The 72,089-nt window shown below is 39.8% G+C and overlaps 1 protein-coding gene across 2 annotated transcripts; it reads left to right on the top strand.

Moving 5' to 3' along the window:
* Positions 1–20,055: 20,055 nt before the first annotated feature.
* LOC143855316 (polynucleotide 5'-hydroxyl-kinase NOL9-like) lies at positions 20,056–71,791 on the top strand. 2 transcript variants are annotated; one of them, XR_013237827.1, is made up of 10 exons: positions 20,056–20,382; positions 20,488–20,585; positions 20,781–20,814; positions 29,817–29,983; positions 30,175–30,355; positions 36,581–36,761; positions 37,406–37,517; positions 61,665–61,792; positions 66,978–67,100; positions 71,568–71,791. XR_013237827.1 is itself a non-coding variant. In XM_077365497.1 (9 exons), the coding sequence occupies exons 1-9, from the start codon at positions 20,207–20,209 to the stop codon at positions 67,029–67,031; spliced, it is 1,131 nt and encodes a 376-aa protein (XP_077221612.1). In that variant the 5' UTR covers positions 20,056–20,206; the 3' UTR covers positions 67,032–67,269. The 2 variants fall into 2 exon arrangements, 1 of the variants encoding a protein (XP_077221612.1); XM_077365497.1 differs by lacking the exon at positions 71,568–71,791 and having other exon boundaries at positions 66,978–67,269.
* The last annotated feature ends 298 nt before the right edge of the window (positions 71,792–72,089 follow it).

The following is a 72,089-nucleotide window of genomic DNA, read 5'->3' as shown; positions in this document are numbered from 1 at the left end:
ATGCAAGATGATTTTCAAGTAATTCTTAGGACCTGGCAGTGCTAATATTAGTAACTGACAACCTTCATTGAGCTTAAGAAATTCAAGTAGGTGATATGAAGAAACTCAGTATGACAACATGTGCCTCAAAGTCACAAAAGCATAAAATCCCGATGAAGATAAATAACCAAAAATGTACTTATCAGACATCTTGAAGGTAGAAATCCCATGACACTTTCCTTTATGATTGGAACAATGTAATGCAATTAACAAGAGTCACCAAAGTGAAGTTTATGAGCAACTTGTGGCATACTGGCAGCCATCGAGCCTTTTTAACCAATTCAACGGAAAGCTAATTAGTCCATATGCAAGACTTCACAGAAAAGGTGAGACATGCAATGACACAGACTTCACAACTTCTCGAAAGCAACAAAAGCCTCTCCGTATTGACTTCAACAGTAAGAAAATCCCTTGGAAGTCAAAAATTCTTCAAACTACAAAGGGTTTTGTAACACTAAAATACATGCAAACATCTCCAATTATGAAGGACCGTTCAACAATTGTGGTACTGAATGGAATTGGCATCTACAATTGATATTGGTTAGCTTCTTAAAATCTGTAGGGGAATCAAAGAACTCTGATGTTGGGTTTGATCTACTCATCAAAGGAGTAGAATGGCTATGGTTCTATTGCTTCCTTCTTAAAACAATATCATCAACCAACCTGTTGAGCTGATGTGAATTAACATGCTCAAACAAGAACACCAATTACTTCGATACAATTCTACAAACAGATTTAAGGGAATTTCTATTACTAACCCATTCAAACAAACATCAAGCAAAATAGATTTGGATTAGAAATCCAATTGGGTCTAGTGGCCAATTCATTCTTTCAGGCACCGAAGTCTACACCAATAGGAGATAGGATCCAACACTTGCAACCGGAATCAGATAAAACATTATGCAAAATCTTGGACAATACCACTCACAGAAATGACTATCTAAAAGAACTGAATTGGATTGACTTCTAAAAGAAAACTCACCTGACCGGAAGCTGCTTTTGGGATTGCTCTCCTTCTTCTTCGACTGGAAGAGATCTACAAGGCTCCCAAAACCAATGCTCGTATCTTCTTTTCTTTTCGCCCAAGCAAATTCTCCAAACAATGCTGACTTCTTCTCTGTTGTTGATCTAACAAAACAGAGGGATAGAGATCTGCTATAAAGATGGATCGGAAGAAATTTGAGATGAAGAGGGGTTGTGATGTTTCTTCAATGGTGGTATGGGAGATGGTCGTGGATTTATGTGGGTTGAGGAAAATGGGTTTGGGCTGCAAATGAAAAGGGTTTATGTGAAGACGAACAAATAAGAGATGGGTTTGCTGGGAGTAGAGATCAATGGTGGCTGATGGTGTGATGATTGGGAAGGGAAAATGGAGTGGGTTTTGCTTGATGGTAGAGATTAAGAAATGATGGAAGTAGTGGCTCGTGAGGTTGAGCGTGGTGATGAGGTGGTCGGTCGGATTTTAGGGTTTAGATTCCGGAGCTCCGGCAAGATTGCCAAGGAAGACGATGGGAATCTCTCTCTCTCTCTCTCTCTCTCTCTCTCTCTCTCTCTCTCTCTCTCTTCCGGCTGCAAAAATGAGGCTCTCCCTGTTGGGACAGAAAAATGAAGAAGACCCCTTCATTGCCCTAATTCGATCTCTTTTCAAAAGGAAATGATATATCTCACCCCTTTCTCTTACTTGGACAGCCCCTCAAAGTATTTTTGACCATTCTTATACACTACAAAGGGGTGGCTCGGGTAGAAAGAAGGGTGGCATTTAGATGTTGCTTTTGCACATGGGGTTGATATTGACACACCCTTGCCCAGATACCCCACGCCCCTACTGCTTAAAATAAAGGGAAACGATATAATTGCGCTAACTTTGTTCGTCTTTTCTCTATTTATTGCTCGCTCCCTCTAAAATTTTGCGAGCACATTACTAGAAGTAGTAACAATACCTTGTTAGTAATTGATGCTCAAATGTACCGGACGAGTTAGCAAAAATATAAAAATGACCAAGCATTGAAACTTAGGGGTACAAATAAGTAGTGCTAATATTAAGAACTTAGGGGTATTTTGTAATTTTTCAAGATTTGGGAAAATGCAATGGGAGCTTAGTGCTTTCAAACAAATAGTACGACTAGGGTCCAAGGATCATCGGGGCTATCTAGGTTTTCAAAAATGTTTTGCAAACGAGCGAATTTTGGACTCTTCGGGTTCTTTTGCATTTGGGTTCAACTCTTTGGGATTTATTTGACTTAGGCACTTCGACTCAACTTCAGAAATTTATTCGATTTTGGGGAAAAGGGTCCTGTCAAAATGGGGTGTCTACAATTAATATTTGATAACACCAAAGGATAGGCTTGGCAAGCAAATGAGGGTAATATTCGGGCTATTGTTTTTTCTACTGCACACAAGGCTGGAGTTGGCACACCGTTATCACAATAATTCACACCCGTTCTAATTCTTTTCATTATGAGAAATGATATATTTGACCCCTTTTAATTCTACAAACAACCCACTATTCATGAGTTTTGACTTTGTCTTTTCCAAAATGAGTGGTCCATAAGAAAATGCATTAATGAAAACAAAGAAATAACATCATCCCTTTAGTTACCCATGGGAAGCCCTCTACTGCAAAAATACCTTAATTGAACTACCCCTAGACTAGATAAACCACCCCCCTTCTGCTACACTATTTAACACTACACTACCTACCTCGCTCGTTTGCTAGGCAAACCTCGACGGATTTCGCCAAAATTTTGAAGGGACCTACTTGGGATCTTAAACTACCTTGAAGCACAATTTAGGACTCTAGAACACTAGTTCACTAGGGTTCCTATTCAAACCGAGTCATTTGGGGTTCGGTTAAAATGGGATGTCTACACCCGTCCCCATCATGACTCCGAGGGGATCGTTGTGAGACCTTAGACAGAGGTGGGGTTCTCTCCCTGTCTTGGCACAAGCGTACGTTCTAGCATCAGGCCTCGACAAGCTGCTACTCTTCGACTCCGAGCTGACTGGGCATGAGGTAGTACTTGGATTGGCGGAGAGGTGGTGGGTATGACCTCTCTTACCTTCTCTGCGCTCTCCGGACTTCCCATGGGGGAAGAGCGAGTTGAGCTGACGCCGGTCTTGGAATAGAAGTTCCGGCAGATCTTGGGTGTGCCCGAGTTCGAGGATCAGGGGCGACCAGTTACCGTCACCTATGCTTCCGGCTCGATGGTATGTGTGACCTGGTTCGCACGATGGCTAGCCAGACCGATAGTTCAGGATGATGCCTATTATCACCGACTGTGGACCCCGATCCGAAGGAGGCGACGAGGGACGAGCCCCGACAACCTATGGATCTCCACATGAAATGAGACCTCTACCAAGGAACTCTCGAAACAGGTGTCACTCTCATAGCATAGCACGAGTGGCGAAATAAACGAGATACCTCTTAGTCCGAAGCCAGGGCTCGAAACCAAGACGTACATAAAAAAAATTCAGAGTCGCCATCAATGGATAGGCCATGGAACCCGAAAACAAATGCTCTGTTTGCAATGGATAACTAGATATATATGGGCTCGTGCCTGATTATGAGTTGGGAAGGTCCAGAGAGCATCCAACTCGCCCGAGCGAACTCGGTCTCTTATGCCATTTAGTTATTAACTTTGAAGAGTTTTGGGCGAAAATCAGGTGAAATGGGAATAAATATCCCCGAGAAAATATCTACCTAAACATGCATGACTCGGGGATAGAAATAATAAGCACACACAAAATAAATGAAAGAAGTGACGCCTAAGCATACTAGGTCATGAGTGTCATGCCTAATAGGTGTCTGAGTTCTGGTGGGCAAACGCATGCATGCTACAACTAAAAGTATAAGGTAGATAAATGAGATAATGATGAGATAAGATAAGTAGGAAAAGCACTAAAAGACCTATAACTAAGCATGTGATCAAGAAATAAGTAAGCAGGTAAATGTTATAGCTAAGCATGCGAATAAGTAAAGCAGTATAAGCTACAGCTAAGCATGTGAATCATCAAAAGAAGATAATCACTCAAAGCATCAAGAGAATACACACTAACAACGTCCCTATACATGAGATTATAACTGGCATGCAAGCCACACAACTAAAATCATATAAGAAATATATCAAAAGGGGAGATAATACTCAAGCATGTCACTTTATGAGAAATATAGACAAGTAACATACCACAGCCCCTAAAACTCTAATAACAAACCCTAAGACTCTAATGTGAAGTTTGACTCGGACCAGGATGGCCATCCCGGCTGCTCTACGTATCCCGGCCTCGGGAAGAATCAAAGTCAACGTAGTTCGGTGGCCTATTCTAAACTATGATGCTTAAATGTGCCTAGACCACACTAGACACGACTCGACTCATATTTAAGTTGTTTAAGTATTTTAGACACGCCTATATGGTCTTGAACTAACGTAAGTCAACCTAGTCTAATGCAGGTGGGCCCTACATCCTATGTGCAACTAGGCTGAGACCCTAGAACGTGGCCTAACTAAGTGCATTCTAATCTATCCATCGGCTCGACTATGTGTCTAACCGACCACGACTTGAGGCCTCCTAACTCTAGGGACACTCACACGACCAGACACAACAAACAAGACCAAACAAGACTCTAAACAATCTAAACCCCCTCTCACACCATCCTAGAATCTAAGGAGAAGAGCTTTTCGAAAATATTTGATTTTTAAGAGTTTTTCAATTTTTTTAGGGTTTTTGAATTCATTAATAATTTTTAAGGATTTTTGTTTATTTATTTATTTACGAAATGAGTTGAAATATTTACAAAATTGTGAGAAATATTTACAAAATGGTTACTAGACCTGAGGTGACGACCTCAAGCTGCCTATGTACTCCGTGGAAGGGGATCAAGTCAACGTAGTTCGAAACAGCTTTTCGAAATACGCTCTTAGTGTTTTTTAAGTTTTTTTATTGTTTTTGGATTTTTGTTGTTTTATATTTTTTATGTGTTTTTATTTATCCCTTTTGATTGAAAGGGGATTTTGGCTCAACCTCGGCTCAAGAGGTTGCTATCCATCATCGCCAAAACCCAACGAAGTGTTCCTATGATCAATGGAATCCCGAAGCTCAAAGAGGATCCCAAGGAGCGTGAAGAGTAAACCTGAATGAGAAGAAACCCCCGAACCCTGTAAGAGGTAGTGAACCTAAAGAGGAGGAAACTTTTAAGCCCCGTAGAAAGTGATGAACTTGGAGAAAATGAAACCCCTCGAACCCCCATAAGAAGTGATAGTTTCGAAGGTGAAAGGACCCCTAAGCCTCATAAGAAATCCTAAGATAGAGAGAAGGCATGAAGGGCTAGGGGTATATCTAGCCTTAAATTTGATGAATGCAAGACATAAAGATATAAAATTATTTCAATACTATTATCCCTTCATCAATTCTGTTCTGCATCAACAAGCATGTCACTTAATGAACTAGTGGAACAACATTTTCATCACAACATAACAATTCGGGGATCAATTCGTTGGTTCCACACTGAGACAAGAAACATATCAATCAACAACTTAATGAGTGTAAGACAGGAAGTTGTGATGATCAGAAAGAGAAACTTGAGCCCTGAATGTCAAATCAAGTGCTTCTTCAGTAGCTTTTCGAAATATGTCTAAATTTGCATTTATACATGACGGTATATGAGCATATACCCAAAAGATAGCAAACTGGTTACAAGCATGGCAACATATACCCAGCAAAAATGTACTCATAATTCCAAAATCCTCGAAATTTAGTGTCTGTACTGATGTTTCAAATTCTTATGATCATGAATCTAAAGTGAGCCAAGCAACTGCTATGTGTATTATTACATCTCAAAACAGCATCACTATCACACATGAAAATGATATCAAGAGCCATCTACTGAAAAATATAATGAAGTGCTACTGCCATTTCTAAAAGGCAATAATGCTTACATTAAATGGATATATCACAAGTCACTTCATACACAAGCCAACGTCCATAGGCATCTACTGTCCATCAGATATAACTTTAGCATGCTTAGGAACCTAATTATCAACCACTGAGATGATAAACCATAAGGAAATGATATCCTCATCTCTAAATTTTATTACTTGCGCCAATCCAGTTTATCTTTAGAATTTAGAGAACAGTTAGGGATTCAAGCAAATTTCACAAGAGCCCTTGCAATCCTAATAAAGGAAAGAGTACTGGGGTAGCGCCTGTAAATAAAATATGTCTATGCTGATATCATTCCCGGATGGACACTAGATAAGCTTGGAGTGATAGCAATCATTATCACCTATATGAACCACAATTCATTTTCATAATGGTACCCAATCGTTTACATTTCTTATACAAACAGACATGAAAATCTTCATTTTGAAAACATGTCTGCTCATTGAGCGAGCAGTTAAAATCCATCCAATTCAGCCATTCATTAGAACAAAAAGGAAAAGAGATATACGCAACCATTAAGGAACAATTGGAATTGGTGATTTAACGAACCAAACATCATAGGGCATAAACCACCATGAAACTCGAGGTCAAAATCGCACCATTTATGAAAATTGATCTTCAAGTCATTTATTCAAGTGCATAAAAAAAATGATCACAACCCTTTTACCAACTCCCCACTAATTTGAACCTGAAGGATATTTCTTCGTCATGTTGCCAATGCAAAAATGATCTGAACTCACATACTATGTGTGGGACCCGAGCCCGCGAGAGGGGTGGGGCGCGAGCCGCCACGCCTTCTCTCTTGGTCTCTCGTACCCACGCGATTGGCGTGTGCTCTTTTAGTATTGATTTTAATTCGTCTTTTATGTGAACTTGGGATCACTAAGGCAATCCGAATTCCACACAAAAGAGACTGACAGAGTCGCCACCTAGATGTGGGATCTATGACCCATAATTAACCAGAAATCTAGACTCGCTACCTGGTTACAAGAATGGAAGGTATGAAGAGTTATCCACCACATGCACCATTCCCGCCCGATAATCGGTCTTCGATTCCAAAAGCTAACTCTTTTAAATTTATTTTAAATGGCTCATTCAACTCTCTATTAATGTGCGAACTAAGTGACATGCATCCTATGATCTAATTTCATTGTGGATCCTAAATGTGTATCTTGATTCCTTAATTTGTTTGGATTCAATCTAGGTGCAAGTTCTCCTAAGATTCTAATTTCATGGAAAATCCTAAATGATTTAATTAAGAATGTACAAGAAAATTAATGTACAAAAACCCCATAATTTGTTGTGGAGCCGACTCGCGGTTGGTATGCCATCAGACATCCAGGCTGCCTACGTACCCAAGCCTCACTGGGATCAGAGTCGACGTAGTTCGGTGCACCTTTGAATTAAATAACTTCTCCTAAAACTATTGAAACAGTCAATCCCGTCTAGGTCGGTGTTTTAGTCGAGTTAGGCATAAGTAGCTTAGCTTAAGTGCACCGAACTACGTCGACTCTGATCCCAGTGAGGCTTGGGTACGTAGGCAGCTTGGATGTCTGATGACATACCAACCGCGAGTCGGCTCCACAACAAATTGTGGGGTTTTGTATATTAATTTTCTTGTAAATTCTTAATTAAATCACTTAGGATTTTCCATGAAATTAGAATCTTAGGAGAACTTTCACTTAGACTGAATTCAAACAAATAAAGGAATCAAGATACACACTTAGAATCTACATTGAAATTAGATCATAGGATGCATGTCACTTAGTTCGCACATTAACAGAGAGTTGAATGAGCCATTTAAAATAAATTTAAAAGAGTTAGCTTTTGGAATCGAAGACCGATTATCGGGCAGGAATGGTGCATGTGGTGGATAACTCCCCATACCTTCCATTCTTGTAACCAGGTAGCGAGTCTAGATTTCTGGTTAATTATGGGTCCTAGATCCCACATCTAGGTGGCGACTCTGTCAGTCTCTTTTTTGTGGAATTCGGATTGCCTTAGTGATCCCAAGTTCACATAAAAGATGAATTAAAATCAATAATAAAAGGCACACGCCAATCGCGTGGGTACGAGAGACCAAGAGGAGGCGTGGTGGCTCGCGCCCCACCCCTCTCGCGGGATCGGGTCCCACACCGCCCAATTAATAAGGCACGGCCAAAATGGAATGCACCCTATAATTGTTTTCATAAGATGATCCGAAATATTCATTTAATGAGCCATAGATGGGTCAAGCCATAGGTTGATTGTGACCACCTAAATCACTCCTATATAATGATCCTAACTCTCCAATTGAATGCTCCCTGTAAGATGGTGGTTACATCCTAATGATGATCTTATCTATTAGGTTGGTGGATCACAGCATGAGAATCCATGAGCTCAACATTCTCATTTAATAAAAACAATGCGGGGTACACTGACTTGATCCAATTCCAGTTAAAATACTTAATGCGGGCCCAGCCAATGAGTCCAACCTCTCTCTTGTTTAAGTTTTTGTAAACAACCCTCCTCAACACTTATCAGGACGACGCAAAACATGACAGAAATAACCGAAAAGATCGAGAAAACAAGAGGAGTGGACACGGGAATGAAAAGCACTGAAAAAGACTGATAACAAGAACACTAACTTCTTTGTTGATTAAAGCAGAGCAAAATTGGGTGTCTACACTATGCGAAGAAATTATCTCAAATCATATATCCCATGCAAATAAGGGAAGAGATCTTACCTACTTTGTAAAGTCTAAAACACCTCGAACCTGCTCATGTTGTAAAAGGATATTCACCAGACTATGTACCCAAACAATAGGAAATCTCGGTTGGTTTGCACACACCCTAAATTTCATAAGAAAATATTCACCCAAGCATCAAATTATAATTATATCACCTTCATCTTGTCTTTTAATGTTACCCTGAGATTATTACAATTCGAAATGGAACCTTAATGATCCAATCCATAAAGAAAAGACAGGTTATCTTGTATAACCATCAAGGCATAACTGGGCTAATATCAAAACAACAAACGAGAAACAACTTTAATGCTATCATCAGAATATGAGTAGTGTTAATATGATATCCAACATAAGACAAACACACCCGGTACAATACCCAATTCATGGTAATGTCAATAACAGGTTCAATACGATAACCCATTCATAGTAGCGCGAATATCAAAACCGGTATGGAATCAACAAAATTACCACAATATCCAATTCAAGATAGTGCCAACATCATATTTGCAACAACCAATTCAATGTAGCGCCAATATCAAATTTGCAATGAAATGAAAGATTACCTGAATTTGGACGGAAAAATGAAGCAAAGGAACCTCGGATTTGGTCGGGTTCCGATGCAATTGCCTAAGAGGGCGATGGCGAGAGTGACAGAGACCGCAGCCTTGAAAGAAGTGATGATGGTGATGAAGGGTTTGAAAGAGAAAATAGTTATGATTGTAATGGAATAAGGGTAGATCCGGTGGTAAGGAGATGATAGAGAAGGCTAAGCGGTTTATCAAGAGTGATGGTGGCTTGGATGTGGGTTTGGGCTGATGGTGGAGGTGAGGGTTTTAGGCTGAAATGGGATGGGCTTCTGTAGATGGACATGGGGACAATGGTAGAAATGGAGGGAAAGAAGAATAAGGGAAGAAAATGGTGGTGGTAATTGTAGAGACTCTTAACAGGGTAGAACTCGCCCCTAAAAGCTAGCTGTTAGAGGGAGGGTGCCCCTCCCTCATAAGCAAATCCACATCCCTTGACTTTTCCGATGTGGAACTATTTTTGCTTTCACAAGGAACCCCCAACAATCTCCCCCTCCACGTGGAAGCAACGTGGACAATCTCGCCCATCCACACAGGTGCAACGTGGGAACTACGAGATCTACCCCGAGGGATTATTCCGTCCTCGCAGGCATTATCGGGGTTACTGAGATCTTCCTCGAGGGACATTCCCGCCCTCGGAAGCAAACCGGGGTTACCACGCCCTTGCTTTGATACCACTTGTAGGGACTCTTAACAGGGTAGAACTCACCCCTAAAAGCTGATACTAGTTTGTTGGGGAAAACACAGATAAACCGCGGCGGATAAATTTCCCCCTTCTATCTACGAATCAAGAAAATAGCCACGAACAAGAAAACCACAAAGCACAAAAAAACAATCCACCCACAAATCAAGAACACACAACTTTAATGTGGAAAACCCTTCGATGTGAAGGGAAAAACCACCGGACAAAGTCCGAAAGAAATCCACAACGAAAAGAGAAATACAAAGTCTTTCTTCTCAAGTTTTCCCAAAAACTTGAGGAATACACAAGAATAGAAGATTAAGAATCAAATCTTGGGGAAATACGGGTTACCTCACAAACCCTTTGCAAGAGAATGTTTTCCCACCTCAAAGAAGCAAGTGTGAGAGATATTCTTCTTCTTCTCCAAGAACCACTCCAAAACCCTAGGTTTTGGCTTCTTTTCCCTCTTCCTTCTTGCCTAAGCAAAGACTTCAAGCTTTAATGGAGATTAGGGTTTTCAAAACCCCCTTTAGAATTATGCCAAAAGCAAACCCTAGATGACCAAGAGAAAATCCCCTTTTCTCTTCTCTATTTTTCTCCTCTCTTTTTTTCATTTTTTTCTTTTGTTTTCACACTGTTGAAAAACTACCCACCGACTCTCTCTTTTCTAAATAAGAGATGAGTAGGTGTGGGGCCACTTTATGATATGGGGATGGACCCACAACAATCTCCCCCTCCAGCCCCATGAAGGAGGATCGCTAAACTAGATGCTCACGTGGCACCCAAGCCTGCTAAAGCTTTACATAGCTCATGCTTCTCCTTTGTCATTGTCTTCGTCATCATGTCTGACGGATTCCGATCGGTGCGAATCTCGCTAGTCCCCATCAACCCATTTTCCAAAACATCTTTAATCCAATGGTACCGAACATCAATGTGCTTCGTCCTGGAGTGGTAAGTGGCATTCTTGTTTAAATCAATGGCACTCTGACTGTCGCATCTGACTATGTATTCCTTCTGGTCCAAACCCAACTCTATAAGAAAATGCTTTAGCCAAAGCATCTCCTTACAAGCTTCTGTAGCAGCAATATACTCTGCCTCTGTAGTCGATAGTGCAACACATTTTTGCAGCTTTGATTGCCATGAAAGGGCTCCCCCTGCAAAAGTAAACAGGTAGCCTGAAGTAGACTTCCTGCTGTCTATATCTCCTACCATGTCTTCATCTGTATAGCCTTCCACCCTGAGTGATGTATTTTCAAAACATAAGCACTGCTTCGAAGTGCGTCTTAGATACCTCAAAATCCACTTTACAGCTTCCCAATGCTGCTTGCTTAGATTTGCCAAATATCTGCTAACTACATCGGTCGCATGTGCTATGTCGGGTCTTGTATAAACCATAGCATACATTATACTCCCTACGGCTGACGCTTAGGGAATCTTCTCCATCTCTTTCTTCTCTTCACTACTGGTTGGAGACAACTTCTTACTGGGCTTAAAGTGACCAGCTAGTTGAGTACTTACGGGCTTGCTATTTTTCATCTTGAACCTTCCAAGTACTTTCTCAATGTACTTCTCCTGTGATAGCCATAGCTTCTTATTTCTTCTATCACGCTTCACTGCCATACCCAAAATCTACTTTACTGGCCCTAAGTCTTCCATGTCAAAGACTTGGTTCAACTCTTTCTTTAACCTGCCAATCAAGTTAGCATCTTGACCAGCAATAAGCATATCATCAACATATAACAAAAGAATAATAAAGTTACCGTCATGAAACTTTCTGACATACACACAGTGATCTGCAGCTGTTCCTTTGTACCCTTGATCCATCATAAATGAATCGAACTTCTTGTACCACTGTCTTGGAGCTTGCTTCAACCCATACAAACTCTTCTTCAACCTGCAAACTATGTGCTCTTTGCCCTTTACATGAAACCCTTCTGGCTGTTCCATGTAGATTTCTTCATTCAAGTCTCCATGCAAGAAAGCTGTCTTGACATCTAATTGTTCAACTTCTAAGTCTAGGCTAGCAGCTAGACCTAGGATAGTGCAAATAGAGGACATCTTCACGACGAGAGAAAAATTTCATCAAAGTCAATACCCTTTTTCTGCCCAAATCCTTTCACAACTAGCCTTGCTTTGTACTTCATATTCTTCTTGTCATCTTCATTCTTCACTTTGAATACCCACTTGTTCTTCAAAGCTTTTCGACCCTTTGGCAGTTCAACCAACTCATAAGTTTTGTTCTTATGCAAGGAATTTAGCTCTTCTTGCATAGCCTTCTACCACTGTTCCTTATGCTCATGTGTCATAGCTTCTTTAAAGCTTTCTGGTTCACTTTCTGTGAGAGTCACATACTCTGATGATGGATATCTCGTTGAGGCCTTTCTTTCCCTTTCTGATCTTCTCAACATAGATGGTTCATCTAGAGAGGGCGGCTCCCCCTGCTCAGTATCACCATGCATATCTTCATCTATTTGAGGGGCCTCACTACGCCAAGCCTGATCTTCATCATCTTCAGTTTGTTCCTCATCATCATCAAATGTAGGTAAGGGGACTTGAGCTTCTGGTAGCTCAACTGTGGCCTCTCTTGGTGTTTCTTCCTTACCCATATCAGAAATCGTCTGATCTTCACGAAAAACCACATCGCAGCTTCTATGCAACTTCTTGGCCTTCGGATCCCATAACCTATACCCAAATTCATCATCACCATAACCCGAAAATACACATTGGGTTGCTTTGTCATCGAGCTTGCTTCGATTCTCCTTAGGTACATGCATAAAGGCCTTGCATCCAAACACTCGTAAGTATGAGTAGGACACATCTTTGCCTGTCCATACTCTTTCTGGCACTTCTCCTTCTAATGGCGATGAAGGAGATCGATTTATCAAGTAGCACGATGTACACATAGCTTCACCCCAAAATTCTTTTGGTAGCTTTGCCAATGAAAGCATGCTTCGAATTCTTTCAACTATTGTGCGGTTCATTCTTTCTACAGTGCCATTGTGCTGTGGCGTATAAGGAACGGTCTTCTCATGTCTAATGCCATGCTTTGCACAATAATCCTTGAACTTTCTTGAGGTGTACTCTCCATCATTATCTGAGTGGAGACATTTCAATGCCTTGGACGTTTGCCTCTCAACCATAACATGAAATCTCTGAAAGATCTCAAACACTTCATCTTTGCTCTTCATAGCATAGCACCAAACTTTCCTGGATGCATCATCAATAAAAGAAATAAAATGCAATGCACTACCAAGAGTTTTTACTGTCATAGGGCCACATACATTAGAATAAACTAAATCAAGGATGTTAGCATTCCGGTTAGCTTTATAATGTGAGAAAGAAACCATGTGTTGTTTTCCAACTAAACAATGATCACAAGGGGTTAAGGACGTACCTTTGAGTTTTGGAAGGGAATTATTCTTCACCAAAATTTCCAAACCTTTCTCACTCAAGTGCCCAAGTCGCCGATGCCAGAAATCTGGTTGAGATTCTTCAAGGGCATTTATCTTGCCCTTCGATAACTGACCATCTGTCTTGTAGAGAGAGCAACACTTCTTACCTCTTGCCACAACAAAAGAGCCTTTTCTCAACTTCCACAGTCCATTGCCAAACTGTGATACATACCCTTCATCATCAAGCTTTCTCGTTGAGATGAGATTCAATCTGAGGTCAGGAACATGCCTCAGATCCTTGAGTATCAACTTGCAACCAACATTGGTGGTAATGCCAACAATTTTTGATACGCCATCATTTCCCATATTTACCGAACCAAAGTCACCCGACTTGTACGTGGTAAAGAAATCTTTGTGTGAGGTGGCATGGAAGGAGGCTCCTGAGTCAACTACCCAATTCGACCCATCAGATGTTGTGCTAACACAACCTTCACCACATATCGAGAAGATCACAACGTCACTCGATGCCACAGCGGTGGTTTCTTGAGTTTCTCTACTTCCTTGGCCATTTCTTTCTTTCTTTTGCTCACTTTTGTATATTCTGCAATCCTTCTTTATATGTCCAGGCTTCCTGCAATGAAAACAAACTATTCCACTTCTTGACTTGGATCTTCCTCTTAATTTGCTTCGGCTGTAATATTTCCTATCCTTTGATCTCCCCTGTTCTTCGGTTACTAATGCCTAGAAGTGGGAGGAATTTGAAGATTTTCTTCTCACTTCTTCATTCAACAAATTGCTTGTAACTTGGCTCATGGTGACAATACCATCCGACGCCGAGTTGCTAAGGGATACGACAAGAGTCTCCCAACTGTCAGGCAATGAGCTTAGCAATAACAGTGCTTGTAGCTCATCGTCTAGCACCATCTCCATAGCGGCAAGTTGATTCACGATGCTCTGCATCTCATTCAGGTGCTCTCCAACTGACCCATTTTCTCTAAACTTCAAGTTCACAAGCTTTCTGATCAAGAACACCTTATTACTAGTCGTCTTTCTCTCATACAGATCATGCAACTTCTTCCACAAGAAATTTGCACTAGTTTCACAAGCTTTGATACCACTTGTAGGGACTCTTAACAGGGTAGAACTCACCCCTAAAAGCTAGTTGTTAGAGGGAGGGTGCCCATCCCTTATAAGCAAATCCACATCCATTGACTTTTCCGATGTGAGACTATTTTTGCTTTCACGTGGAACCCCCAACAGTAATGGGGCCGGTGATGGTGGAGATCAAAACAATGGGACAACAAACCATCCTCCTGTTCTTCTCCTCTCTCTGTGTGTTATTTCCCATCTTGATCTTTCTTCTCTTTGATTTTCCTTGTTTCTTGGTGATTGTGAAGTGGTGGAGAGGCCGGAAGTAACAATGGTTGGAGAAGACAACCGAGGATTGGGCCGGATGTGGAGATTAGTGGCCGATCCTCCTTCCTCTTCTCACACTCTATTTCTGCTCCTTTCTCCCTTTTCTCTATGCCCTAATTCAATCCTTAAGAGCAAAAGGAAATGATATTTTCGCCCCTTTTAGTTACTTGGACAACCCCTATGGTGTATTTTGACTACCTATTTACACTTCTAGAGGTGGTCCAAATAACATGGAGTGCGAAAATATACTTCCTCTTTTCTTTGCTTTGCACATGGGGAATGGTATTGACAAACCCCTACCTGGATAACGCACCTTTCTTCTGCATAGTAAAGAAAACTGATAACAACACTAGTGTTTTTTATGTTTGCACAATATTTGCTTGTCTTTTCTACCAAATCTTGTCCTTTTTCTTTGAAAATTTGCAGGCATCTTCCTCAGGGCAGTAACAACCTTTGTATTGCTTTACAGCCATTAATGAAGTGAATCAGTAAAAATTCGAATTGTTTCTGCATTTGTAACACTATTTCTCATAATGGCCCAAACTAAGCTTGTCTTATTCAGTAATCTTTACCCACTTTGCTTGAAATTTTGTGAGCGCCTTCTTTCGAACACTAACCATCTTTTGGGAACTTTGTACCCACTAAAGAACAAGGTAAGTTTGTGAAAACAAGGGCTTCCCTCTCATTTGTAATCGCTTCCTCTGGAATTTCTTCATTTTTTTCAGGATCTTTATTTAATTTTGGGAATTTAATCGACTTCAGAAATTCAATCGATTTCATAAATCTATTTGATTTTGGAATTTTGAGGGTCCGGTCAAAATAGGTGTCTACACCGACTGACGGATGAGTTTTTTTATGTCCCTTCTGGGACATACACTCTTTATGATGACTGGCAATGCGATCAGTCGTGACTTTTTTAGCATTGTCCGCCACATTGACAGGTTGGCGAACTTTAACTGGGGAGGAGCTGCTTACGCCTTCCTCCTCTGAGAGATGGATGTGCTGTCCCGTGATGGCACAAGGTTGCTTTGCGGCCTATGGTACCTTTGGGCGGTACGCTACTATCCCTTCTCTTTTCCTTTTAGTTATCTGCTTTATTTACATTTTTCTTATGATATGATTGATATGCATTGTCCTTACTATTCTTTTGACTTCTGTGCAGGCATGGGCCTTTGAAACTTTTAGCCTCGCTGCCCTTCCGCTTTAAGACTCAGGCAAGGTTTATTGGCCTGCACATGCCAGATGGGGTCAGAGTCCACGGGGACTCACCTTCTCCCGTCAATTGGCTCGTTGGGCTATTGACCAGATCCAGCTAGACGTTGTGAGTATTTATTTATTTTTCATTTATTACTGCACTTGCTGTCTTTTCAGATTTGTTCATATTTTTGACATGATTTTATGACATTGCAGGTCCGGTGGAGACCCTTGGATGATCATCCCCACGTCCAGGGGGAGCGGTTCGTTCTCTCCCAGGACATATCTAGGCGGATGGAGGTATTCCACTTCCACGACGGGTCCATCCTCTATTTGCCGGACAGGATAGCCCGCCAGTCCTTAGGGCAGGAGACTCAGCGCATCCCTGAGTGGCCCAGGGATAGCGTGAGGACTCTAGACTAGATCCTAGAGTTCGATCTTCAGGTCTTGGAGACCGTGGGGTTCGAGGTTACCGACAACCTCTTTCAGCCTTGGGACTACACGGCCTAGGCTTTACGGGAGTTGATGCCTCCCTTGACATCAAGACAAGTACCTTTCTAACCCATCCTTTGTGCATTTTGTTTTTGATTTGATCTTTATTATCTTTGCACCTGTGCTCATATTTATTTTGTCCTCTACAGGATGATCCTGATGTTGCCGCAAGGGCCGGTGACGGGGCAGAGGTGGACGTTGCTCCTGAGGCTCCCATTTTTGCGAGCGAGCTGTCCTTTGCTGCAGCAGGGCAACACTATGATGAGGGACGTGGGAGGTCTCATACCCGTAGGCAAGGCAAGAGAGTGGTGACCAGCTAGTCATCCTCCAGTTCAGCCTCCCTAGTGAGGCGAGAGCACGCACTGCCGGTTTAGACTCAGTTCATGGCCCGAGGTGGTTCTAGCGTTGCTCGAAAGCTTGTTCGACGGAGGCCTACAGTCTTCCCCCACCACCGTCAGAGGCTGGCCCTTCCTCCATCCCAGATCACCGTCCCATGTCGGGCTGGGGCATCCCTATTTTGCATGAGTCATGGATCAGAGAGTTGATCCCGGAGGCCCCCAACCAGGCAGTAGGGTATCCGATCCCTACCACTTCCGCAGGGGTGAGTATTTTATTTAGTTTTTTTTATTTTTTTCATTTATTTTTCCAGTTCGTGCACATCTTTATTTTATTTTTTTATTTTTTTTCCTTTTACAGCTTCCTCTGCATTAAGGGAATGACTTGTTGCTATTGGTCGGGAGCCTGAAGCTCCTTGTTGCCGAGTAGGCAGCAAAGATGGGGGCCACATGACCCAGGCCACGTTGGCCACGGAGCAGGTTGGGGAGGCTGAGACTCGGGATGTGTCCATTTAGCAAGCCATGTACGAGGCAGATCAGTTGTTGACCGTGTATCAGCAGGAGAACCTCACCTTGTGGGAGAGGCTTGCGACCTACAAGGGGTATCCAGGCACACAGGTATGAGTTTATGTTATTTTGGCAATTCCTTGCTTTGGCATTTTTGTATTTTGGCTATTTTTGGTAATTAACATAATCTTTGGATGGAGGAGGGTTTCCAGGCATATGATCCGTAGGAACCTGTGTATCGGCCAGAGATGTCTGCAGGAGGATTTGAAAGCACATGATTAAAGCCCAAAGTCTCTCAAACAAATATTTTAAAACTAGATTTTTAACACAGGGCTGGTCGACCGGGCTAGGCCGGGCGACCGTGTGATGGAACCTGGAATTCTAGGACATCTCGAAATTTATCGGGCCGGTCGACCGGGACAATTCGGTCGACCGCGGATTCGTTTTCTAGAAATCCAGAAAACATCTAGATAGGTATTGGAGGTCGACCGCGGAACGTTTAAGGCAAAATAATTTTTAGAAACAGTTTGCCCATGGCGGGCGACTGCGAGGGTCCGGTCGACCGCATAAGCCTTTTTCAAGCCAAAATATTTTTCAAACAGTTAGCCCTCTGCAGGCGACCGCGTTGACCTCGGTCGACTGCGCCGATAAAGATTTTGAAAATAAAAAAGGCACCCGATAAGGGCGAGCGACCGCCGTGGCTCGGTCGATGGCGACGGTATCGCGAATTAGCCGTTGGGGTCTGCAGTGGGTAGGTGCAACCACCCAGTTTTATTATAGTTTTGCCCTTAGTTCTTCCTAAATGAACTAGGGCTATTTAAACCCAACAAAGACCCTCATTACTGCCTTTTGAATATTTAAAAATCAAACTTAGAGCTATCTCTTGAAAATCAAAATGATCATTCTGCAAATCTCTTGAGCATTTAAACTTGCATTCACTTCTTGCCAAGAGAATCTCCCCAAGCATTTAGTTTCAATCATTGGGAGAATATTGTGAGCTTGAGAGTTGTATATGCCCTAAAGAGGCTTGAGAGCTTTTCATTCCCTATTTTCTTTTCTTTATTGTATTTGGAGTTGCAAAGAGGAGTTTCTTTCTTCAAGGCGGTGGTGCAACGAAGAAGAATGTCCTTGGAGGTTGATTGTAAACAAGGGCGTGTCCCCTTTGTGGAAGAGGTGATCATTTGTAAACACTTTGTGAGACGGCGTTGAGGAGTCTCACCGTAGTGGAGAAAATTCCAAGGAAATGCGAAGTACTTGGGTAGTGGAGTAGGTCAAGTTGTGACCTAACCATTATAAATCATCGTGTGGTCTCCTTACTCTTCCTCCTCTCTCTTGTGGTGTTGGTAATCTCTTTCCCTTTTATTTTAATATAACTTGAGCAAGGGTTAGAACTAATTAGGCCAAACTCACTTGCCCTAGCTTTTCAAATAGAAAAATTTGAAAACACCAATTCACCCCCCTCTTGGTTGTTGCCATTTGGGATTTCACTACTCTTTTGCTCTATGAGGGGTGTCTAAGCCCAAAAGGCCAAATGATGTATTTACAACCTCCCTTCTTCCATGTACAGCCTCCTTATATAAACAACATGAGTCATGTGCTTCCCCCACTCTCCCTTGGACAGCCCCTTCTTTATAATGTTCACTTCCTTTTCCTTCCGTGGACAACCCATTGAATGTATTTTATTATCTTTTACAGCCAAATGGTGAAGCCTCAAAACAAATATGCTTGCCTCCTTTTATTCTATGAACAGACCCTATGTAGGATATTCATGATTACTCCTACTCTTCAAGGGGGTGACTTGGGTAAGGTAGAGGGTGAGTAAAAAAAAACATGATATATTCATCTCCTTTCTTCTGTTAGACAGCCCCTTGGAGTGTAACTTCCTTCTCATTTTGAAATGATATCAACACAACTATGTTTTGATAGCTGTACCAATTCATTGCCCATGTTTAAATATTTGCTCACACCATCTTGTCTTTTCTACTGGAAGGGGGCCAATATTGACACACCCTTGGAATTTAAATTCACAACCCTTTTCCTCGTAACTGATATTAGCTCAACCATCTTTGATAATAGCACAAACTCGGATTGCCTTTTTCTCGATTTTTCGTCCGTTCTCACTGAAAATTTGTAGGGACATGCCTGGGAGTAGTAACAACACCTTGGTAATACTTGGAGCACAAATGTAGAAGACAAGTTAACGAAAATATCAAAATGTGGTTGCGGTTAAGCACTAAAGCTTAGGGGTGCAAATAAGGAGTGCCAATACCAAGAACTCAAGGGTATTTTGTAACTTTTCGAATTTTTGTAAAGATGAAAAAGAGGATTGGGGGGATATTACTGAGGTTTAGGGATCACTCAGGCTCCACAAAGGATTTCAAAAATTATCTGCAAATGGGCATTTTTTAGATTCTTTTGTGTTTTAGGGCTCAATTCTTCAGAAATTTTGGGCTTCGGTTTTGGAACTTTATTTGATTTTGGGGAATTAGGATTCGATCAAAATGGGGTGTCTACAGTAATATATATATATATATATATATATATATGAGCCGAGCCGGGCCTACCTCGGGCTTGGCTCGTTAAGCTTAACGAGCCTGGCCAGCCGGCTCGGTTCGGCTCATTAAGGATTCAAGCCGAGCTCAAGCCAAGCTTTTTCCAAGCCGAGCTCGAGCGAGCTTCCGAGCCGGAGCCAAAATTGACACCCTTATCTTTCCCCATTCAAATAGTGTTTGCTGTTTGTTACTTTCCTACAATTGACCTAAAAGAAGGCGATTCTCATTTTCCTAACACAAAAAAACAACGCCTAAAAAAAGCCTTTTTTACATTGAATTTGGCCTTTGCAAAAGCTACCACTACGCAGCAAGAACACAGTGAGAGGGAAAGGGAGAAGAGAAGAGAAATGGGAGAGAAAGGAAACCCTTGGCCTGGTATCTTCATACCCAATTCATGGAAAGAAGCTGCAAATTCCATAGCCTTCAATTCCTCAGATTCGCCCCCAATTGCATTCGTTTGTGGCGCCAAAAATAGCGGCAAATCCACCTTCTCGCGCCATCTTCTCAATACTCTATTGGGCAGGTTTGCAAATATATAGCTCTCTAAAAACCTGAGTTTTTCTATCTGAACGCTGTTTTTACTGTGGCTATCGGAAAGTTGCTTAAATTGATTCATTTGTTTTTTCAGTTATAATAAAGTAGCTTATCTTGATACTGATCTCGGGCAGCCAGAGTTTACAACTCCTGGTTGTCTTTCACTTCACGTCATCGACGAGCAAACACCAGGTATGTTTTTTTTTTTTTTCTTTCTTTTTTTATATTTTAAGTTGTCTTTTCTTAAGTAGTTGGTTGATTTTCCAAACAGCTGGAATTGGAGTTGTTTGTTTTTTTTTTGTTTTTTGTTTTTTGTTTTTTTGTTTTGCCCCGGGGGGGTGGTCTTTCTGCTTGTATGACCAAACTTTTGTCCTTTCTTCTTCTCAGATTTGACAATCCTATATATGAAAACACCAGTGAGGTATGCATTGCTAAATCTGGGTGTCCTTTGTTTTTTTTTCTGTTGTTACATTCACTAGGACATGTGGGGATGAAGGTCTTTCACAAATTAAAGGATATAATGGTGTTGGTTCTTGTCATGTTGCTTAATCTATATATATATATATATATATATATATATATATATATATATATATATTACCTATTTTGTCCTCCACAAATGGAGGGGTTAGGATGATCCTATGGAGCTGATTTTTGGTACACACCCTATCTATGATAGGGCCTTGCAAATGAATGGTTTGGATCACCACAGAAAATGTGGGACCCATGTGATTGGGGCGCTTAAGCTCACCAAACTTATGGTGAGCTTAAGCGCCCAATCACATTGGGGCCTACTTTGTTAGGATGATCCAAAGCATTCATTTGAAAGGCCCTTACATAGATGGGGTGTGTACCAAAAATCAGCTCCATAGGATCATCCTAACCCATCCATTTGTGGAGGTCAAAATGGACAGACATTATTTGTCCACAAATCTGCCCATTTTGTCCTCCACAAATGGAGGGGTTAGGATGATCCTATGGAGCTGATTTTTGGTACACACCCTATCTATGATAGGGCCTTGCAAATGAATGGTTTGGATCACCACAGAAAATGTGGGACCCATGTGATTGGGGCGCTTAAGCTCACCAACACTTTCCTCATATATATATATATATATATGTGTGTGTGTGTGTGTGTGTGTGGTATTTGCTAAGGTCCATCGCAAAAGGCTTTTCGCGGCTGGTCTGTCGCACATCAGACCAGTCACGTCGTGAATGGAGACAAAAGCTGTTGTCTTCATTTATGAGGTGGCTGGTCTGATGTGCGACAGAGCAGCCGCGAAATGCCTTTTGTGATGGACGCTAGCAATTCCCTACACACACACACACACACACACACACACACACACACACATATATATATATATATATATATATATATATATATATTTGTTCAAGACATTAAGAATTATAAAATATCTTGAAACAACATGAGTGCAGTAGATTCATTGCCAAATAAGCTGCGAGGACTATGATGTGATGCATATCTTAAGAAATCTACATTTATGGGTCTTCTATTCTCAAATCATATTTGCTGAATTAAGGGCTTTTTCGTCAACTTTTCTTGCATCAGTTACGCCCAGGTTGGAGAAAAATTGTCCCGGGTTCGCATCTTTGAGTGCCAACATCTTTAATAGTCCAACTTTCGAACGTTCTTTTGGAAATAACGAGCCTTGATTGCTGATTTTGAAAATCTCTCAATGTTGATCAAGCTAGAAAGTTATCGATCTTGAATTTGTCTCATGTTTCTTTCCAACTATATGAAATGTCTTTCATTCTTGGAAAAAACTATCCAATCTTTCAAATTTGATATACCAAACAAATGAATAATATTTTTGAGATCGGAACTCTTCTTATGAAGAATCAAAATTCATTTAAGGTATGGATGTACCTTCCTCAAGTAACTTTTCTTTAATAAACATACTTGATCCAGGAACAATTTCTATTTCTAGAAAATCATTTTCAAAAATAGCCTTGAAATCGAGTTTTTAGATTCATTCTTTCATCTATATTCTTTCCATCTTCTATACTTTCTTTTCCATCAATATCATAGATGAAACCACCTCCAATTTCACGGAACTTACCTTCAAGTTTTCCATTATTCTCTAGGACCAAGTCTGCATATTTTTGGCAAACGGCACTGTGGGGTTGAGAATCAATGTTGATTGAATATCATTCTCATTATCCAATGTATAATCTGTTTTTAATTCTCTACTTTCTTCCACAATCTTGGTGGTAGGGGAGGGTGGGTGGTACCGCTCTGATTGCAGCCAATCTTCCTAACCGCGCGCGGGCCGGGCTTAGAGCTTTTGCAAATTAAGAAGACTATAATCCTCCTCTTTACAAGATTTAGGTTTGTAATCTTCATTGGCAAGAGTGATTTTCTCAACACTCTTCACAAAAGAATATTTATTTTTCTACCCCCTATGATCTGTATCCTGATCATATTTGCATGGTCTCGCTAGGCACAAGCAATATGTAGCATGCATCTTTCAAAATTACATCACACCATACTTATTTTTTGTACTTGGGTCTTGTGCTGTCCCATGAATGGTTTCACTCAAAGAAGAGTCCAAGATGACTGTTGGAATCAATCCAAAGATCCAAACGTTCATAGATTTAAATATTCTAAAACTAGACTAATATTGCATGAAAAAAATCTCCAAAGCTACCCACAGAAAAGATCTAGGATAGAAAATAATAGAGCAAGAAAGAATAAATCCTCACAAACAGCTAGAGATAACCTAACTTGGAGAAAAGAGAGAAGAGAGATGAGAGAATAGATAATCACTTTTTTTTTGAATGGTTAGATAATTACTTATTTGAAGGTAAGAAACCAAAATCCAACACCAAGCTTGACCTCATATCCCCACGACTTGAGGGATGCAAGCTATGAATAGGAGCTTTATGTTTTCGTAAACAAACCAAGTCCAATGGCCTAGAATTCATAGAGTTTGAGTCCCCTTTTAGATCCTCTTTACATAATGGAAAATGAAAAGACAAACCGCCACTCAATTAAACCCCTGTCTTAATATAAACCCGTCTCCTTTTTTAGTCAACTAACAATAAAATTTTAAGTAAAAAGAAACTAATAATTAAACTTGAAGAGAAGTACACTGTTTAGATTCTCTACCCTTTAGTGGGACATGGTCCCCGCACATGCCAATCTTTGCTTACTCATGGCTCACTCATGCATTAGGCCCTGTAGGAAGCAAAATTAAGCAATGAGTATTAACAAGCACTTCACCTCCTTTCGTGCATCATTCTCTCTTGCACGCTTGACAGTGCTTTTTTTTTTTTTTTCAATTGTAATTTGTCATCCATCTCCCTTAAAGCAATGTTTTCATCAAATGCTTCATCCATAATGAAATCACGTTGTTTTCTTCATGGGGTAAACCTTGTTGAAAAGATATCAGATTGCCATCATTTCTTTTTCATTGATGATCTTTCGAGGTGATGGCAATGTCTTTTGAATCAACAAACACTGCACTTTGATATTTGATAAGAAATCACCTTTTCTGCGATTTTCATGGAAGAGAAGCTTATACATGCAATTTGTCATGAAACTCATATATTCCTACCTTTATTCCTGGGTCTTGCATTCTTTTTTCTACTCTAAAAAATTACTCCTACCCATAATTTCGTCCTTTATCTCGATCCCCATGGTCTCGACCTCAAACTTGGCATGCGGGAGCCCAACATCGATACAAAGTTTGATGTTAATTCGTCCATCATCATTCAACTCCCTGTCAACATTATATTCAGTCATCAGTTTCTCTCAACGCGTTGAATCCACAACCAGCATAAGTTGATTTAGCCTTTGTAACACTCCTTTTAGAATTTGCTCCACTTAATCAAGCCTTTAACGTGGATCAATAGTCTTCTTTAAAGGTGCCATACTTAGCAAGATAGAAGAAATATGAACAACCGAGTCCAAAATTCTCAGGTGGATGATCGGCGGGGAAGGGAGGAGGACTGGCAGTGCCTACTCTGTCGCTACCATAATTTTGGATGGCGGATTAGATATAGAAAGTGCCCGCAAGCTACATTGAATCCCCGCCCCCTCCCCCCTCCCGTTCATCCCGCACATCTTGGGAGGGGAGGGAAGACCCATAGGGAGATCTAAGTATGATCGAGATAATAGATCAGGAGCATGGTTTTGCTCTCCCTGTCAATATCTTAACTTTAGATGGCGGGATGATTGTCGCTGGTGTCATAGGACTAGAATCCCCTCAAAATGGGTTCCTCGTGCTAGCTCATCATCTAGAGTAGAATCCAATGGTGGTGAAGATGATCTTTGGCCTGATTCGGGTAAAATTTATCGCCACAAAAGTTCAGGGATTCCACTTTTATCTATCTCGGGCAGGGAAGTGGATGTGCGAATGGGTTCCCTAACAGCCTCCCTGATAGGGAAAAAGAAAAACCATAATGAGACCCTGCAGGAGCTCTGGAAATGGGCACAGGAGTCCTAGGAAATCCCATCTTTACATTGTCCTTCTTTGTTAGCGAAGAATGAAGTTCTTTTTATGTTTGAATCAGAATCACAAGCCTCACAGATCCTCGCTAAGGGACCTGCGGCCTTGGATAACCATTTGCCCTCCCTCTCACCATGGAAAAAGGATTTTATTCAAGGAGAGGAAGCTCTCTGGGTTCATTTTTATGGCATTCCACTCCACGCTTGGGCTGTTTCAACGGTGGAGGTGTTAGGGAGCCTTTTTGGTAAGGTTGTAGAAACTAAGATGGAAGACAACCACCAGAATTGTATGAGTTATGTCTCGACCAAGATTCTAGCCCCCCGCTGGCTTTTCCCTAATTCTGGTGTTAACCTCAAAGTTTTAGACCAGACCTATACCTTGGGGTTGAACTTTCGAAGGAAAATCCTTCTTCGCCGGCGGATCGACCTCGGGCGAGTAAAAGGCCTTTGCCTGATGAACCGTTCGGCCCTGTAGGGGATTCAAATTTTAAATCTAACCAATCAAATCCTTATGTCGGGATGCGTAAGAATGTGCCGTTGGTCTGCTTTGAAAAAAGTGTGATGAGACCTGAAGAGAGGAATTCAGATCATTCTGGGCTGTTGGTGAGTCCCGAGAAATATAAGCATAAATAGCCTGCCCTTAGGCGGAAGACTGCTTTGTTGGCGGCACCTTTCACCAATATCAATTCATTTTGTCCTCACTCTAGAGCCAGGAAGAGTTTTGACTATCGTGCCTCTGGCGGTTCTTACGATGGCTTAAATTCCCTAGTCAGGGGGTCAAGATCACAAGAAAATTTCCTTATGAATATATTGGGGAATATCTTGGTTTTAAAACCAGGATCAAGGAAGATAAACAGCAGATTGTTGAAGCTCCTAAAATTTTATTCCAAGTCTGGTAGGATAGGTCCCATCTATAGCTAACTCAGTAGCCGTGGATCCTAGGGTTGAAGGAGATTGTAGCGATTAAAGCGTTTATGGATGCATTGATTAACTTACCTTCCTAGTTGGGAAGTTGTCTTTTCAGTCTCCTAGCTCTCTCTCCTAGGAGCGGAGGCTTCAAGGCCATGGGTTGGTATTAAAAGGTACCCCCAACCTCTTTTTTTGAAGAGACTCAAGGATCTCTTTTTCCTGGTTACCATTAACAAAGGAGGATTGGCATCTCCTGATGATTCAGGAGAATCCTCATCTCACCTTGGAAGACGACATCTCAGGCTAGAGCCTCAAGCCGGACCGTTCTCTGGGTATTGACTCTGTGGGATTATTCTGTTCAAGGACGACTATTTACCATTATTCAGACACACTTTCTTTAAGATACTTGGGTTTGGAGATAGGGTTGGGTGGTGGCAAAAATGGGATAAGACTAAGGTGGTGGGTATTCGGCGGGTGGAAGAAAAGCCTACGACCAGCGAACCTCCGGAAGGCCTGAACATGATTCTAGAGGTTTTTCTCCTTCTCTCGCCACTGTCCCAGATACAACATAACATGGAGGAGGTTCCTTCGGTTTTGAAGACTTGCCTAGAAGCTCTAACTGAACGACTATCTAGTTGGTGATGACAAGTCTGTTTTGATGAATGCCTTGTCTCCTCCCTGTTTTTGAAAAGATGAGCACGGGACCTCAAGAAATAAAGAGCAGTGGAGGAAGAATTCGAAAGGAAAGTGAAATAGTTGCTCGACAAGGAGGAAGTGTATGGTAGTGTAGACCTCACTGTAGTAGTTGACCCTGAAGATTTTTGGTTTGTTACAGACTTAGGAGCATGCTTCTAGCCTCCCATATTTGATTCTATGTAATGCAAGTAGGGACCCCTGGTCCCCAATGTAGTTTTCATAGTATCAATGAAATTGTAAATTTTTTTAAAAAAAAATAGTCTTCTTTAGCTTCGAACAATTTTTAGAATCAAATGTACTTTGATGCCAATTTGATTCAAGTACTAGGAATCCACCAAAAGTAGAAAATTCCTCAGAAAATTGACCAACCACTTGAATCATCCAATAGATCTTGACAAACAATGCTATAGAGAATAAAAAATGATAATATATTTAATCAAAACATGATCAAAGGAGGGTAAAACCAAAAAGGATACTTTTGTAATTATCCATTGAACTCTTAAAAATTACTTTAATTACTTAGAACCCACCAAAACCTACTTAATTTTTTTCCAAAAAATAATGAAAATCACTATAAATCATCAACAACTTTTGTCACTAAGCTTGCCAATTTTTGTGATAAACGGAGCCCTGTAGAGCCCAATATTAATGCTATCACAGTGTTTCGAACCCCTTCATGCCGACTTTTTAATCTCAATGGATCCTCTTATCTTGAATAATCTTTGCTGAATTATGGGCTTATTCAGTAACTTTGCTTACGTCAAAGTGTAGCTAGTTGTTCCAAGGTCAATCTCCTGAAGTGATCTTCCTTGCCTATTCATATATGCTCTGTTTGGTTGCTGGTAGATGTTGGGAGGATTTGGAGAAGAGTAGTCAACTGGTGGATTAGTGGGGGATTTAGAATATGTTGTTTGGTTGTGTTGAAGATGTCTGGGAGATCTCTGAAATTAAGGCGGAGATTTGATCTCCCAAGAATTTCTTGCCAAATTTCTTCGATTTGGCGAAATTTCTCGAGTAGAATTGGAGGGTGCCACATCAGCCGACAAGAGCCCGACAAAGGCGGTGTTCAAAGTTCCCTAATTTGCTAAAAAGGCAACCAAACAAGCTTCGACAATTCAAGAGAAGATCATCTCCCGTTATTCTCCTCAAAAATAGGTAACCAAACAGAGCAATATGGTGTGGTGCCTTGTAAAAAACAATAAATTTAAACAGAATTACCAGAAGAGTCATCTTGTGGTTGGTCATATTAAGTTGCCAAGTTATTTCGATTTATTGGTTGTTTTTACTGAGATTGACTGGACCTTGAATTTATTATCTGTACCTCTGACTGAGGTAGGAGATATGTGACTATTTCAGCAGTCACTTGTATCCTCAAAAGACAAACAACTCTTTGAATAGTTGCCTAAAATTCTGTGGAAGAGTGATCAAGAAGGTAAATTGTAGATACTCCAAGAAATACACATTATTCGTTATTTTTTCAGTCGGTTTCTTTCCTAAGTTTTGAGCTTCTCATTTCGGTGTTGCAACCCACAATTGAAATAGCTTCCATTGAGCTTGTCTGGATCCTGTAAATAATTTGTTGGTGAACATTTTTCTGTAAGCAAAGTAATCTAATTAGGGAGAAGATATTGTCTTAAAGGCAGTAACTTCGTAGCGTGCCTCAGATCCGGTTCTGCAACTGTTTGTTTTATCATCTTGATCAATATTTTTTTGTTTTTTACTATGATTTAGTCGACACTTTAAATTTATTGCTGACATGTGTGTCGACATTGTCATTCCTTTCAACACATATTGACATTCCTTCCGACCCTTGTAAATGTACTGCTCCAAGTGTTAGAATCAAGGTTGCTAGAGCGGGAATCGAAGGCTCCCGGGATGGTCGGAAGTGGGAATCGTGAAGTCGCCGGAGTCACCGGGGAGTCCAGGGAGTCACCGGGGAGTCCAGGGAGTCACCGGGGAATCGTCGGGGAATCGCTGGGGAGTTGGGCATCGCCAGGGAATCTCCGGGGAATCGCCGAGAAATCGCATTTCACATAACATTAAACCGCAGTTCGGAATTGGGTTTTCGGGGAATCAAAAACCGCGATTCCCAAAAGTGGGAATCGGGTTTCCGGCGAATCCGAACCTGGATTCCCAGTTTTTGAGGATTCGAAAAGATTCCCGTTTCGGATTCGAGAACCCGGGAATCGAGGTTCGCCACTCCCAGGGAAGAATCCTGCTTCCTTGGTCAGAATTAATGTGGGCATGTTAACACATGTTTGTACCAAGTGTGAAATACTGTTTTATTATTGGATATCGTGTTTGCCTCATCTTTCATGATTAATTCTTCTTTTAACTATTCTGTAATTAGTATTTGTTGTTACTAACCCCCAATCCTAAACAAACCTTTCTTCAAATATTATATTCATATATCATATTGCCACTAGCCCCCCTGACTGCATCCTCCTTGCCCCAGTGGGGTTTCCTTCTTGAATTTTTACTTCTTTCTTTTCCTTTCTTCATCCTTGTATAGACCTCCTCGGTCTTTGCTTTCTATGAATGAAAATCCATTACCATTCAAAAAAAAAAACAAAAACATATTGGTCTCTCTTTCCATTGCGTATTGGAGATTGAGGAGATTGGACTAATGAAGGCACTGTTATTTGACTTTAAGTTTCTTAATTGTAAGATTTATTAGTTTTTTTAATAGATATGACTTTTATTTTGTTACAAATTATGATTAGTAATCGGTAATTTGTGTGTATGTGTGTATGGGTGTGTCTCCATTTCTTGATTTTTAGGGTTGCTGTGTCAGACACCTCGTATCTGTGTCTGCATATCATAGATTTTATACCCAACCCTATACTATATAATATGGTGAACCCTATCAATTCTCTGGGACAAATTTTCCCTAGGCATCTCAGAAATGCACTTATGATATTACGTCTTATTGTGAAAATTTGCCTGCGTACATTTTGGTCCTTCACAAGTTACTTTTATGATGCTCACATATTGTGAGCATTTTGTCAAATTAGTCCCGTAAGGAGCCAAGTGGAGTGGAACTGAGAACTTGTGCAACATGTATACATTTTGTTTTATTAGTTCAAAAGGATAAATACATTATCTACAGGTAGAGATTGTCTATTCTTGAAGCTTGATATGATTGGAGAAACTTTGGCATGCAATCCTCATCATTCCTTTTTTATCAGAGCATAACTTTGTTTAGTGAGCGATACCTTATAGATTATTGCTGTTCAAGTTTGTTATTTGGGAAAGTCCTTTTCTTGTGCCTTTACTTCTCGATCCAATCATTCCTGTTGGAGATCTATTTTGTGTTACTTCTGAAGATTTTCTATTAATTTCAGGTGCTTTTTCTTTGGTGACACTTCTTCAAAAAGAGATCCAGAAGCTTATTTGGATAACATCTTTCGCCTTTATGATTACTTCCAAATGGAGTACTATAAATCAAATGAGCTTGAGGATTCAAATATTCAGCTGCCTCTTGTTATTAATACACCAGGATGGGTGAAAGGTGCATTACCACTTCGATATTATTTGCTTTCTTGAGTCAGAAATTGCATTCTGACAAGTGGAAATTATAATAGAATGTTTGGGATCTTGTAGCAGCTCTTTTTAAGAGGAAATTCTATAGTATTTATGAATAAAATATACTGCTACGAAAATAGCCTCACAAAATTTCACTTCATTTTTTTCCTATCCAAGGTATCGGTTATGATATTCTGGTAAAGATGTTGAGGTATATTTCTCCCACCCATGTGGTTCAGATACGTATCTCTGCTGAGAGTAAAAATTTACCGAAGGGGGCATTCTGGCTGGATGGTAATCAAAGGGGGGTGGATTTGATTGACATCAGTTCAGCACGCCAAGACTCCACAAACAGATCGTGAGTTTTTACCTATCTATATATTCTGTGTCTTCGTTTCTAGCATTTCTGCCAAGCAGGTTTGCTTTTGCATTATTAATTGAACACAAATTTGATGCATTCATGTCCCTCTACTATTGTAAATGTTTCACAAAATCTGTTTTGACTTTTACTAAAATCCATTTCGTACATGAAATCTGTTGCTTGTACTTGCTTAGTTCAAATTTTATGCAAAAAAAAAAGATTATCTATTCTGTATAATCAGCTTATAATTACTGGAAATTTCATTTGATTACCTATTTGAAATGCTACACATTATCTGAGTTAGCTTCCTCATAATGCGGTGAAGCATATACTCATATGCATGGTTTTAAATTTCGACCGAAATCCGAAATTTCGGATTTTGGTCAAGACTGAAACTAAAATGTACTGAAACTGAAATTTCGATAAAATGCTTATTTTTTATTTTTTTACCGAATTTCGGTATTTCAGCCAAAATTTCGGTTTCAGCTGAGTTCGAGACCGAAATTTAAACCCATGGTCATCTGTGAAGTGTATTTGAAGTAAAACGTTGACTAGCATTTTATTTCCGGCTTTGTCACCAAAATATGATGACGCTGAATGCATTGCCAGTTTCCCATGGGAATGTATAGGAATACAGATTGACCCGTCAGACATTGGAAATTTGCTTCTTAAGTTTTAAGGTTTGGGTTTAAGAGGAACATCTGAATATTTATTCGATTGGACAAAGAAATGTAATGCCTCTCTTTCACAATAGTCATCATCTTCGCATTAGATGTTGTAAGGAGACCTAATGGTATGAGGGAGCTAAGGGTAATTCCGTGAATTGACATAAACTGAAAAATGCAGTACCAATCATGTAAAGCTGATTATGTGGTTAAAAAGTTCTGAAAACCATTTTAGACTTATATTGTAGCATAAGAAAAAACCTCTAATCAAAGAGGTCACTCATTCCCCATTTCATAGAAGTGCCCTTCTCTAATAAAATCGGCACAAGGAACATCAGAGCATAAATAATAAAAGGAAATGACAAAAAAAATAAAAAGAGATAACTTTAACCTTTTATGTATGAATGAAAACATAGAAAAATCTCTGAACTCACCTTCAAATTGGATAATGGGTGTCGATAATAGCTAGGTTGGAAAATTAGAACCCCAAGGACTATAACCCTTCTGTCTGCCTTAGTAAAAATGACTACAGTTGACCCTCTATCTTAAGAATTGAAGACTACTACACTTTGTGGAGTCTTCTCTCCTAGGGCTCACCTGTTCAGGTTTAACCTGCTAAAGATTTCGTTAGCCAAGTCATTTTAGTCACTGTACTTGTCATTAATGTATATGTGATGTAATATGTTATTGTGAATATCGAATAGAGAAATACCCATGAATTTTGTGTCTCACTTATCCATCTTCCTTGCATCAAGGCAAGGTTTGATTGGCACCATCTAAATTTCTTCCTTACCATTCGAAAGGTAACTCGTGAATCATCTCCTTCATATTTCAAATTGTTTCCTTCTTATGTGCTTTCTCTCATACATATGTGATGTAATATGTTATTGTGAATATCAAATAGAGAATACTCTTGTTTCTAAGGGTGGGAGACTCATCTTGGTCAAGGCAGTGTTAGCTAACATACCAGTGTATTATTTATCTTTGTTCAATTGCCCGGTTAGTATAGTGTTGAGAATAGAACATATTCAAAGAAGATTTCTTTGGGGAGGTGCTGATAGTAAGGGTGGTATACCCTTAGTAAAGTGGGAAAAAGTTTGTGTTCCGATAAAGAATGGTGGTCTTGGGATAAGAAAGTTGAGAGAGTTCAATCGTGCATTGTTGGGAAAGTGGCTTTGGCGTTTTGGTATGGAACAATCTTCTTTGTGGGTAAAGGTGATTGGTAGCAAATATGGCTTTTTAAATGGGAACTGGTGCTCGGATGATTCATATAGCAAGAAAGGTGGGACTGTTTGGCAAAACATTTTGAGGTTCAAGCAAAGATTTGAGGGGGGTATTCAGTTTAAAGTTTACAAAGGGATCGTATAAAATTTTGGGTGGATGCTTGGTGCTCGGATGAACCCTTGAAGACTCTTTTTCCTGATTTGTTCTCGGTGGCTTTGAAGAAAGATGTGTTGGTGTGTGATTGTTTTGAGAGGGTGGACACCAAGGTGGTTTGGAAGCCTAGCTTCAAAAGGAGTTTTTTTTACAGGGAGTTAAATTCCATTTCTCGGTTACTTCTTTTGATTGAGAATTGCTATATAAAAAGAAGTGGGGTGGAAAAAAGAATTTGGATATGGGACCCATCCAGCTTCTTCTCTGTGAAGTCCTTTTACTCTTGGTTGGTGCATGCTTCAGGTTCCCCTCTTGCAGCTGACGTTTGGAAATTCCTTGGGCCTCTATCAGTTTCCTTTTTTGGTTGGGCAGTTTGCTGTGGGAGGATTCAGACCATTGAATTTCTTAGAAGAAGGGGAATGTGGCTGGTAGATTATTGTTCGCTTTGTATGGAAGACAGTGAATCTATTGATCATCTGTTTATTCATTGCAAGGTTGCAAGGGAGATTTGGGGCCTCATTCTGGATATGTTTGGTATCTGTTGGATCTTCCCAAACTCTATACCAGAACTTGAGTTGAGTTGGGATTTTGTGCCTTGGAAGAAGAAAGGGAAATTGCTTTGGAAGCTGTGTTTGATAGCTTTGTGGTGGGTTATTTAGAAAGAAAGAAATTCGAGAGTTTTCAACAGAGTGGCTAAGTCATCTTACTGGTTATTTATGAAAATTATTACTTTGGTGATTTTTTGGGCGAAGAGTCTTCCTCAGTTTCAATTTGTTTCAGCTTTTGATCTGTGGGAAGGATGAAGAATTGTGTGTTGGGAAGGGGTGAGGAGAGACAAGATAGTTCAAAGATGGGAGGCACCTCCTGAAGGGTATTTGAAAATTAACTTTGACGGGTCTAGTTTGGGTAATCCGGGCCCGGCTGGTATTTGTGGCCTTGCTAGGGATTCTGCAGGGGTGGTGTCTTGGGCTTTTGCTGTCCCAATTGGTAGAAGCGACTCATCTGAAGTGGAAGTTAAAGCGGCTTTTCAAGGAATAAAACATCTGAGTAGGGATATGTTCGATAAGGTGATTGTGGAAGGTGATTCTTCTAACGTAATCAGTTGGCTATCTAGGAAGATTGCACCACCGTGGCGATTTCTTAGCTTCTTTGAGGAAATCGCTGATCTTGTTTCAGGTTCATCCATAGTGTTTAAATTTGTTAGAAGATCAGCCAATGGTGAAGCTGATTCCCTTGCGAGATCGGGTGTCCATAAAGAGGGTTTGGAATGTTTTGATCATCTCCCTCCGTGAAATGTATTTTTTAGTTCTTTTGATGTAACTTTTCTTTTCTTTTTATTTTTTGGACCATCTCGGTACCATTCTGTCAATATATTGCCATTTCAAAAAAAAAAAAAAAATACTCTCGAATTTTGTATCTCCCTTATCCATCTACCTCGCATCAAGGCAAGGTTTGACACCATCTGAATTTCTTCCTTACCATTCGAAAGGTAAGTTGGGAATCATCTCCATCATATTTCATATTGTTTCTTCCTTCTATACCATCTCTCTATCTATCTATCCCTCTATCTACTTCATCAAACAATTCTAGATCCTACTCATATTCCTTTCAAGACTGCAAAAATCTTACCTTTTTCTCCCCCTTTCACTCAAAACCTCCAATCCTTTTTCTATTTATTTAAAATCTTTAAATCTTGTTCCTACTTCGCACACACTCTCTCTAGCCCTAAATCCTTGTTTCTCTTTTTCCGTCTACTCATTCACATGGTTTGAAATGTAAGCTGTTATAGATCCTTATCAAGTAATAATAATAAAAAAAAAAAGATACTTATCAACTAATGTCTTAGAGGGGTTTTGGGGGTGGGGTTGGCATTTGAGGATTCTTACAAGTAATATAATCAATGCCTTGTAGGGAATTGAGGACAGGGACACAAATTCTTTCTCTTTTGAATCAGCTAACTACGTGAGGAATGACTATGACATCGATGAAAATTCACAATAGGTGGAGAGGGGTGAAGTGTTTCCTAGGGATATCAATTGGGGAGATTCACTCTGAAAGAGAAGGTAGAATAGGTTCAGAAAGGGGAGGATAGACTCTCTTAGTGTCACTCAATTCCACTGGATGAAGAGGGTCACAAAAAGATTTGGCTGAGGAGAAGAAATCAGTCTAACCCGTAGTTTTAGAAATGTCATCCTCTGGTACCACCTTGGAATGCTCGAATGAATCCTACGAGGTGAAAGTGGAGGCCAAGGATTGTGGGGAAGTACTTAGTTTGAGCAGATCCTTGGGTTTTAGTTTTGTTGATAATGAAATGGGATTCAGAAAGTATACTAACTTGAAATTAATGAAATCGCTGATTACCTAAACTTATAGGGAGGCTAATTTTGATTCTCCCTATTCTCCCATTTTCGTGAGGTTTCCCTAGGGCACTTGTTCTTTCATATTTCTTCTCTCTTTATGAGATTCAACTAGGCAATGCTTTAAATTTCTGTTTCAGTTTCGGTCGCCATAGAAACGGAAACATTTCAGTTTTGGTTGGAAATTTTGGTGGAAATTCTATAAAACCATGAAAATATATGGAAATGATAGAATTTAAAGATGAAACTTTGGGAAATGATAGAATGTGAATAAATACACACCTAGAAACCATCACATAAGCAAGATAACTATTCATAGTAGTTTAAAAACATCGAACACATGCCCTGACGAGCAAGTCTGATAATTTAGTATATACCAAATTTCACATATAATTCATATAAATATTTATACATTGTACATCCACCACATTTCACATGCAATTCATATAAATATAATTATGTAATACATACTGATAGAGTATGCCACAAACACTGCGATTTTTATTTTTATTTTGAATGGTACCAACACATAAAATTTTGGTTTATCGATCATCTCGGTGGGGATGGAAATGCAAACATTTCAGTCGTTTCATGTAGGTTTCAGGGCAATTTAAATTCATGCAGCTAGGTTTATAGATTGTGGACTTAAAGTTTGGTTTTTGCCAAGTAGCTAATCAGGATGCCTTGTGATATCAATTCTGAAGTCCTCTTAACCAAAGACTCCTTGTTTTCTAATGAATCTGAGCAGATTGAAGGTAAATGAATTTAAGCACTTAGATGGTAGACATTACTTTGTGATAGTTGTCATTGAACAAGAACATATTGTGGTTAGTTATCTACTGACCCAAGAGATGTTAGAGTGGGTCTCATTAGCATGACACTTGGGACTGTTTTTTCTCTGGAGGATATTTTGTCCTATTAGCATGACACTTGGGACTATTTTTTCTCTGTAGGAAATTTTCAATTCATAGGAGGCATACGTAAGGGGCATCGTATGTTTATGGTTTACCCATCATGGATATTGGCAAGGCGAGTTACTTTTTGTCTTGGACGACCTATTCATTATTAATGTCAGTTTTGTTTTTCCTTTTGACATTGTCCTTTCCATCAGTGTAATAGTAGGAACTAGCACTAGCATTGGTAGGAGAGTTGGGAAAATAGGGCTGACCAGTGAACGTTATGATGACTTCTCTGTCTCAGATATTACTGGATTATGTAGTTTATGGGAGTCAACACAAGACCCATCATGTGAATATGTTTTTGTGTATCTAACCTAAGAGCCATAAGTGGGTCCTTCACTGGGAGTCAATATGGATAACTCATGTATAACATGAAATGTGGAGCATTGTGACTTATTAGCAAGCAGTGGACTCTGTTAAAGAGTGCTCACGGAAGTGCTGGGTACATGCATCGATTATCCATTATAGAAAACTCTGTGTCCATTTTTACTCTCCAGTTGAAGTATGTCCGATCTGTAAGTCGAAATATAAGTGGCTTTATTCATTGAGCTAATTAGTTAAATTGGAAGTCTTCCTCTTTGTGTTTTATTTCTTTGGTGACCTTGGAATTAAAATCCCCACCCCCTCCCCTTCTTTGTATTTATTTATTACTCTGCTCCTAGCTATGCACAGAAAACGTTGTGAAATTTGATTTCATGACTATGCATACTGCAATTTAATCTTTTGGACAAGAATATATAACTCATGGTTACATACAGCACATAATTTTCATGTTTTCTAGGAATTTGCAGATGTGTTTGTGGCTAGAGTAAATGACTTAATTCTTTCTTACTGTACTTATTTAATCCTAATGTGTGTATTTCGTAGGTTGCTAACACAAAAGGATGGACGCCTCATGCGGGATACACGAATCATAGCGTACTTCAGACAGTGTTTTCGAAGTGACTTGAATATCACAACAAAAAACGAACTTGTTTATGCCTTGGCTTCTCATCCTCCTTATGAAGTTCCTATCTCGAGATTTAAAGTTATGCATCTCCATCGCCAGGTTGGATGGAAGCATTAAAGAATTTCTGCAATTTAGTTCCTATGATCTTAGTTTTCTAGCAATGTTCTTCCTTTCTTTTGGTTTTATTACCTGTTTAAGACCTGATATCTATCCAATATGAGAATTATTAAGAATTTCATCAAGAACTGGTTAAGATGCTTTGCATGAAAGATTTAACACTTCTTTATGATTTTATTGTCAGTTTACCAGTGTACCATTTATAATATTTATAGGGGAGTGATAAATCGATTCCCCAGAGTGATAAATCGACTCCCCTTGTGTCTTTCTCTCTCCTCTAGGTTAGAGAGAGAAAGAGGAGAGAGATAGACACATGGGGAGTCGATTTATCCATTTGGGGAGTCGATTTATCACTGCCCTATTTATAAGAGCATTATTTAAAGGGAAAAGATATGTTTTTTTTCTTGAATGGTAAAGGGAAATGATATGTTCAACCCTTTTATCAATTTGGGACAGCCATCTCTAGTGTAAAAGAGTATTCATAAATACAGTACAGGTGGCTGTCCCATGTAAAAAAGGGGCGAATATATCACTTCACTTTTTAAATTTGAAAACTTCTTTTAAATTCTAAATTTCCACTTATGCCACTTCTCTGTCTTCTGACTCGCTTTAAATTTTTATGTCAGGTTCCATTCAGTGAAATCTTTCACAGTTTAAATGCAACAATTGTTGGCCTGGCAGTTAGTTCTTTAAAGCCTACAGAATCTAAAACTTCTACACCTTGGTGTGTTGGACTTGGTGGGTTTCTTTCTAAAGTATGCCATCTTTGTCAATAGCGAATAATAGTATGGTTGGATACCTTTTATTTGATTATTTCTCAAGTGTCTATATACTTTCTGCTGATGAAGTTCCCCGTGTCATAACTGATGTTTTGCAAACAGATATATAATTCTGTCCAGATCTGGATTTATAAATATATATTTCTTATTTATTGTATCTCTTTTTTCTCTTTTCTTGCATCCATTGTGAATATGTTGATGCAATATTTAATGGTTCACTAGAAGTATTCACTCATATTAAAGTTAAGTTATATTGGTTATTAAATTTACCGCTTGGACAAATTTTATCGAGGCTAATATTCAAGAATGTGATATGAATAATATATCTAGAATAAATACTAACTAGAAGTATGCTGATGCTTCTTGCAAAAATTCTAGTGGTAGAAGCATATAATCTTGAATACTATATGTCTTTACTGTGGATTCTAATTTAGGATAAAAAAATCAAAGAAAAAAGGTCTTGCCTAATGGGAAGATAGAGACAAGGACCGTGAAGGAGAAAAATCTGATTCTATAATTTCCAGTAGGAAGCTTTATGAATGCATGGCCATCCGCGTAAGATATAATTAAATTATCCTTAGTGGCACTGCTCCACGCCTAGTCATTAATGCACAAACAACTGGACACCCCACCTAGTATATGTAAATTGTTCAAAGTTTTGTTAGTGAGGAAATTTAATCTGTCCTTTTTAGCTAAAGGTGGACAGTGGACTCCATAGAAACTCGTTATATGTCGGGCAATCTCTGCCCCTATGACATTTGTCTTCCTCTCTCTCTCTCTCTCTCTCTCTCTCTCTCTCTCTCTCTCTCTCTCTCTCTCTCTCTCACACACACACACACACACACACACACACACACACACACAAGAAAAAATATTTCCTTTTCTAAGGCCTTGGTAAACAAATTTGCATTTTGGTCTAATGAGACTTTTCTTTTGTAAACTGGCAATCCATCTACATGCGGTTGGTTCTCTTGTGAAATAATCAATCAGGGTTATGTTAATGTATGTAACTGGGGCTTTGTAACTATTTGTGTATGCTACAAGGTGTCATTTTTAAGTTTATTTTATGATATAAATACATGAGGAGGGTTAACCGACTATCTAACTCCTCTCCTGTTCGTCTTCATTCTTCTCTCTCTCTCTATCTCTCTCTCTACATCCTCATATACTATTACATAGTATCAGAGCAGAACACCACAAATTGCATATAGGGTTTTCTCTCTATTCTCTCCATTTCTTCTTTGTTTCTTCCAGTTTGAGAAAGAAAAAACCCAAAACCTAGCAAGATTGGTCACAGTCACGGAGGGATTAGTTACTGTCTTGGTTCTCTGATGGATAGATCCACCATGTGTGCGTTTCACCACATCTAAGGCTGTCACAACCCTTGTTGGGTTGTCTTGTTAGAGCCACAACCTAGTTTTGGGTTTTTCATATTCCTGCAACCCAGTGTTGGGTTTTCTATGTTGCCGCAAATCTGTTAGCTTTTGGATTTTTTTTGAATGGTAGCTATTGGAATGTTGTTATAACCCTCGTGGGCTTTGTCAGATGCTGCTAAAACCTTTGTTTGGTCCTGTTGATGCTGCTTCACTTCAGAGTTTGTGACAAGTTTTCATTGAAGAAAAATAATTCTGGTTGTTTTCTGTGCTATGTTGGTTTGTGTCTGGACTAAGCCAACCTTTGTTACATTCCCGATTTTCATAACTATTAATAAAGCCCAAGAATGACGACCATCCTATCCAACCAGTATTTGCCTACCACTCTTATTTTCATAATCTTTAGAATGGCATCTTCTAATAAACTCACCATGAACTACCACTTTTGGATTGATGCAAAGAATCCAAACCCATGATGCTCATATGCTTGTAGAGGCTCAATATACCATGTTAGCTATGATTTGTGGACACGGACACGGGTATTTCGTGTTGACACGGACACTGAGTGTCGGACATGGCGAACCCCCGAAATTTAGAAATGGGGACACGGCTAAAATAAAATGTATATATATATATATATATATATATATATATATATATATATATATATATATATATATGATACAACAACAAATATTAGTTAAAGAAGAGCTAAAATATTTTTATAATAAAAGAATAGTGAATAATAAAAGAGGTAAACACAACATGCAATAATAAAACAGAATGTCACTCTTGACAAGGCACAAAAACATGTCCACGCACCCACATTAAATCTAACACTTGTAGCAGTACATCGAAAAGTGTCCAAAGGAGTGTCGACACAGGTGGACACTCGTGTCATGTCGGGCACGGCAGGACACGTGTGTCAGCAATAAATTCGAAGTGTCGGCTAAATCATAGTATGTTAGACACCATACAATAACAACACTCATACCGGATACTTCATGGTTACTTATGTTGATCTAAATAATTATTACATTTCAAATATATGTCACTCTTCAAATTAACTATCATGGTTTTTGCTTATTTGTGTCGCATATTTACAATTAAAATTTTGAGTATGTGAGTGTTATAGATGCTTTGCAAATTTTTATTAATTCCATTATCTGAGTTAAATTTAGTTGAGTGTTATGGTATTTTATTTGTGCATCTCTTCTGTCTCTCCTCATGGTCTGGGATACTAATATCTGTATGTGTCCTACATTTTGAAAAAATGCCTAGTGTTGTCTTGTCATTCCCTTGTCCATATCCATCTTGGCATTATAGATCCAAACACCACCACCGCAGGGATCTGATGGGATGACAACAGCTCCACCTTGCTTCCAGACAAAGGCAAGATTTCTCAAGACACTGGCTTAATTTTAGTTTCCTGAAGAAGAATTTCTAGAAGAGCTTTCTAGCCCATGTCTCCACCAAATTATGTGATTTAGAGAAAAAATCCTCCCGAGAACAAGTTGTTTTAACCCCTTGCAAGTTTTGAATGAAACCTCCTACAGATTGAACGATTGAGCACCTGAATAAAAATGAATTTACAAATTTGCCATTAATACCTGCTAAGTGTATTAGTCATTGAGGGTATACTAGTCATTTCACTAGTATACCCTAACCGTGTACCCCACTCATATATATATATATATATATATATATATATATATATATATATATATATATATATATATATTTGTGTGGGAGAGTGGAACAACTCTCTCATCTCTTTTCACCCCTACGTTTTCTCTCTCTTTTTGTTTCTGATTCATGATGATATTGCGAACGTGGTATCAGAGCTTCAGGACATGAGAAGATATCGCACGCCACCTTGGAGATACCTTCCCACCTTTAACCTATCCCTTGGATGTCGTAAACCCAAACCCACACTGTTATTTGCGCAAAACTCAAATACTCATTTTCTATTTTCCGTAGAACACAACCCCCATATCCTTTCGCAAATCCCCAAATCTTCTACATTCCCCACAATCCAATACCCATTGCATAACAACCGGCACTGGAAGTAATCCTAATACCCTATTCTTTCTCTATTATTCTAACTCCTTTTTCACATTTACGCAACCTCCAAATCTTTTTTTTTCTTTCCTTATTGCCAAGTCCCCCCACTTCCCTCCCCTCCCCAAAACCAAACAAAAAAAAACCTTATTGACCGCACCTCCCCCAAAACCCTAATCGCACCAATGTTGTGGGAAGCAAAAAGCGGGAAGCGAAGGGTCTTGGGAAGGTGGGAAGCGAGAAGTGTGAAGGGTTGGAGAATTTTTTTAATAGTTAAAAATTTTTAAAAATAAAAAAAATAAAAAATTACGAAAAAAGTAAGAAATAATTATATTAACCAAATATTATAAAAACACTTTTTATTAAAAGATCCAACATTTACTTAAAAGGAAAATCACTATCAGCTGAAATGCCTGTGTTGATCGGTGCGTTGACTAGTGCCTGACACGATAAAAAAAAATTAGAGACCAAATTATGAGATTTTTTTTACCGGACCTTTGGGATTTAATAATGTTTGGACATTGTAGAATTTATGAATTTTTAAAATTGGAAAAATACCCGTTTGGAAGTTAAGATTATGACCCGACCCGTGTTTTTCGAATTTTGTACTATAAATGGGAAGTTGACTTTTTATCTTTTTAGATTTGGGTCTTGAAAGTATTTTTAATAGATTCAAATGGGGGGTATTCCCTTATTTGCATGTAAATCTTAAGTAAATGGACAATAAAAATAGTAAAGAGACAAAAGCGCTTCCCATTTTCAAGAAAAGCGTTTCCCACGAATCGGATACGGGTTTCCTAAAAATTGGGGAATCGAAACGTTTCCCGTTTCGGAATTGTGTCTTGGGGAAACGCGATTCCCCATCGAGTAGTGATTCCTACTTCCTTGAACCGCACTCACCAAACCCTACCCCCCTCCCACCCCCCCCCCCCCCCCCACACACACACCATTCTTTCTTGGATATTTCAACCCAAACCCTAACCATACCCCCACCACCCAAACATTCTGTAAGCCCAAGGGGTCCCATGGGTTAATCATTCACCTTACCTTCTTGTTTTGATGCTAGCAAACCAAATTGATTAGCATTTTTGGACTAATGTGTTGCTTTGATGCTAGCAAACCAAATTGATTAGCATTTTTACACAACTCTTCTCAACACATGGCTTGTGGATCAAAGATCAAAGGAACCAAGAGCTTGCACCTACATTGGAGACATCATCATTTGAAGATGTTCAAGTTAAGAAGCTCAAAGATGAAGATTCCACAAGTTCCTAGCAAGTGTCAAGAAGGAGCTTGGAGTTGAACATGCCATGGTGACACCTCATGTACCATTCAACATGCATTGAAGATTGGAGGAGAAATCACATGAGCCATATCAAGTTGAAGATGTTCTCTCAAGCCGAAGAAGTCCAAGGAAGTGCAAAGGAGCAAATACAATCCAAGAAGACTCATGGTATACACTTTTAGATTGTATTTAGAGTCCTCTTGATTTATGTAAAATGCAGTTTCAAAAGGTTTTCAAATGGTTTTCATACTTAACTTTTTATATCTTTGGAAACCATTAACACACCAAAAAATGTGTTTGAAAACCTAGGACTTAAGTCCAAAGACCATCGCCCAAAACCCCAGGAACTTTAAAGTTAAAATGGAATTTTAAACAGGGGCCGGTCTCCCGGGGGTCTCCCGGGGGATCGCGAAAGGAAGGCTGAAAATCCAGCACTTGCATTCCAAAGGCGGGCCGGTCGACTGGGGTGAGTCGGGCGAAGGCGGAAATGGTTCTATTGAGACAGAACCATTCCAGCATGGTTTGGGGCGGGTGACCGCGGAAAGGTTTTGTGCTTAAATTTTTAAGAAACAGGTAGCCCTCGCCGGGCGACCGCCATGGGGCCGGTCGAGCTCGACGGTTTGAATTTTGAAAATAAAAAAGGTGCCCGATAGGCGTGGGCAACCGCGGTGGCCCGGTTGACCACGCCGGGCTTTTGCAGGTTGACTTTTTCAACCCAGTTTATTACAGTTTTACCCCCAAACGGTCATATTTTCAAATGGGCTATATATACATCATAAAAACCTTTCTAAATAACCTTTTTGCCAGATTAAATCCTATCTTTGTGAGCTTAAACTTTTAAATCAAAGGTTGTTCCTCTTTGAACTTGTATTCTTTCATTTTATCAAGAGGATCTCCATAGGCTTTACATTTGTATCTATTCCTTGGAAAGTTTGAGAGCTTTATTGTTTGTAATCCGTCTATCAAGAGGCCAGGGAGTTCTTTTCCTTTTCTATTTCTTCATTTGTATTCGAGGGTCTTCGATTCGGCCCGTTAACAAAGGTGAATCGATTGTACGAGGAAGTGTTCATCGGTAAGGCTTCATGTAGAAAGAGTGTGTCCCCTTTGGAGTTGAAGGAGTCGATGTAAGGCTTGGAGATTCGCCCTTTGAAGAATCTCATCATTTTAGTAGAGATCCCAAGGAGGTAAACTTGGAAGAGTGGAGTAGGTCTTGTGATAGACCGAACCACTATAAATCTTGTGCCTTGTGGATGCTTCTTCTTTTCCTTCATCTCTTGCACGTGTGGTGAATGGTAAACTCTAACATAATTTGTGATTATGTTTTATTAAACAAGGGTTAGGGCAAATAGGCTTAAAGTAACCTCTAAACCCTGACTTTTATTATATTAATCTTTTGAACAAGGGTGAGATTAATTAGTGCTTAGTAATTAATCTTAATAATCCAACAAATTAAGCCTAAAATTTTTAATTGACCAATTCACCGCCCCTCTTGGATTGTCATACCTACATTTCATTTGGTATCAGAGTTGAGGCTCTTAAAGAGATTTTTAAATTTAAAATCTACAAGAAAAAGATCCGTGACAATCCAAATGGATTTTGAGAGAGGCCGATCCTCCCTAATTCCTCCATTTCTTGATGGAACGAATTATGGAGCGTGGAAAGTGCAAATGCTTACCTATCTCAAATCCATAGATTATGACATGTTAGATGTCATTGAGAGGGGATTTTCAATCTCAAGGAAATGTACTAAAAATGATTTAAAACTTTTTTTCTTGAATTCAGAAGCAATAATTTTATTATGTTGTGGTTCAACTCCAAGTATTTTTGAGAAAATTTCTACATGGAACAATGCAAAAGATATTTGGACCTCATTAGAAAATATTTTGAGAAAATGTTTGTCTCTTTTCAAATGATAAAACAATTGGACAAAAAGAGACTTTACAAAAATCTTTTGCAAATGAAAAGTCTTTCAAACATTCAATTTCCGATTTGGAAAGTCAAATAAATAATTTGAAATCAGAAGTAAATGAAAGTTTGAAAAGAAATGAAAAATTAAGTCAACTGAGCAAAATTTTGATAAACAAAAATGATGACTTAATTCAAAGATGCAATGCCTTTGAAAAACAAAATAAAAGCCTTGAAAACACAAACAAGAATTTAAGCAAAGAATATAAACTTGTTTGTGAAAATGAAGAAAAATTAAAGGCTAATTCATCTCATGAAATAAATTGCCTTAAAGATCAATTAAATGAGATTAAATTAGTAAATAAAGAACTCTCTATAAAGAACCAAAGAATACAAGAAGAAAAAGACAAACATGTTTGTCATTATGTGTATTCTCATGGTTCTAGTTGTTCCTCATCTACCAATGTTTATTCTTGTTCATATTGTGCTAGATTAGAACATCACAAATCTAGGTGTAAGCTTAGATTTGTGAAATCTAACAAGTTTGTCTGGATAAGAAAAGATACACTCCCTCAAACAAACTTGAATGGAACCAAAGTAATTTGGGTTCCAAAGTCCCCTATTCAAGCTATTCATTGAATATTATCTTTAGGAGCTTGTGCTTAAATGTTATATCATATGAATTTCTTCTAGATACTTCATGTTATTGCATCATTCTTTGTATCTAGAACACTTATGCTTAATTGATATATCTTGTTATTCATGAATATAGATATTCATAAGAATGAAATTTTAACTTGAATGTATCTATATTCATAAGAGCTTAATGATCACATCATTTTCTAGTCATTGTCTATAAGGAAAACAATGTTGCATTTAATCTTAGACTATATTTTGTGCTATATTGAAAATTTTCTTGAAAAATCCATCTAAGTGCAAAATCTCCTTATGCACTTAGCATCCACAATTAGAAAGCCTATCATGTCAAATCATTGCTAGACATAGATCAAACATGTATAATTCTAGTAAAATCCGTCAATAAAACATCCACAAAAATCTCAAATGAAAACATATGTCCAATCATCCACTTGAGCTTAGATGTTAGAAAAATAGAAATGAATATTTAGATGTCCTCACATAGCATAGGGATCAAGTTTATAAGCTCATCATAATCCCTTAGAAAAGAGAAAAATGATTAGACCACAAAATCCCATGAAAAATATCAAGAAAGTGAAAACAGGGGTGTGGCGGTCAACCGAGCCTCGGAGGCCGACCGCGGTAAGTAAAAAGGAGAAAAATAAAAAGAAATAGGGTTGTCGCGGAGGGCGACTGAACCTTGGTGGGCGACCGCGGATGGTCATGATAAGAAAAATAAAAATGGACAGGTGAGTCGCGGAGGACAACCGCTATAGCCCAGTCGACCGCGGATGTCGAAAACTGCGTTTTAAAGGGGCTTCCACGAGTCATTTTTCTAACTTGTGTCGTTCTTTCTCTCCTAGAATTTTTGCTCCTCTTCGTCCCCAAATTGATTTTCGGGGCCAAAGCTTCAAGATTAAGGGTATTAAGTGAGTTTGATCTATTCCCCTCTTCTTTCCTTTTCTTCTCCATTAAATCATCCCATAACTCATTCTCCTCACATTTCTCCGTATATCCTTCATAAATCCTTCGATCCCTCTCATTTCTCATCTCATCTACCTATTTCCCATCATCCTACATAAAAATCTCACATTTCTTCTTGATTCCCTCACCATTCTCACAAAACCTAACCCTGTTTGAAAACCCATTTCTTCCATTTCTCTTTTCTTTCTTTAAAATCACCCTATGCTTGATTCTCTTCACATATCTCTCCATTTCTCCCACAAATCTCTCAATTTCTTTGTGTTTCGATCTCTTCCATCCATTTTTCATCACCCCTCTTCTTTTTTCTCATATTCTTATTGTTTTTCTCATCCTTTCTCAAAATCCTAGATTCCAAAATGTCTACCTCGAAGAAGACCACCGCACAAAAGGGCAAACGGGCGAGAACTGAGCCTGAAGAAGTGGTATTCCCCACTGAACACTTCTTCAACAAGAGAGCAATGGATCGATTCACCGAATACGGGAAGCGAGCCATCATCTCGGGGCGAAAAGTCTTGTTCCAAGACTTTGAAAAGTTCAAGATCAGATCGCTAATCGAATTCCAAGGTTGGACGTTCTTTCTCTCATATACCAACTATGTTTATCCTGAACTAGTTAGGTATTTTTATGCTAATTTAGATATTGCCCATGGAGGAGTAGTAATGAATACATACCTTCAAGGAAACAAATTTGGGTTAAATTTGAAAGAATTCTGTGCTTGGCTTGAAGTACCTAATGATGGGAGAAGAATTTTCTTTTAGAAAAAGGATGAAATAGAAAAACACTTTACAAGGACAGATGTTTATAAAATCTTAGGAACCATCCCTCCTCCTCCAGACAAACTTAACATCAATGCCAATGTGATGAATCATACGGCCCGTCATTCATAAGATTGTAGCCTATAACATCTCTCCCAGGACAGGAAATTTTGATGCAGTGAAGCCCTCATAATCCATTACATTATGGAAAAGATCCAGTTAAACCTATGATTCATTATGTTGGGTTATATAGATGAGGCGGTCAAGAGAGGACAGGGTGGTCTACCTTATGGGATGCAAATTACCAAGCTCATGAGGCATCATAAGATCAACCTAAACAATGCATTCTCAGAGAGCCCTGATCCCGCACTCAACCAATCCACCATCACTCTTATGAGGATCCCTATACCAGGTGACGAGGGTCCTAGTGGGGTTGCACCTGAAGATGCAGGCAGTAAAAGAAAGAGAAGAGGTGGCCCAGATGCAGGAGCAGATTCGCGCGCACAAGCAACAGCACCAGGCTCCCACTACAGGCTCATACAAGGATCTGGCTAGAGATATCACATCATTGAGGACCGGCATGGAAACTTTCACGACTAGACTGAAGTCTCTCTCCACTGGCCTCACGACTGCTGAGAGCTAGAGAGTCTCAGATCATGCGAGACGTATGGAGCTTCTGGCAAAGCAGCATGCAAAGCTGTTACAGACATTATCAAGGAGTCAAGAGCACCAGATACTACGCTAGTAGTCCACCTCATGAGCCCCAGCCTCCTCCTCAGGACCGATAGTTGGCCAGCATCTCCTCGGCAACAGATACATTGGAGTTACATCTTTTTGCAGCTTGATCATCTTTTTTATTTCTTCTCTTGCCCAGTTTGGGCTTTTGGAATATGTTTATATTTTCTTCTCTTCATGGATGTTGTTCATGCCCGATGTGGGCTTTATGTTTGGTTTGTATGCCCAGTGTGCGCTTTATACTTTCTGTTGATGGATGTTGATGGTGCCCAGTAGGGGCTTTTGGTTGCTTTTATATGTGGATGGGCATGCCATGTGTGGCATGATTGTGGATATTATGGATGATTAGGATGTTTGCCCAGAGGGGCCTTATGCGTTATGTTCTATTTTGGTTCATGATTCAGAGATTGTATGAGTGTATCTATTGTAGTGGTGATGAGTACATGTATCTCACACCCATTTATGTATCTCTGATGATGGGAAGATGGTGTTTCTCTTCCATCTCTATTCATGTTTATGGAGCCTCATTTTTGTCCTGCCTATATATACATGTCTTTTTGGTTGCCATGGATGTGGACTTCTATTGTTTGTCCTTTTCCTGTATCCATGTGTTTATTAGACTGTGTTTGCTTTAATGTTATAATTCTCTGTCTAATAATCATCCATTCTAATTCAAACTGTAATTGTCATTTGAATGGAGCAAAAATTTTGAATGGTTAAGGTGATTTCGAATCAAGGGCTTATGTGCTTGGATCTTTTACATCTAAATTAGATGCACATAGTCAGGGGAGCTTTCACTTTCATATATGTGTAATTCTTTAGAGGCAAGTAACCTTAGATCTCAAAAAGTTATATTATAGTTCAGAGCATATCCATGCTCTGGAAGAGACTTGTTTGCACCTTGTCTAAAGAACCTCTTCATGAAGCAAATAATTATAAATTTGAGCATATCCTTGCTCAGGTAGAGGCTTATCTGCTCTAAAAAGTTGCAAATTGAGCCCAAGTGATTAAATCATTCACCTTTTCCATCATAATATCTTGCCATATCCTATCACATAGGTTTCACCTAGGGCCTCTGACAAATTCATAGGGGGAGAGCTAAATGGTTTCTTATTCATGTTTATATAGACCATTGTGATGTGCTCACATGGTTTATTGCCCCTATACTTGTGCTAAAAAAAAGGCTTATCATGCACTTCACTTTGTTTTTCTTTGATAAGCATCATAGGAGCTTAAATGTCATATCATATACCATATATATAGCTTATATAAGCTATCATTCATCTTGACACCCCACTTACACTTTCACTTGCATATCCCTACCTTTTTGCTGCTGCCAAAAGGGGGAGAGTTTTTGGGAATTGATTAGGTAGTCCAATTGTATATGCACCATATGCTTTACATTATCATTTTACACATGTGCATAAAGTGAGGGGGAGCATTGCTCTATTATTTATATCATATCATGCTAATTCATCTATTTGTTTGATATCTTCTACCTCCCTAATCAATTTGTTTGCCATCATCAAAAGGGGGGATAATGTAAGCCCAAGGGGTCCCATGGGTTAATCATTCACCTTACCTTCTTGTTTTGATGTTAGTAAACCAAATTGATTAGCTTTTTTAAACTAATGTGTTGTTTTGAGGTGTTGTGTTATATACAAGAATTTCATATCATAATCCCCATTACACAACTCTTCTCAACACATGGCTTGTGGATCAAGGATCAAAGGAACCAAGAGCTTGCACCTACATTGGAGACATCATCATTTGAAGATGTTTGGGTTAATCATTCACCTTACCTTCTTGTTTTGATGCTAGTAAACCAAATTGATTAGCTTTTTTGGACTACTGTATTGCTTTGAGGTGTTGTGTTATATACAAGAATTTTATATCATAATCGCCATTACACAACTCTTCTCAACACATGGCTTGTGGATCAAGGATCAAAGGAACCAAGAGCTTGCACCTACATTGGAGACATCATCATTTGAAGATGTTCAAGTCAAGAAGCTCGAAGATGAAGATTCCACAAGTTCCTAGCAAATGTCAAGAAGGAGCTTGGAGTTGAACATACCATGATGACACCTCATGTACCATTCAACATGCATTGAAGATTGGAGGAGAAGTCAAATGAGCCATATCAAGTTGAAGATGTTCTCTCAAGCCGAAGAAGTCCAAGGAAGTGCGAAGGAACAAATACAATCCAAGAAGACTCATGGTATACACTTTTAGATTGTATTTAAGTCCCTCTTGATTTATGTAAAATGCACTTTCAAAAGGTTTTCAGATGGTTTTCATACTTAACTTTTTATATCTTTGGAAACCATTAACACACCCAAAAATGTGTTTGAAAACCTAGGACTTAAGCCCAAAGACCATGGCCCAAAACCCCTGAAACTTTAAAGTTAAAATGGAATTTTAACCAGGGCCGGTCGACCGGGGGTCTCTCGGGCGACCGCGGAAGCAAGGCTAGAAATCCAGCACTTGCATTCCAAAGGCGGGTCGGTCGACCGGGGTGAGCTGGGCGACCGCGGAAATGGTTCTGTCGAAACAGAACAATTCCAACATGGTTTGGGGCGGGCGATCGCCAAGGGCCGGTCGACCGCGGAAAGGTTTTGCGCTTAAATTTTTAAGAAACAGGTAGCCCTCGCCGGGCGACCGCCATGGGGCCGGTCGACCGCGACGGTTTGAATTTTGAAAGTAAAAAAGGTGCCCAATAAGGGCGGGCGACCGCCATGGCCCGGTCGACCGCTCCGATCCGGCAAAAGACCCGTTGGGGCTTTTGCAGGTTGACTTTTTCAACCCAGTTTATTACAGTTTTACCCCCAAACAGTCATATTTTCAAATGGGCTATATATACATCATATAAACCTTTCTAAATAACCTTTTTGCAAGATTAAATCCTATCTTTGTGAGCTTAAACTTTTAAATCAAAGGTTGTTCCTCTTTGAACTTGTATTCTTACATTTTATCAAGAGAATCTCCATAAGCTTTACATTTGTATCAATTCCTTGGAGAGTTTGAAAGCTTTATTGTTTGTAATCCGCCTATCAAGAGGCAAGAGTGTTCTTTTCCTTTTCTATTTCTTCATTTGTATTCGAGGGTCTTCGATTCGGCCCGTTAACAAAGGTGAATCGATTGTACGAGGAAGTGTTATCGGCAAGGCTTCGTGCAGAAAGGGTGTGTCCCTTTGGAGTTAAAGGAGTCAGTGTAAGGCTTGGAGATTCGCCCTTTGAAGAATCTCATCATTTTAGTGGAGATCCCAAGGAGGTAAACTTGGAAGAGTGGAGTAGGTCTTGTAATAGATCAAACCACTATAAATCTTATGCCTTGTGGATGCTTCTTCTTTTCCTTTATCTCTTGCACGTGTGGTAATTGGTAAACTCTAACCTAATTTGTGATTATGTTTTATTGAACAAGGGTTAGGGCAAATAGGCTTAAAGTAACATCTAAACCCTAGCTTTTATTATATTAATCTTTTGAACAAGGGTTAGATTAATTAGTGCTTAATTAGTAATTAATCTTAATAATCTAACAAATTAAGCCTAAAATTTTTAATTGACCAATTCACCCCCCCCCCCTCTCGGATTGTCATACCTACATTTCACATCTTGGTCCTTTCAAACCCTAAAACCTAACCTCGCCCACCTCCTAATCCCCAATCTAACAGTACGGCCCCCTCCAGACCATTATTATTTGGACTTTGCAATCTAGACACCACTTCTCCTTTGGTTTGTTGATCTAAACACATCTTTCACTCTCTTTCATACCTTTTTGTTGGCTCTGGGGAGATGTTTGGTGATTATGATGCTTCTGTGTGTTGTCGGAGTATTTCTTCATTCCCGAACCTTGTGGTAGTGTATGGGACAACGCGCATATCGTGGCTATCGTTGTGGTTGTTGGTGATTTCCTCATCGTGGTTGTCGATGATTTGTGTAGAGCAACGTGCCGACGGTTGGTTCGTCTTCCGTATTGTTGTTGATTTGTTGATGATTCGTTGTCGGTGTTGGTGATTTGTTGTTGGTGGTATGTTGTTACTTGTTGTCAACATTCATCATAGCTACACCTGCCTCGTCTACCACCGCCGCCAGTTTTTCTTCCATGTCGCTTCCTATGGTATCGATGACCTCCATCAAGCTTGATGAATCGAATTACCCTACTTGGCATCGAGCGGTTCATATTTATCTTCGTGCCCAAGGGAAGACTAATTATCTCATGAGGATCCTCCTCCACTCGAGGACACGACATATGAAAAGTGGAGCCAGGAGGATGCTATATTCGAACCCTTTTTTTCATAGCATGGAGCCAAAGATTGCTGGCCACATTATGTTTCTTGACACTTCCAAAGATGTCTGACGCCGCGCCAAGACACTCTACTCGCGTGAAAATAATTTGACACGGATCTGTGACATTTACTTGGAGCTCCTACGTTTGCAGCATGGCGACCTATTTGTGTCTGAGTATTATTCCCAGTTTTTCACCTTGTGCGAGTAGCTTGATACGTACCTACGCTTCTCCATAGATCCGGCAGTGTTAGCGAGACGACGACGTGACTTGCGCGTCGTCCAATTTCTAAATGGCTTGGGGCCTGAGTTCCTTCCCATTTGTCAGCAGATCGTGGGCCTTGGTTCTTTACCATCCCTGGACAAGGTTTTCTCACGCGTTCAGTGCTCCATGCGGACCGAGACCCCTGGTGACTCCTCTTTTGAGCGATCTGTCCTCCCCGTGCATTCTAGTTATGGTCGTGGTGCACGTGGTGGCCGCAGTTGTGGCATTGGCAAGGACTCATGGGGAGGCTATGGTGTTGGAGGTCGTGGACCCCGATATTGTACCCATTATGGTCTGGAGGGCTCCTCTATTGATTTATGCTACGATCTTCATCGTGAGTTGCGTCCTCGCAGATCTGCTCATGTTTCTGTTGCTACGCCAGAGAGTTCCTCTTCGGCCCCTGCATCTACTGATATTATTGATTCATTGGTTGTCTCCCGTGTTGAATATGATGAGCTCGTGCGTCTGAGAGACAAAGGCAAGCAATCCACTGCCACGTTTACACGAAAAGGTATCACTTCATGTTTCCTACTGTTGCGTCTTCTGGATCATTGGCTCATTGATTTAGGAGCATCCCATCACATGACTGGTAAATCTAGCATTCTTTATTCTTCCCAGTCATATCCCTCCTCTACTGACCATACTTTTACTTTAGCTGATGGGACTACATCCCCTGTGTCAGGGGTTGGTGTAGTCTCCACTTCCACGGGCGTCACTTTATCTTCTGTTATTTGTGTTTTGAATTTTCCCGTTAGTTTACTTTTCCCAGTATCACCGAGGAAAAAAATTGCCATTTACTATCCTATTCATAGGACTTTTCCCAACGTTGCCATTGGAAGTTGTTGCCCCCATGACCAGCCCATGAGGAGAAGAGTAATTCCATTCTTAAGAGGATCGATACCCAAAAACGACCCATGTGAAAAGCGTAACTCCATTTCCATGTGGATCGATATCCAAAATCGGCCCATGAGGATTCACCCATCGAGGCTCAACTTGCCCTTTAAGGCAACTGTCACGCCCCTAAGCCGCACACATAAGACCTGGGAACATGACAGCGCCGTACACCTGCAAGGAAACCTTACAAGTATACAAGGTTAATAAAGCGATAACAAAACCATTCGTATCATAATATCCATAGAGGTCCACAATTGCATAAATAATCCAAATAGTCAAATATTTAATCTTTCTCACTTTAAGAGTCTCAATAATGTCTAAACAATACTCATTGTCTAATGAAACTAAAAGAATCAACTAAAACTGGTAGTCACTAAATCACGCCTGCGCTCCCTCGTTCCGCTCCACGAGGGTCAATGTCTGAAAATGATAAACCACAGTCAGCTGAAAAGCTTAGTGCATAAAGACGTACCACAAAAGTGGGGTCAAAAGCATGCTACATAGAGAGGGTAAATAGGCAAACGAAGATGGAAAAGACTACATGAGGTAATTGATACAAATACAATAACTGAGAAGCAAAGCTTACAAAATCATATTTCGAAGTTTCACATCAAAGAAAGGTCACAAAGTCTTAAGAGATCACTGAAAGCGATCAGAAAGGTACGAAATCACCCAAAGGTCATCGGCTTAGCCCAAAAAGCAAGTTATTTTATCCGACTGCCCGCGGTTCGAAACTAGTTTTTAAGTTCATATACCCGTCAACAGGGTCAACGTATAGCACCCACTGACGGGACCCAAACGCCAACGTATTACCCCCATTGGTGCGGGCTCTTATAGTTCACATATAACCTAAGCCTCACAAAGTCCAAAGGTACGTACAAAGTTCTAAAGATTGTGGTTCACATTAGTTCCACAAGATTTTTCAGAATAGTTGGCTACACAATGATCAAAAGGTTCTTATATCAAAAGGGTCACATATTCAATGCAAAAGTCGTTGGTTTTCAATGAGTACAAAATTCAATAGATTGTATTCAATAAAGGACAAGCATGCAAGATCTAAATCAAAGACTAAGGGTATCATAGGTTTCACACATTCAGAGATTAGAGAACTACAAATCATAAAGGCATATCATTCAATGGCGAATCATATCACTAAAGTGGTACGAAATTACGTACCTTCAATGATCAATACTTTTCTTTTCAAATTCACCTTATTTACCTACAGGGCTACAATCAAGAGTATGAATATTCTCCATGAGTTTCATCATTAATTTCACTCCTATTAGGCATATATATACTCATACTGACACAAGACACATTTTGGTGCCTCTTCGGAAAAGAATCGGCAAACCGTCTTATGGTTCTTTTTAGTATTTTGGAATTATCATCAGTATAGAGTCTCCAAAAAAATTTGAAATTATTTTTAACAGAAAATACTCGTTTCTGGCATGTCGTAGAGTACAAGACCGTGGAAAACGGACAAGAAACGAAGAAGTTATGAATTTTCGAAGTTTCACAATTTCTTTGCAATAATTCCAGATTCGTCCCCGATTTTACCAAAACCTCTACGGACCAAACTTTCTCGTTTTAGCTCCGATTCGCGCGTGGCGGATCCGTTGGATTTGTATTGATGAGAAACTAATCTAATTTCATGCTCGAATCGACACATAATTATTATAAAAAATAATCTAAACTTTTTGGTTCGACCGTTCAAGACAAACTTTTCTAAAAACCAAAACGATCCGATCTTGGGCTCGTTAGGGATTCCATAAAAGGCGAATCCTAAGAAAACCGAGATCAGTCCTAAAGCACATATTAAACGAAATAAAACCTTCGCTTTCATCTTTTTAAGATCACAAAATTGTTGTTTTAGGGTTTCTAATAACATAAATCAATAAAGAACATAGTTATTACCTTGATCTTCGCTTTCTTCTTCCAAAACTCGATCTCCTCTTTCTTTCTCACGAAAATCCTCTCTTGGGGCTGAACAAAATGAGTCTAGGGTTTGATTAAACTCCAAAAAGATGTATTTATAGGCTTTCTTTAAGAAGCCCTAATTAAACTAAAACGCTTGAAGACAAAAACGCCCCTCCTTAATAGGAGAAAATGAATTTTCGTTTATGGTTGTTTTGGGTATTTACATTCTACCCCCCTTAAAAAAATTTCGTCGTAATTTTAAGGCGAAGACCACAACCGCTAACTCCAAATCATGGGTTGGATAATTTTCCTCATACGGTCTCAACTGACGGGAGGCGTAGGCTATAACCTTCTCGTTCTGCATTAATACACAACCAAGTCCTTTATTTGAAGCATCTCTATAAATGGTGAATCCTACTCCGTTGACAGGCAGAGTTAGGATGGGAGCAGTAACCAGTCTTTGCTTCAAATCCAAGAAACTCTTCTCACATTCTTCTTACCAAGCAAACTTAATTCCTTTCCGGGTCAAGCGAGTCAAGGGAGCTGCGATACGTGAAAAGTCTTCCACGAATCTACGATAGTACCCCGCTAAACCCAAGAAACTTCGTACTTTAGCCACATTGTTCGGTCTATTCCAATCTACCACTGCTTCAATCTTCTTTGGATCCACAAAAATTCCTTCCTTGGAGTTTACATGCCCAAGGAAAGATGAGTCAAGCCAAAACTCGCACTTCTTGAATTTTCCGAAAAGCTTCTCCTTTCTCAGGGACAATCCTTAAATGCTGCTCATGTTCTGAATGATTTTTAGAGTACACCAGAATATCATCAATGAATACAACCACAAACTTATCTAATAATGGTCTAAACACCCTGTTCATTAGGTCCATGAAAGCTGCCGGGGCATTGGTTAATCGAAAGGGCATGACTAGAAACTCGTAATGCCCATATCGAGTACGGAAAGCCGTCTTTGGGACGTCTTCCGATTTAATTCTTAATTGATGGTAACCTGATTGAAGATCGATCTTTGAGAACACACATGCCCCCTGCAATTGATCAAACAAATCATCTATCAGTGGAAGCGGATACTTATTCTTTACTGTAACTTTGTTCAACTCTCTGTAGTCTATGCGTAATCTCATACTTCCATCTTTCTTCTTTACAAACAAAATTGGTGCTCCCCACGGTGAAACGCTAGGTCGCACAAAAGCCTTCTCTAACAGTTCTTCTAACTGAGTCTTCAATTCTTTCATTTCCACTGGTGCCATACGATAGGGGCCTTAGAGATAGGCGTCGTACCAAGAGCTAAATCAACAGTATACTCTACATCTCTATCTGTGGGTAGACCTGGAAGGTCTTCAGGAAAAACATCAACAAAATCTCTAACCACTGAAATATCTTCAATTTTTATATCACTGTGATTCACATCAACTACCAATGCTAGGAAGGCTTCACAGCCTCGTCTAAGCAATCGGCATGCTTGCATAGCAGACAAAACAACTGGAGTAGAACGTGCCCCACTCCCTTCAAAATAAAATTTCTCCTCTCCAGGGATCTCGAAATTCACAATTTTCTTATTACAATCCACCAAGGCATAATGGGCTGATAGCCAATCCATGCCAAGGATCACATCAAAGTCATAGAGTTCTAAGAGTATTAGATCCGCTAGCAACTCTTTATCACCAATCCTGATAAGACATGTCTTGCTAATCCTATCAGTCATGAGGTCTTTTCCAACCGGTGTACTGACACATAAATCATGATCCATAGGCACAGAAGGTAATGAATGCAATGTAGCAAATGAAGAGGAAACAAACGAATGCCTAGCTCCAGAGTCAAATAACACATAAGCATGAGAAGATGCAACAAGTAGGGTACCTGAAACCACAGTACCGGCAGTCTGAGCATCCTGGTGTGTAAGAGCATGTAAGCGACAAGGAATGCGGGGCCGGTCAGTCCTTGGCTGAGTTGCAGGAAGAGCTGGAACATTTCGACTCTGGATAGTATGTGTCTGAATAGACTGTGTCCGAGTAGCAGGTGTCTTTTGAACTGACTGAGAGTCGCCCGCCATAAGGGGCACTCAGCAATCCTGTGGCGCATCTCGCCACATCTGAAACATTTACCGGTTGTCCACATACATGACTCAGAAGGGTGATTCTTTCCACAATTTCCACACTTAGGAGCTGGGGTCCTAACAGGTTCTGACTTAGCTTGACGATTCATCTGATTTCTTTGATTTCCTGGATTTCCTTGCTTACCACGAGACTCTTGAAATGATTGTTGTTTTCCAGAAGGTGGATATGGGGATGATCCCCTAGAAGGTTGTCTTCCCTTAAAATCACCATCCCTATTTCTCTTCTTTTGATTCATTTGGGTGAGTTCTCGAGCCTCAGCATGAACTGCTTCGAGCTTCTTAGCTCGATCTACTAACTCAGCATAGGTTTCTAGGGCATTAGATCCAGCAATGCCCTTCTGAATATACATGGCTAACCCATGCTCAAACTTGTCCCTCTTAGTATCTTCATCGGGTACCATCGTCGGGACATGGCGCGCAAGTTTATCAAATTCTGCCTCGTATTCCTCAACGGTCATATTTCCTTACACCAGCTTAGAAAAATCTCTTTGCATTTTATATAGGGTACTCCTTTGGGAAATACTTGGTAAGGAATTCGTACGGAACATAGCCCAAGTAAAAGGGCCCTAATGGTGCTCATACTTGCGCTTAATTCCCTTCCACTAGTGAAGGGCTCTTCCCTCTAACATGTACGCCACAAAATTGACCTTGTCTTCATCTTGGTTGCATCTCATTGTCGTAAAGGCCTTTTCTGCACTTTCTAACCATGACTGGGCGTCATCTGCCGAAGTAGATTCCTTAAAGGATTTTGGCGCCAGTCTCATAAATTCCGATATGCCATACACCTGATGTGGTTGCCCTACAACCTGAGGCTGTTGTACTTGGGGTTGTTGCTGATACTGGTTTGCTAAACCAACGAAGGCTCTCATAAAGTTTCTCATTTCAGCCCGCTCTTGATCTGTTCATTTTGAGGTGCCACAGGTGGAGGCACTGGTGGGTTCGCGTTCTGACCCGGATTCACTTCCTGAGTTTGATTTACATTCTGTGCTGGTTCACCAAAATTCTGAGGTTCCGGATTCACTGGCTCATTCAGGGCCTGATTCTGATCTCCACCAATAATGTCATCTATGGCCCGAGTACGATTCACTCGACCTCCGCAACCGCCTCATCCTCCGCGTGTCGCCATACTATAAATCCAACAAACCACTCAATCAGAATACTACCAATAAAATAAATTACACATATTCTATTTTTATCTATACAATGCTACAAAATATCCCCATTGGAGCCAATATCTACTTCTTTGACTTTTACCCAATCACGAACTCTCATGCTTCCCAAGCGTCCCCGGGTGCAATCAAGTATACAACTGGGCCCTGATTCGTGTGACTGACTCATATGTTATCCGGGCGTCCCCAGTACACATGAATCTATCAAACACTTCCTAATTTGCTCCTTAACTAATTTCCCAATCTCACTCTTAAGTTATTAGATCAAATCTTTCACCTAGGACCTAAAGCCTAGGCTTTGATACCACTTTTCTGTCACGCCCCCAAGCCGCACACATAAGACCTGGGAACATGACAGCACCGTACACCTACAAGGAAACCTTACAAGTATACAAGGCTAACAAAGTGATAACAAAACCATTCCTAACATAATATCCATAGAGGTCCACAATTGCATAAATAATCCAAATAGTCAAATATTTAATCTTTCTCTCACTCTCCCCAATAGCCAATAAAGAAATAAAATAACATAGTCTCAATAATGTCTAAACAATACTCACTGTCTAATGAAACTAAAAGAATCAACTAAAGCTGGTAGTCACTAAATCACGCCTACTCTCCCGCGTCCGCTCCACGAGGGTCAATGTCTGAAAATGATAAACCACAGTCAGCTGAAAAGCTCAGTACATAAAGACGTACCACAAAAGTGGGGTTAAAAGCATGCTACATAAAGAGGGTAAATAGGCTAACGAAGATGGAAAAGACTGCATATGAGGTAACTGATACAAATACAATAACTGAGAAGCAAAGCTTTCAAAATCATATTTCAAAGTTTCACATCAAAGAGAGGTCGCAAAGTCTTAAGAGATCACTGAAAGCGATCAGAAAGGTACGAAATCACCCAAAGGTCATCGGCTTAGCCCAAAAAGCAAGTTATTTTATCCGACTGCCCGCAGTTCGAAACTAGTTTCTATGTTCGTATACCTGTCGACAGGGTCAGCGTATAGCACCCACTGATGGGACCCAAAAGCCAACATATTACCCCCATTGGTGCGGGCCGTTATAGTTCGCATACAACCTAAGCCTCACAAAAGGTGTCCACATATACACAAAGTCCAAAGGTACGTATAAAGTTCCAAATATTGTAGTTCACATTGGTTCCACAAGATTTTTCAGAATAGTTGGGTATACAATGATCAAAAGGTTCTTATATCAAATGGGTCACATGTTCAATGCAAAAGTCGTTGGTTATCAATAAGTACAAAATTCAATAGATTGTATTCAATAAAGGATAAGCATGCAAGACTCAAATCAAAGACTAAGGGTATCATAGGTTTCACACATTTAGAGATTAGAGAACTACAAATCATAAAGGCATATCATTCAATGGCGAATCATATCACTAAAGTGGTACGAAATTACGTACCTCCAATGACGAATACTTTTCTTTTCAAATTCACCTTAAGTTACCTACAATCAAGAGTATGAATATTCTCCATGAGTTTCATCATTAATTTAGTATGAATATTCTCCATGAGTTTCATCATTAATTTCACAACTATTAGGCATATATATACTCCTACTGACACAAGACACCCTTTGGTGCCTCTTCGGAAAAGAATCGGTAAACTGTCATAGGGTTCTTTTAGTATTTTGGAATTATAATCAGTATAGTCTCCAAAATATTTTGAAACTATTTTTAACAGAAAATACGCGTTTCCCACATGTCCGTAGAGTACAAGAGCGTCGAAAATGGACAAGAAACAAAGAAATTATGAATTTTTGAAGTTTCACAATTTCTTTGCAATAATTTCAGATTCGTCCCCGATTTTATCAAAACTTCTACGGACCAAATTTTCTCGTTTTAGCTCCGATTCGCGCTTGGTCGGATCCGTTGGACTCGTATCGACGAGAGGAATCCAACTAATCTAATTTCACGCTCGAATCGAGACATATAATTAGTGTAAAAAATAATCTAAACTTTTTTGTTCGACCGTTCAAGACAAACTTTTCTAAAAACATGAACAATCCGATCTTGAGCTCGTTAAGGATTGCATAACAAAGCGAATCCTAAGGAAACCGAGATCAGTCCCAAGGCACATATTAAACGAAATAAAACCTTCGCTTTCATCTTTTTAAGATCACAAAATTCATGTTTTAAGGTTTCTAATAACATAAATTGATAAAGAACACAGTTCTTACCTTGATCTTCGCTTTTTTCTGCCAAAACTCGATCTCCTTTTTCTTTCTCTCGAAAATCCTCTCTTAGGACTGAACAAAACGAGTTTAGGGTTTGATTAAACTCCAAAAAGATGTATTTATAGGCTTTCTTTAAGAAGCCCTAACTAAACTAAAATGCTTGAGGACAAAACGCCCCTCCTTAATAGGAGAAAACGAATTTTCATTTAGGGTTGTTTTGGGTATTTACAGCAACAGCCCATCAATACTCATTGACTTTCGTAACCCAACTCGCAGCTCATCTTTCAAGCAATGCTTGCAGCATCAATGACAACACATCGGTAACCGTCATCAGCATACACTCAACAACAGATTATTAACTTTTGACAACGTGCATCAAATCGTACTTTCGGTTCTTAATGAGACATTTCTTGTATTCAAACATATGTCGATTTTCAATCCACAAGTTTTTGAGAGGGCATGTTAGAAAACATTAGATCTCGCCAATGGATGCTAGACTGCTATGATTTGTGGACACGGACACAAGTGTCGCATGTCGACACGGACACGGAGTGTCGGACACAGCAAACCCCCAAACTTTAGAAACGGCGACACGGCTAAAATAGAAAGTATATGTAATCATGATTTGTGGATGTGGATTCGTGTGTCCAGTTTTGACACGGATACGGGTTGTCTAATTGAGGTAAACACAATATTTAATAAAAAAACAGAATGTCACACTTGACACGGTACAAAAACATGCCCACACACCCACATTAAGTCTAACACTTCCAGAAATACAAGTAAAAGTGTCCAGAGGAGTGTCGACACGTGTGGACACGTGTGTCATGTCGGACACGGTAGGACACGTGAGTCAGCAATTAATTCTAAGTGTCGGCCAAATCATAGTTAGACTGTTAGAGTATATGTGATCATCATATCTCACTGTTGGATTAGATTAGTCTTGCTTAGGCAACAGGTTATATTAGAATTTTTCTTTATCTTGTTCTAAGTTTATCATTATCCTTTTTATGTTTGTCCCTTAAGTTCTCTATTTTAGTACTGATTAGAGTTAATTGTAATAAGAAAGATTAATGAAATTAGTTTTTAACAAATGTATACATCAACCAATTCTCTTCTTTGCCGCGATGGCTTGGAACATTTCTTAAACCTTATAGGTTGAGGTTTCAAGGATTGGTGTAGGCAATTAGAAAACAAATGTATACATCAATCTCTCTCATCAAACCTTCTTTGGAAAGATATCTTCTTCTCCTAATATTAGTGTTCATTGGTTGGAAAGATATCTTCCTCTTGTATACATCAATCTCTCTATTCAAACCTTCTTTGGAAAGATATCTTCTCCCAATATTAGTGTTCATTGGTTGGAAAGATATCTTCCTCGTCTAATATTAATGTTTATTGGTTTGGCGTTGATTAAATAAAAATTCATAAGCATTCATACGCTGATCATAAAGTTATTCTGTAAACTGTTTTCTTATGTTCTGGATTTACTGAATGTTTTCTTAAATCAGGACTTGTCAGGGGTGTAGACCTTTCAAAAGAGCTACTCTATTTGATTACACCTGTTCCACGCTACAATCTGGAGAAGGTAGATGTTCTTTTACAGGGGTTTATTGAAATCCCCACTTGTTTGTTGCAGGTAATTATCTCTATCAGAACACTATGTTTCTTTTCCTGATTTTCTTTAGTGTAAACATTTATAACGCTTCATTCTTAAGATTTTAGTTTCTTATACTAGTTTTCTTTATGATAAACCTTTATAATGCTTCCTTCTTAAGATTTTAAATCTAATGCTTGATCTGCACTCACAGATTACTTAGTTTTGTAACTGTGTATCAAGGATGCACTTGATTTTGCCTTAATTTATGGGTTCACTTCTATATCATTACTTAGCCTGTTTATTAATTTTATATTTGCTTAGCAAATTAGCATCTTTGTAATGAATATATAATCATTTTTCTTTTATGATCAATTAACATGGTGTCAGAGCTTTGTTTGTTAATAGTGCTCAAGCATTTTGCTTCCAAATCAATAATTTTGTATGCTTGACCTATTCCACAGTCAATTCTTTGTTTTGCAGCAACTTATTGTTGGACTTATCCTTCTAATAATAATAAAAGTTATACTTTTTTGCCCTTAATTCAGTCAGATGTGTGGGTTCCCTTACCTTTATTGTCTGCTTCTAGATTGTTGTTTTATTTTTGAAAAAATAGATTTTGTTAGTTTATCTCGTTCATTGATGATCATTCTCATCTTAGATAGATTTAATGAATTATCATGATGAGATCACACAAATCTTTTACAAAATGATGCAAACTTAATTTGATGCTAATTTTTGAATTTTGAAGGATGTGAGTACTTATGCCATGATTTGAAGGAGTGTTTCCTTGATGATGGTATAGAAAGTCAATTTCCTTGCTCTTACGCACCACAAAAATGGTGTTGTGAGAGACTAAAAAAACCATAATCTATTAGAAGTGACTCGAATACTTCTCATCAGGATGAAGGTACCAAAAGTCTATTGGGATAAAGCAGTTTTAACTGCATCTTGTATGATTAATCAGATGCCTACTCATGTATTGGATGCAAGTTATCCTCTCAAACTTCTCAAATCGGATAATTCATTGTTTCCTCTCCCTTTAAAGGTCTTTGGGTGTGTGTTTTTGCATGTTTTGGGTCCAGTAAGAAACAAGTTAGATCTCCTATTTAAGAAGTGTGTATTTTTTGGATACACTATTTTAAAGAATACAAATGTTAATATCCAGTCACTCGGAAACAGTTTGTATCCAAAGAAGTCACTTCTAAAATATTCTATATATTTTTCCTCAAGTGAAATGATTGCACCTACTTCTAAGTCTCCTATACCTCTTTCAGTTGCTCGGCAGATCGGCATCTTGACAATATATTACAAGTTTACATCAGGATAAAATCTCAAATCCAACAAACAAACCAATCCAAGGAACACTTACATTCATATGATTCACCAATCCAAGGAACACCTACATTCATATGATTCACTAGGTATCCCTTCTTCTTCTTTTTGAATGGTCACTAGGTATCCCTTCTTTCTCACTTGGTATTTCCTCTATCCCTGAATTGTCCTCTTTTGATTTGCCTATTGTTCTTCGTAAAGAAAAGAGGACTCGTGCTTGTTATCCTTTAATTTTTTATTTTTATTTTGTAGCTCACTATCCCCTTCTTTTCAAGTAAATCTTGTGTTTATTTATTCTATCTCTATTCGTACCAAACTTGAAGATGTTGTTGCACATTTTATGTGGAAAAAGGCTATGGTCCAGGAGATGGAAGTGCACACTTGAGAAATAAGGAACTTGGGATCTAGTTCACATATTGACGGGAAAACATGAGGCATGCAAGTGGGTTTATATGATAATTACAGATTACATAGATATAAAGCTCGCCTTGTGTCAAAAGGCTTCACAATCCACACCCCCCCGTTCTCTCCGCCGGTTGCTATGTTAAAACTCAATGCACGCTCTTCTATATGTTGCCTCCACACACTATTGGCCGTTACATCATCTAGATACAAAGAATGCACCTTTTCACGGAGATCTCTAGGAGGAAGTCTACATTGTGCTGCCTCCAAGATTTCATCCTCATGGGGAGATTGAGAAGGTGTGTGAGCCATATACAGGTTGAAGTAATCGGCAGGGCCATGGTTTGAGCGACTCAATACAACTCTTTTTTTAGTACAACTTTCAACTGGTTACCTATGAGTCTTCATCAGGAAGACATCATGTACTACTACCATTCTGATAGTGCATGTGGGCGACATTGTGCTTACTGGGGATGGTTCAGGAGAGATTGAAAATAACAATATTTGTGGAGTGTTTTTGAGATCAAGGATATGGGGTATATTACCTACTTTCTTGGGATTGAAGTCGGTCATTCAAAGCAAGGCATCTTCATTTCTCGAAGCATGTTTGAGACCTCCTCAACGACATTGTTTTACTGGTGGCAAAGTCATTTGACAGTCCGCTTGAGGTTAATCACCGTCTCTTTACTAAGACTACAACTCTTCATGATACTTCCAGATAATAGTGATTGGTTGGATAGCTGATATATCTGGCCATCACACATATGTCATGAGTTTGCCTAGTCAATTCATGTATTTACCATGTATTCATCATTGGGAAGCTACTCTTCAAATAGTTCGCTATCTCAAAGGATCTCTAGGAAAAGGTTCTTTGTATCAAAATCATGGGCACTTGAAGGTAATGGGATATTGTGACGCAGACTGGGCGAGATCCCCGGATGACTAGAAAATCAAGCACCGGCATAAATGAGAAAACTACATGTCATTTGTTACTAAACGAGAATGTCTTAATTGGGCAGAAGCATTGGAGCTGTATTTGTGGAAACATACGTCGAGGGATGAACAAATAGGTTAGATTACCAGGACAACTTTGGATGGACGTGTCTTTGGTGGTTAACGCTTAAGCAGAAACAATGCACATTTGGGAAAACTACATGTCATTCGTTAGATTGATATGATAGTTCGATTTTTTTAAAAGGTCTCTCCAAAAATTGTTAGAAATGTAAAATACTACTAGGTAGAACGATTGAAGAGGAGAAAGTCAAGAAAACCAAAGCTCGTGTGATAAAATCATCTGCTTGCCTGAAGATCCCGAAACCTTGGTGAATGGACCTAGGCAAGCAAGTGTACAAGAGACAAGCTACTTCCTTAATCAAGGCTTGTGTCCAAGGATTGATAGCACGGAAAGTGTAGACATCAAGCGACATACAAGAATTGTACTCATTATCCAATGACAGTTTCGATAGTACACAGTTCGCCCACATTACTTGAGGATTCAGAAAATGGTCGTCATCCTTCACAATTGGTTCTGTCAGACGATGGCTCGTAAACATTTTATGAAGATCAAGGGCAACAAACTTTGTTCAACACGCCTAAAATAGGCGAATGGTTCAACATAGTCAGCAAAAGCTTCAAATTACGGCACCAAAGTCATCGATTGTAGTGTTTGGGTGCCAAATTTTTACTACTTACTCGAGGTCGGACTTTGGAAGTGGTGGAAATGAATTATGGTGTCTAATGGGTGTGGCGCATTTGGAAGGAGAAAAATAATAGAATTTTTAATAATAAGTAGAAACGAATGGGTAGACTGGTATCATAGGTAAAAATGAACTAATCCTTTAGGCAAAGAAGAGTAAGGTAATGTCCTCACACCCAACCCAATAAATATTAAGTAGTTGGACACTGGGCGAAAAGACCAAGAAATTCTTCAAAACCACAATGGGAGTCACCACTGCGAGAGTGGATAAAACTGAACTTTGATGCAAGCTCAAATGGTAAATCGGGACGAGCCATGATGGGAGTGTTTTCAGAGATAATCATGGCATTGTTTTAATGACCTTCTCTGGGCCGTCTGGAGAATGTGATTCAAATGAAGAGAAGGAGAGGGATCTTTTATGCGGTCTTCAAATTTTCATTTCTTCTATTGAAGGGAATCTAAACATAGAAGGGGATTGGGGTTGGGCCTGGAGCTCAATGGTTGAGGCTTTGATTCTCAACATTGAGGTCACAGGTTCGATCCCAGCTTACCTACCAAAAAAACATAGGAGAGGATTCCTCTAATGTCTTATTAGCTTGTGTGCTAAAAGAATCACGGGCACCTTGGAGGTTGGCAAGGATTATTTTGGAGGCCTTAAGATCGTCGATCAAGCCCAGACTATATTGGGAGAGTACCATCTGATGGCCGAGGAATCCCAGATTATTAGGAGATTGGAACGGCATCCATAGTAATGTGGACTAATAATATTTCACTTTGGCTCCGTTTCTTTCGACGTAAAAAGGGTGTAAAACAAATTGTACACTCACTTTTTCACTTAAAAATGGGACGTTAAATTTGTTTTATGCCCGTTTTACTTTGGTTATTTCATTTCTCAGTCTTCTGCTTTTATCGGTTTTGTATGAGTCCATAGCGGCTAACCTGGAATTGACTTGTCGATGAATGGCAGCGAATCAAAGAAGTATAAATCGTTTATTGATTTCTTATGGGAAGACCGTAGCCTTATGAGAGGATAGGTATTGCTCTAACAAAAGCTATTTCATTCTTTGCCCCAATGATGGCCTTTCTGATCGCTTTTCAGCCCTCGCAGGCCTGCTGAATCGGAAGTGGAGAGTCGAGGCACTAGTATGAAGCCATTATTCCATCATAGACAGATCGGCAAATGAGATGGCAGCCGTTTTGTCAAAGGACAGGGTTGAGAGAGACCAATTACTAATAGGCAACGTTTTCGATTCTATAGGGGAACCCATATGTAAAGTAGGAAACAAGTGCATTATTGACGAGAAGCCACAAAAGGCGGAAGGAAAATCAGGGTGTAATCTGCATCTTCTCTCTGGTTGTAAATTTATTTTAGATGAAATAAATTAAGAGGTTGTCACTCAAAAGAAAAATATCACCATAACGACTGTTTTAAAGAAACAAAAAGTCCCCTGATAAAAGTAGCAAACATACCGCTAGATTGGTACAGGTGGCAACATTAGGATGCCTATTTAGCGACACTCCCAAAACAGGAAAATCTTTATACTTTTTCCTTTATTCTACAAAATGCTCGGAAATTGGTTAACCTCTGCACTAATCTGTACAGTCAGACTATATGTCATTGTTAGTTATTAAGTTCTTGCCCAATGCTAATTTTACAGTTAACCACCATATATTGTTATACCTACTGACAGGAGATTCATTTGCTATCTAGGATTCTGATCTCTTCTTCTTTCTGTAGTTTTAACTGTTAATCTGTTTTCAGCTTCTTATTCTAACCATTTAAAGTTTCTGTAGGTGCGTGGATGTATGTCACCCTACATTTCTATGGACGTGCTTCCTGCAAATTAGAGCTTATGGCGCGCCAGAACTTCTATGGACGTGCTTCCTGCAAATTAGAGCTTATGGCGCGCCAGAACTGTTAAGCGCCCTTAACTTAAACTTAAGTTACTTTAAATTTAACACATGCTTTCATTTTTGGCTCTCCTGATAGTAAGATTTTTATATGTAAATAAATCATTATAGTTAATTAACTTATTATAAATCAAATTTGAGAATTAATTAAAATATTTTGGTGAATTGACGAATCTTTCTTTTTGAGGTATGTTAAATCTGACACTCAATACCGGTTTCTGATTCTCGTACTCGTAGTGATGCAGCATAGTCTATGGTTCTCTTATCGAAGTTTATCAAGGTCTCCCACACAGAGTTTAAGAAAGATTACATAAGAGATTTACTACAGTACTAGGGTCCTTTTTCCTACTATTAATCAGATTTTTTTTTTTTTTTGAATGGTATTTGATGGGGACGAAAATAACCACCCAATCAGAGAGCTCCACGCGTAAAAAGGCCCTCAGATGCCAAAAGGGCAGGAAAGTAACTCCCCGCACTCAACAAAAGACCCCTACAAGAAGTGGTATTTACGGCTCAATGCCACCCGCTCAAGGGCAGTATGGTAATCATACCATAAGGGAAATTACGAATTAGCCCTAGCACACCCAGCCACTCTAAATAGGGGTAAAACCCAGAAGGTAAAGGACACAATTCCCAAAAACTTACTATTTTCATTTGGGTTTTCCTTATCTGTTGTGGTCACTGACTTAAGTATCGAAGGGCCGTCGTGGTGGATCCCCTCCGCGTTGGTCTTTTAACCGTTCTCTCTCGTGTGTGTGTGTGTGTGTGTGTGTGTGTGTGTGTGGGACAAAGTAGCGAGGACAAATCAAGATCGTCCATCTGCTCCACCTCCAGCTCAGCCATAACCAAATTTTGACCGCAACAGATTGGCTCCATCCGTGGGACCCTAACATAAAAGTCTCCCGGGGTCCAGAAATGGTAGGAGCTCGGAGAGGTGCACACATCAGCTCTGCTCTTGGGGGGGGGGGGGGGGGTACAATTCAATCCAGGGAGCAGAAACACCAGGCAACGAATAGCATCACAGATCGTCGTCCCACAAAGAGAGGATGGATTTGAACAGCCACCAACTCAACCTGTAACACAGGCCACCCCAACAGCAAAACAGTTCAACACTTTAGTCCAGCAAATGGCTAACCTCGCTGATCAATACCGAAGTCTAGCTGAGAATTTAGCCGCTCAGGCAAGACCGGATAACGGACTACAGTAATCACATAGGACTTCTAACGCGCGGGTAAAGGAAGCCAGGAGAAGAAACCGCCGCTCCCCTATGCCAGAGCGCCGACACAGGAGATCAACACGCTCCATAACCTCTGCATATGCAAGAAGAAGTGAAAGACAACGGTCGAGGTTCGCAGAACGCCACCCTAGTGAAGAAGCACATTCCCGAGGACAAGATCATCAGAATCATCACCCTCGGAGAAGCCCAAACAGTCAATCAGGGTTGACCTCAGAATAAAGAGTTCATCCGAAAATACAGCCGAGCTCCATATTTTGTAACGTTTAAAGGATTCTCGAAAATCCTAAGTTGTAGTTCGTACAAAAGAGAACGTCCGACGAAACGCCGATCCTCTCAAAGCAACGGTTGGAGGACGTCCAAAATAAAGAGTTCGTCCGAAAATCCAGCCGACCTCCATATTTTGCAACGTTTAAAGGATTCTCGAAAATCCTAAGTTGTAGTTCGTACAAAAGAGTACGTCCTACAAAGCGCAAATCGCCGATCTCCTCTCAAAGCAACGGTTGGAGGACGTCCAAAATAGAGAGTTCGTCCGAAAATCCAGCCGACCTCCATATTTTGCAACGTTTAAAGGGTTCTTAAAAATCCTAAGTTGCAGTTCAGCCCAAAGAGCCTAAGTTATAGCTCGGCCAAAGGAGCTCTTACAAACGAGTCCGGCCAAAAGAGCTCGTCTAAAATCTACGGTTGGAGGACGACCAAATAATGAGCTCGTCCAAAAAACCAGTCGAGCTCTATATTTTGCAACGTTTTTGGGATTCTAAAATCCTAAGTTGTAGCTCGGCCGAAGGAGCTCGTACAAATGAGTCCGGCCAAAAGAGCTCGTCTAATAGCTACGATTGGAGGACGTCCAAATAATGAGCTCGTCCAAAAAATCAGCCGAGCTCCATATTTCACAATGTTTCTGGGATTCTTAAAAATCCTAAGTTGTAGCTCGGCCAAAGGAGCTCGTACAAACGAGTCCGGCCAAAAGAGCTCGTCTAATAGCTACAGTTGGAGGACGTTCAAATAATGAGCTCATCCAAAAAATCAGCCGAGCTCCATATTTCGCAACGTTTTTTGGATTCTTGAAAATCCTAAGTTATAGCTCGGCCAAAGGAGCTCGTACAAACGAGTCCGGCCAAATGAGCTCTTCTAAATGCTACGGTTGGAAGACGACCAAATAATGAGCTCGTCCAAAAAACCAATCGAACTCCATATTTCGCAACGTTTTTGGGATTCTTAAATCCTAAGTTGTAGCTTGGCCGAAGGAGCTCGTACAAATGAGTCCGGCCAAAAGAGCTCGTCTAATTAGGGCTGCAAATGAACCGAGCCGAGCCGAGCTTTGGGGCGTTCGGGCTCGGCTCGTTTGGTTTTTATGAAGGCTCGTGTTCGGCTCGGCTCGTTTAGTTTTCGAAAAAGCTTGGCTCGGCTCGGCTCGTGAAATATTCGAGAAAGCTCGGCTCAGGCTCGGCTCGGCTTAAGCTCGTCTCGTCTCAAGAAGACAAGAATGATAAAAACATACATTTTGTGGGATTTGAACCCAAGCCCCCTCTAAATCAGGCACCTTAACCACTCGGCCAAACTTTCATTTGTGATAAACAACCCACATTCTTTTATTTTATATATAAAAAACAAACATAATCCAAGCTTTAAAGCTCGACTCGGCTCGTTTATGAACCGAGCCTAAAAAGCTCGCGAGCTTTTCCGAGCCGAACTATACAAAGCTCAAGTTCGGCTCGTTTATGAACCGAGCCTAAAAAGCTCACGAGCTTTTCCGAGCCGAACTATATAAAGCTCAAGTTCGGCTCCATATTTCGCAACGTTTTTGGGATTCTAAAAAATCCTGAGTTGTAGCTCGACCGAAGGAGCTCGTACAAACGAGTCCGGCCAAAAGAACTCATCTAATAGCTACGGTTGGAGGACGTCCAAATAATGAGCTCGTTCAAAAAACCAGCCGAGCTCCATATTTCACAACATTTTTGGGATTCTAAAAAATCCTAAGTTGTAGCTCGGCCAAAGGAGCTCATACAAACGAGTCCGGCCAAAAGAGCTCGTCCAATAGCTATGGTTGGAGGACGTCCAAATAATGAGCTCGTCCAAAAAACCCACCGAGCTCCATATTTCGCAACGTTTTTGGGATTCTAAAAAATCCTAAGTTGAAGCTCGTATGAAAAGTGCTCGGCCAAAAAACCAGATGAGCTCCATATTTTGTGGCCAAAAGAGCTCGTCCAAAAGAGCCCCTCCAAAAGAGGTCGGCTAAGATCTCAAAAGAGCCCGTCTAATAGCTACGGTTGGAGGACGTCCAAATAATGATCTCGTCCAAAAAACCAGCCGAGCTCCATATTTCACAATGTTTTTGGGATTCTTGAAAATCCTTAAAAGAGCTCGTCTGACGGAGCTCAACCAAAAGAGCTCGTCTGATGGAGCACGGCCAAAGGAGGTCGTGTAAGACCTAAAGCTCATCCGAAAAACTAGATGAGGTCCCCATTCTGTAGCATCTCAAAAGAGCCCGGATGAAAGACCCCGGCCAAAGGAGGTCGTCTGAGACCTCAAGCTCGTCCAAAAAACTAGATGAGCTCCCCATTCTGCAGCATCTCAAAAGAGCCCGGATGAAAGAGTCCGGCCAAAGGAGGTCGTCTAAGACCTCAAGCTCATCCGAAAAACTAGATGAGCTCCCCATTTTGCAGCATCTCAAAAGAGTCCAAATGAAAGAGCCCGACTAAATGAGGTTGTCTAAGACCTCAAGCTCGTCCGAAAAACCAGAAGAGCTCCCCACTTGCAGTGTTTCAAAAGAGCTCGGCCAAAAGAGGTCGGCTAAGACCTCAAAAAAAAAAAAAAAGCTACACTCCCCCAGACCTTAAAAACAGCCTGAAGGAGTGGGGGCCAACTGATGGGGATGAAAATAACCACCCAATCAGAGAGCTCCACGCGTAAAAGGGCCCTCAGATGCCAAAAGGGCAGGAAAGTAATTCTCCGTACTCAACAAAAGACCCCTACAAGAAGCGGTATTTACGGCTCAATGCCACCCGCTCAAGGGCAGTATGGTAATTATACCATAAAGGAAATTACGAATTAGCCTTAGCACACCCAACCACTATAAATAGGGGTAAAACCTAGAAGGTAAAGGACACGATTCCCAAAAACTTACTATTTTCATTTGGGTTTTCCTTATCTATTGTGGTCACTGACTTAAGTCTCGAAGGGCCTTCGCGGAGGATCCTCTCTGTGTTGGTCTTTTAACCGTTCTCTCGTGTGTGTAGGACAAAGTAGCGAGGACAAATCAAGATCGTCCATCTGCTCTTCACCTCCAGCTCAGCCATAACCAAATTTTGACCGCAACAGTATTATTAATCAGAATAGCTGTTTGCCTTGTGAGAAAACATAGGAGTGCTAGATATAGCTAAATTGTTTATAGTCGGAAGATGATAGACCTCATGGAACATCAGTAGCTTCATTTATTTCATTTATTTTCTTTTCTCTTGCTTATTTGAGCTTGTCTTCATTGGTATCATGACCCAAGTTGTTCTGCCCTCTTCCGTAGACGTTGTTCTAAGGATTGGCAGTGGTCTTGCTCTTGCTATTGTATCATCTTTCTTTATTTAATATACTGGTAGACGTTGTCCTAACCCCACCTTACCCATAAAAAAAATAAAACATAGGAGTGCTCTTCATGCTTAAGTCTTTGATTCAGAGACGCACATTTTTTTGGGGTCTAGTTTGGGCCTCGTGCTACAAAGTTTAACTGTTCAATCACCAACAAACCAACAAACAATAAACGGGCA

This window comes from Tasmannia lanceolata, unplaced genomic scaffold (assembly GCF_043159265.1).
Source record: "Tasmannia lanceolata isolate RefF3 unplaced genomic scaffold, GAP_Taslan_0.1 ptg000003l, whole genome shotgun sequence".
NCBI lineage: Eukaryota > Viridiplantae > Streptophyta > Magnoliopsida > Canellales > Winteraceae > Tasmannia > Tasmannia lanceolata.
The sequence above is the reverse complement of the archived record's forward strand: the minus strand, read 5'-3'. Positions and strand labels throughout refer to the sequence as shown.

What these genes read in the sequence shown, in the direction of transcription:
- LOC143855316 (XM_077365497.1), top strand. Translation starts at nt 20,207, where the DNA reads ATGGGAGAGAAAGGAAACCCTTGGCCTGGTATCTTCATACCCAATTCA. An exon ending in ACCTTGGTGTGTTGGACTTG is followed by an intron (nt 37,518 to 61,664) that starts GTGGGTTTCTTT and finishes TTCTTAAATCAG; the next exon opens with GACTTGTCAGGGGTGTAGAC. An exon ending in TCCCCACTTGTTTGTTGCAG is followed by an intron (nt 61,793 to 66,977) that starts GTAATTATCTCT and finishes AAGTTTCTGTAG; the next exon opens with GTGCGTGGATGTATGTCACC.